Source organism: Triticum dicoccoides, chromosome 4A (assembly GCF_002162155.2).
Source record: "Triticum dicoccoides isolate Atlit2015 ecotype Zavitan chromosome 4A, WEW_v2.0, whole genome shotgun sequence".
Lineage (NCBI taxonomy): Eukaryota > Viridiplantae > Streptophyta > Magnoliopsida > Poales > Poaceae > Triticum > Triticum dicoccoides.
The window spans coordinates 670,756,816-670,828,904 of NC_041386.1; the positions used below are offsets into that span (position 1 = coordinate 670,756,816).

Genomic DNA, 72,089 nt, shown 5'->3' on the forward strand with positions numbered 1-72,089 from the left:
TCTCCTGCATCGTCGTCCATACCGTCGATGTCTTCGGAGTCGAAGTCAAGCACGTCGGTTAAATATTTGATCGTGGCGATGAAGTGGGTGGTGGGTGGGTAGCGAATTCCTTTGTTGCCTTCTCCCCACTCAAGCCGGACATAGTTCGGCCCAGAGTCTCCTGACAAAGAGAGAGACTTTAAAGAGTTCAGCATGTCACCGAAGGGCGTGTGCTGAAAGATGTTCGTGGCGTTAAACCCCATTACCGGAGCCCCACATGGTTTGGCTGGCTCAGGAGTGTGCGGACCAGAACCAACGACCGGATATGAGTCTGGGGGTCCGGGGATACAGGTCTCCACAGAGATGCGGCATGTGTTCGGCTCCACCGCCAATGAGCGTGCGGTCTGCGGGGCGGGGTCCATCCCTCCGTCCTCGGGCAACGCAACTCGTTCCGGATTTAGATCCGGGGCTATTGCAGGGATGATGTTCCAAGCATTGTCCGACAGCATGTCTAGCCCGTGCTCGTCGTGACTGTCCACCGTTCCTGGCGCAGGCTCGAATCCGTCAAGGATCAAGTCTCCGCGGGCATCCGCTGTGTAGTTCGAGTTTCCGAACCTGATCTGGTAGCCAGGGGCGAAGCTATCGATCTGCTCCAACTGGCCAGGCGGATTGGCCCGCAGTGCGAAGCTGCCGAACACCAAGGTCTGTCCGGGGAAAAAAGTCTCACCCTGGACCATGTTGTTGACGATTGAAGACGCCATCAAGCCTTGAAGCGACGACATAGAGGAACTCTCAATGAAAGCACCAATGTCGGTGTCAAAACCGGCGGATCTCGGTTAGGGGGTCCCGATCTGTGCAACTTAGGCTGATGGAAACAGGAAGCAAGGGACACAATGTTTACGCAGGTCCGGGCCCTCTCAATGGAGGTAAAACCCTACTTCCTGCTTGATTAATATTGAAGATATGTGGAATACAAGAGTAGATCTACCACGAGATTGTAGACGCTAAACCCTAAGAGCTAGCCTATGATGGTATGATTGTAATTGTGATCGGCCTTCTAAGGACCATGTTCTCCGGTTTATATAGACACCGAAGAGCTAGGGTTTACATGGAGTCGGTTAGAAGGAAGGAAACATAATATCCGGATCGCCAAGCTTGTCTTCCACGCAAAGGAGAGTCCCATCCGGACACGAGACGAAATCTTGAGTATTCTATCATGACGCTTCTATAGTCCGAACGATGTATATAGTCCGGCTGTCCGGATACCCCATTATCCAGGACTCCCTCACTCCCCCTCTCTTGTGGAGATCTATTTGATATAAACTCTTTTTGCGGTGTGTTTGTCGAGATCTGATGAATTGTGGGTTTATGATCAAGTTTATCTATGAGAAATATTTGAATCTTCTCTGAATTCTTTTATGTATGATTGAGTTATCTTTGCAAGTCTCTTTGAATTATCAGTTTGGTTTGGCCTACTAGATTGATCTTTCTTGCCATGGGAGAAGTGCTTAGCTTTGGGTTCAATCTTGCGGTGTCCTTACCCAGTGACAGAAAGGGTTGCAAGGCACGTATTGTATTGTTGCCATCGAGGATAAAAATATGGGGTTTATATCATATTGCTTGAGTTTATCCCTCTACATCATGTCATCTTTCTTAAAGCGTTACTCTGTTCTTACAAACTTAATACTCTAGATGCATGCTGGATAGCGGTCGATGTGTGGAGTAATAGTAGTAGATGCAGGCAGGAGTCGGTCTACTTGTCACGGACGTGATGCCTATATACATGATCATGCCTAGATAATCTCATAATTATTCGCTTTTCTATCAATTGCTCGATAGTAATTTGTTCACCCACCATAATACTTATGCTATCTTGAGAGAAGCCACTAGTAAAACCTATGGCCCCCGGGTCTATCTTTTATCATATTAGCTTTCAATCTACTTTTATTTGCATCTTTACTTTTTGCATCTATATTATAAAATACCAAAAATATATTTATCTTATCATACTATCTCTATCAGATCTCACTTTCGCAAGTGGTCGTGAAGGGATTGACAACCCCTTTATTGTGTTGGTTGCGAGTTCTTTGTTTGTTTGTGTAGGTGCGTGGGACTTTTGAGGAGCCTCCTACTGGATTGATTCCTTGGTTCTCAAAAACTGAGGGAAATACTTACGCTACTATTGTTGCATCACCCTTTCCTCTTCAAGGAAAACCAACGCAAGCTCAAGACATAGCAACGCCCGACTGCGAAGAAGCCGGGGCAGAAGCGGGCGATCCCGGCGAGCGAGCCGGCGCAGCAGCCGGCGAGGCTGGCGAGGCCAGTGAGACCGACGAGGCTGGCACTAAAACCGGCGAAGAAGAGGCCGGCGCGGGGCCCGATGATGAAGCAGCCAGACAGGCCGACACGGTGGCCGGCTCGGAGGCCGGCGCGGAGGCCGGCTCGGAGGACGGTGAGCCTGGCGAAGCAGCGGGCAGGATCCGGGGTGCCACGCATCGCGGGGGCGCCCTACGCCGTGGGGCAAAGCCAGGGCAGTCAGGCTCGGCCAAAGATGGGCCGGGCGCCAATGAAGAAGCCTCTGGCTGTTCCTGTTTAAAAGGAAAACACAACTCGTCGAGATAAACATGTCGGGATGTGATGACACGGTGGGAAACCGGATCATAGCATCTATAGTCATTGGTGTTAGTCGGGTAACCGAGGAAGACACGCGGAAGGGAACGAGGAGCAAGTTTATGAGGAGAGGTGGCGGCAATACTAGGATAACAAAGACAACCAAAAATACGAAGACCGTCATATGAAGGAGGAGACCCGAAGAGGAGGTGGTGAGGTGTAAAGTTCCATCGGGTGCGACAGGGACGAAGGTTAATGAGGATGGTGGCAGTAGCGAGAGCGTCGGGCCAGAAGCGAGGTGGCATGTATGCGTGGAAGAGGAGGGTACGGACGCAATCGTTAAGAGTGCGAAGAATGCGTTCCGCCCGACCGTTCTGCTGTGAAGTGTACGGACAGGTAAGACAAAAAACAGTGCCATGTGTGGAGAGAAGATTGCGGATGGTGGTGTTGTCGAATTCTTTCCCGTTGTCAGTTTGCAAAGCTAGAATGGGATGACCAAATTGCGTAGACACGTAAGAGTAGAAGGATGTAAGGGTGGCAGCAACTTCGGACTTCTTACGTAATGGAAAGGTCCACACAAAGTGAGAATAGTCATCCAAAATAACAAGATAATATGAGAAACCAGTGTTACTAGCAACAGGAGAGGTCCAGACATCACTATGGATTAACTCAAAAGGTAACGACGCAACTGTGGATGAAGCACTAAAGGGAAGGCGAACATGTTTGCCCAGACGGCATGCATGACAAGAGTGTGCATCCGTTTTATTACATGTAAAAGAAAAATCCCTAATAATTTGACGAACAACGGTGGAGCTAGGATGTCTAAGACAGGCGTACCAAAGATCAACGCCGGCGGAGAGTGCAACTGGTCCAGCATGTGAAGATGATGGAGGCTGGACGGAGTATGTATCGTCGGGACTGTCACAGCGGTGAAGAACCATCCGGGTGAGGGCGTCCTTAACAGAAAAACCAACTTCGTCAAATTCCACAGTTACAGAGTTATCATGAGAAAGTTTACGAACACAAACTAAATTCTGAATAAGCTCAGGAGGCACGAGAACATTATTGAGATAAAATGGTCTAGAGTTTGAGGGAAAACTTGTGGAACCAATATGAATGATAAGAAGACCAGCACCATTACCGACAATGATACGAGAGGAGGTGTGAATAGGAAACGTGGAGGAGAGGTTACCCGGCTAACCGGCCATGTGCGAAGATGCACCGGTGTCCATAAACCAATCGCCATTGCCGGTATAAGCCCCGGTCGGAGGCTGTTGATGAAGTGCAGCAAGCAGGGCCGGATCATAAGAGACCGGCGCAGGGTAGCCCAAGTAGCCGGTCACGCCAGTGCTAGCAGGTGGCCCGCCATAGCCAACTGGAGCAGGAGCGTAGTAGGTTGGTGGAGCGACCGGACTGGATTGCTGACCGTCGAAGAAGGCCTGATGACCAGAGGGACCGGGCCCGAGGAGGCTTGGAGCGGGGGGGGCACGGGCATAGTGTAGGCATGCACAAACCCGGTCCAGGGGTTGTGGCCACCCCCCAAGGTGGCGTCGGCTGCTACTGGACGAGCCCGGCGCGTGGCTGTTGTTGTTGCTGCTGGCCTTTGCCGCGGCCATGGCGCTGCTACGTCTTGAGCTTGCGTTGGTTTTCCTTGAAGAGGAAAGGGTGATGCAGCAATAGTAGCATAAGTATTTCCCTCAGTTTGTGAGAACCAATGTATCAATCCAGTAGGAGGCTCCTCAAAAGTCCCACGTGATGACCCACAAGTGTAGGGGATCTATCATAGTCCTTTCGATAAGTAAGAGTGTCGAACCCAACGAGGAGCAGAAGGAAATGATAAGTGGTTTTCAGTAAGGTTTTCTCTGCAAGCACTGAAATTGTAAGTAATAGATAGTTTTGTGATAAGATAAATTGTAACGAGTAACAAGCAATAAAAGTAAATAAGGTGCAGCAAGGTGGCCCAATCCTTTTTGTAGCAAAGGATAAGCCTGAACAATTTCTTATAATGAGAAGAGCGCTCCCGAGGACACATGGGAATTATCGTCAAGCTAGTTTCACCACGTTTATATGATTCGCATTCGGTACTTTCATAATTTGATATGTGGGTAGACCGGTGCTTGGGTACTGCCCTTACTTGGACAAGCACCCCACTTATGATTAACCCCTATTGCAAGCATCCTCAACTACAACAAAAGTATTAAGGTAAACCTAACCACAACATTAAACATATGGATCCAAATCAGCCCCTAACGAAGCAACGCATAAACTAGGGTTTAAGCTTCTGTCACTATAGCAACCCATCATCTACTTATTACTTCCCAATGCCTTCCTCTAGGCCCAATAATGTTCAAGTGTCATGTAGTCGATGTTCACATAACACCACTAGAGGAAAGACAACATACATCTCATCAAAATATCGAACGAATACCAAATTCACATGACTACTAATAGCAAGACTTCACCCATGTCCTCAGGAACAAACATAACTACTCACAAAGCATATTCATGTTCATAATCAGAGGTGTAATAATATGCATTAAGGATCTGAACATATGATCTTCCACCAAGTAAACCAATAAGTATCAACTACAAGGAGTAATCAACACTACTAGCAACCCACAGGTACCAATTTGTGGTTTGGATACAAGATTGGATACAAGAGATGAACTAGGGTTTGAGAGGAGATGGTGTTGGTGAAGATGTTGATGGAGATTGACCCTCTCTCGGTGGGAGGATCGTTGGTGATGACGATGGTGATGATTTTCCCCTCCCGGAGGGAAGTATCCCCGGCAGAACAGCTCTGCCGGAGCTCTAGATTGGTTCCACCAAGGTTCACCTCGTGGCGGCGGAGTTTCGTCCCATAAGCTTGCCGACGATTTTTTGCAGGGTAAAAGCCTTCATATAGCGGAAGATGGACATCGGGGGGTCACCAGGGGGCCCAGGAGACAGGGGCACGCCCAGTAGGGGTGGGCACGCCCCCCACCCTCCTGGCCAGGGTGTGGGCCCCCTGAGGTGTTTCTTTCGCTCAATAATTCTTAATAAATCCAAAAATAAGTTTCATGGAGTTTCAGGTCTTTTGGAGCAGTGCAGAATAGGTTTCCAATGTTTGCTCCTTTTCCAGCCAGAATTCCAGCTGCCGGCATTCCCCCTCTTCATGGTAAACCTTATAAAATAAGAGAGAATAGCCATAAGTATTGGTATATAATTTGTAATAACAGACAATAATGCAATAAATATTGATATAAAAGCATGATGCAAAATTGACGTATCAACTCCCCCAAGCTTAGACCTCGCTTGTCCTCAAGCAGAAACTGAAATCGAAAAGTATGTCCACATGTTTAGAGATAGAGATGTCGCTAAAAATAGAATACAGACATGAGGGCATCATGATCGTTCTTATAACAGCAACATATATAGATTTTTTCATATGAATTCTTATGCTCCCGTAACAATCAATTCACAATATCAAGCATGGTTCAGAAACTTCATTGAAAACTAACAAACTATAATCTCAGTCATTGAAGAAATTGCAATTTATTGTAACATCACAAAGAGTCAAGAATAGAGCTTTTCAGCAAGTCCACATACTCAACTATCATATAATCTTCTACAATTGCTAACACTCACGCAATACTTGTGGTTATGGAGTTTCAGCCGGACACTGAGAAAGATAGGGGCTTATTGTGTTGCCTCCCAACGTATTCACCTTTAGGTGATGTCAACAATAATAGTCCATGCTAACGAACATCCAATTGGATATATATATATATATCATGATCTTTCAAACACGAGGAGCTTGCCAAAGGGTAAAATGAAAAAGGGGAAAGGAGAAGATCACGTTGACTCAAGGATAAAGTAAAAACATAAAGTAAAAGATAGGCCTTTCGCATAGGGAAGCAGAGGTTGTCATGCGCTTTTAGGTTTGGATACACAAAATCTTAGTACGAAAGAACGTCACTTTATATTGCCACTTGTGTATGGACCTTTATTATGCAGTCCGTCACTTTTATTGCTTCCATAACAAGATCGTATAAAGCTTATTTTCTCCGCACTAATAAGTCATGCATATTTAGAGAGCAATTTTTATTGCTTGCACCGATGAAAACTTACTTGAAGGATCTTACTCAATCCATATGTAGATATGGTGGACCCTCATGGCAAAACTGGGTTTAAGGATATTTGGGAGCACAAGTAGTATCTCTACTTGGTGCTAGGAATTTGGCTAGCATGAGGGGGAAAGGCAAGCTCAACATGTTTGGAAGGTCAATGACAACATACTTTAACTGAGATGTGAGAAAACATAAACCGTTATGTTGTCTTCCTTGTCCAACGTCAACTCTTTTAGCATGTCATACTTAATGAGTGCTCACAATCATAAAAGATGTCCAAGATAGTATATTTATATGTGAAGCTCTCTTTCCTTATCACTTCCTATTAATTGCAATGATGACCAAAACCATGTTTATCAACTCTCAACAACTTTTAAGCCTCATACTTTCTATGTGTGAAGTCATTACTAACCAAAAAAAATGAATATGAACTCTTTTATTCTTTTTACTCTTTCAAGATCATAGCAAGATAGCAAAGCCCTTGACTCAACACTAATCTTTATTATAGATAACTCACAGACTCGATTACATAAAGAGATCACAAAGCAAAACTAGAAACTACTTGATATCAAAACTTCAATCTACTAGATCAAGATACTACTAAAAAGGATCGAACTAAATAAAGCGGTAAAGATAGGAGTGTGATGGTGATACGATACCGGGGCACCTCCCCCAAGCTTGGCAGTTGCCAATGGAGTGCCCATACCCATGCGATTATGTCTCCTTCTTCACGGTCGGTGTTATGGTCTTTTTGGCGATGATGCCCTTCCGGATACGGTTCTCCTCCTCGAGCTTATTGATTTGTTGTTTGAGGTCCATAATTTATTTATGGAGCTTACTCGTAACAGTTAGAGCTCCCTTTACCCAAGGATGTTGCATAGCTTCTGGAGAACAACTGACGCTCTTTTTCACATTTTCATAAGAAAGAAATCTAAAGTTGGAAGGGATGACCGAATTTGGAATAGCCGAGCTGTGTAGTTCCCCCATGGTGAATTCTACTTGGAGATGAGAGGTAACTTCCTGATCTTCCTCCATGGCATCTATCCTTTTCAAGTCGGCCTCCATCTGATCCTCCGTTGATGGTCCAAAGTGATAAGCATAGCTATCTGCTCCTGGTCCCGGTGTTGGGTCAGACACCCGACTCTCCCTGACTGACTCTTGGGCAGACATCTTGCTCTTGATCTGCAACAGGAAACAGCTCAAAACGAAAACAGAGGATATTTGTGGGATACGGTGGTCAAAACTTTCGGGAGATTATATAATGAATTTTTACCGACAAAAATACGTAACGTGCAAGAAAACGGAGTCCGGGAGACACACGAGGTGTCCATGAGACAGGGGGGCGCGCCCAGTAAGGGTGGGCGCACCCTCCACTCTCGTGGAGGCCTCGTGTCCTCCCCGGACACTTCTTTCTTCCTAAAATTCTTAAATATTCCAAAACTGATAAAAATTGCCTTTAGAATTGTTTTGGAGTCGGTTTACTTACCGTACCACATAATATTCCTTTTCGGAGTCTGAAACATTCTGGAAAGTGTCCCTTATATATTCCTCCGAGGTTACAGTTTCAATAATATTAGTTTCAACATTGATAGGATTACCTGAAATATAATGTTTAATTCTTTGACCGTTCACCACCCTCGGACTTGTGCCTTCGAATTTGTTGATTTTTATGGCACCCGAACGATAGACCTCCTCGATAACGTAAGGACCTTCCCATTTAGAGAGAAGTTTTCCTGCAAAAAATCTTAAACGAGAGTGGAATAATAACACATAATCACCTATGTTAAACTCATGTTTTTGTATTCTTTTGTCATGCCAGCGTTTGACTTTTTCTTTGAATAGCTTGGCATTTTCATAGGCTTGGGTTCTCCATTCATCAAGTGAGCTAATATCAAACAACCTCTTCTCACCAGCAAGTTTGAAATCATAGTTGAGATCTTTAATAGCTCAATATGCTTTATGTTCAAGTTCTAGAGGTAAATGACAAGCTTTTCCATAAACCATCTTAGAAGGAGACATACCCATAGGATTTTAATATGCAGTTATGTAGGCCCATAATGCATCATCAAGTTTTTTGGACCAATTCTTCCTAGATCTATTCATAGTCTTTTGCAAAATTAATTTGAGTTCTCTATTGCTCAACTCTACCTGACCACTAGACTGTGGGTGATAAGGAGACCCGATTCTATGATTAACATCATACTTAGCACGCATCTTACGGAAAGCACCATGAATAAAATGTGAACCACCATCAGTCATAAGATATCTAGGGACTCCAAACCTCGGAAAAATAACTTCTTTAAGCATTTTAATAGAAGTGTTATGATCGGCACTACTAGTTGGAATAGCTTCTACCCACTTAGTAACGTAATCAACGGCAACTAAAATATGTGTATAACCATTAGAGGTAGGAAAAGGTCCCATATAATCAAAGCCGCAAACATCAAACATTTCAATAACAAGAGAATAGTTCATAGGCATTTCTTGACGTCTACTAATATTACCAATTCTTTGACATTCCTCACAAGATAAAACAAACTTACGGGCATCTTTGAAGAGAGTAGGCCAATAAAAACCGGATTGCAATACCTTATGTGCAGTTCTGTCTCCAGCGTGGTGTCCTCCATATGATTCAGAGTGACACTTGCGTAGGATCTGTTCCTGTTCATGCTCAGGTACACAACGTCTAATAACACCATCTACTCCTTCTTTATAAAGGTGTGGGTCTTCCCAAAAGTAATGTCTTAAATCATAAAAGAACTTTTTCTTTTGCTGGTATGTGAAACTAGGTAGTATAAATTTAGCAACAATGTAATTAGCATAATCAGCACACCAAGGAGCAGTACGAGAAGCATTAACGACCGCTAATTTTTCATCGGGAAAGCTATCATTAATAGGCAGTGGGTCATCAAGAACATTCTCTAATCTAGACAAGTGGTCTGCAATGGGGTTCCCAGCTCCCTTTCTATCAATAATATGCAAATCAAATTCTTGGAGCAAGAGAACCCATCTAATGAGTCTAGGCTTAGCATCTTTCTTTTCCATAAGATATTTAATAGCAGCATGATCAGTGTGAATAGTAACTTTAGAATCAACAATATAAGGTCTAAACTTATCACATGCAAACACAACCGCTAAGAATTCTTTTTCAGTAGTAGCATAATTTCTCTGGGCAGTATCAAGAGTCTTACTACATACTGGATAACATTCAATTTCTTATCAACTCTTTGCCCTAGAACAGCTCCTACAACATAATCACTAGCATCACACATAATTTCAAAAGGTAAATTCCAATCAGGTGGCTGGACAATAGGTGCGGTGATCAAAGCTTTCTTAAGTACTCCAAATGCTTCTACACAATCATCATCAAAGACAAAAGGAATATATTTTTGCAATAAATTAGTCAGGGGCCTAGAGATATTAGAAAAGTCCTTAATGAACCTCCTATAAAAACCGGCATGACCAAGGAAACTTCTTATACCTTTTATGTCCTTGGGACATGGCATCTTTTCAATAGAATCAACTTTAGCTTTATCAACTTCAATACCTCTCTCAGAGATCTTGTGCCCCAAGAGAATGCCTTCGTTAACCATAAAGTGGCACTTTTCCCAATTCAAGACGAGACTAGTGTCTTGGCATCTCTGCAAAACTCGATCCAGGTTGCTCAAGCAATCATCAAAAGAAGATCCATAAACGGAGAAATCATCCATGAATACTTCAAAAATCTTTTCACAAAAGTCAAAGAATATAGCCATCATAGATCTTTGAAAGGTAGCAGGTGCATTACATAAACCAAAAGGCATACGTTTATAAGGAAAAGTACCGAAAGGGCAAGTAAAAGTAGTTTTTGATTGATCCTCCGCTGATACAGGTATTTGAGAGAAACCAGAATAACCATCTAGAAAGCAGAAATGTGTAAGTTTGGATAGTCTTTCTAGCATTTGATCAATAAAAGGTAAAGGGTAATGATCTTTCTTAGTAGCTTTATTTAATTTACGGAAATCAATTACCATCCTATAAACTGTAATAATTCTTTGCGTAATCAATTCATCTTTATCATTAGGAACAACAGTAATACCTCCCTTTTTAGGAACACAATGGACAGGGCTTACCCATTCACTATCAGCAACGGGATAAATTATACTTTCCTCGAGGAGCTTCAATATCTCATTTCTTACCACTTCTTTGATCTTAGGATTTAATCTTCGTTGAGGATCTCTAACTGGTTTTGCATATTTTTCCACTTTAATTTTGTGTTGGCATAGAATAGGACTAATGGCCTTAAGATCATCCAGAGTATATCCAATAGCAGCACAGTGCTTCTTCAGAGTTTTCAACAATCTTTCCTCTTCCTGCTCTGAAAGGTTAGCACTAATAATAACAGGATATATCTTCTTTTCATCAAGATAAGCATATTTAAGATTATCAGGTAATGGTTTTAACTCAAACACTGGATCACCCTTGGGTGGAGGAGGATCCCCTAGAATTTCAATAGGTAAGTTATGTTTCAGGATAGGTTCCTGTTTGAGGAATACCTCATCTATTTCCCTTCTTTCTTTCATAAACATATCATTTTCATGGTCTAGTAAATATTGTTCTAACGGATCAGTAGGAGGCACAACAATAGAAGCAAGACCAGTTATTTCATCTTTACTAGGTAATTCTTTATCACGGGGTTGTCTACGAAATTTAGCAAAAGTAAACTCATGAGTCATATCATCCAAGGCAATCATAACAACATCCTTTTCGCAATCAATCTTAGCTTTAACCGTGTTCAAGAAGGGTCTACCAAATATAATGGGACAAAAGTCATATTGAGGGGAAGTAAGAACAAGAAAATCAGCAGGGTATTTAACCTCCCCACACAAGACTTCAACATCTCTAACAATCCCAATTGGTGAAATAGTATCTCTATTAGTAAGCTTGATAGTAACATCAATATCTTCTAACTCAGCAGGTGCAATGTCATGCATAATTTCTTTATATAAATCATAGGGTATTGCACTAGCGCTAGCAACCATATCACATAAGCCGTGATAACAATGATCTCCTATTTTAACAGAAATAACAGGCATGCCTACAACGGGTCTATGTATCTTAGCATCTGGTTTTGCAATATTAGCAGTTTCACCACAAAAGTAAATGACATGCCCATCTAAATTATCATCCAAGATATCTTTAACCATATCAATACTAGGTTCAACTTTGATTTGCTCAGGAGGTGTATAAGTTCTAGTATTACTCTTACGAACAACAGTCGAAGTTTTAGCATGATCCTTTATCCTAACAGGAAAAGGTGGTTTCTCAACATAAGTAGTAGGAATAATAGGATCACTATAAGTGATAGTCTTTTCTTCAACTCTAATAGGTGAAACTACCTTTACTTCAATGGGAGGATTATATTTAAACCACTTCTCCTTAGGGAGATCAACGTGAGTAGCAAAAGATTCATAGAAAGAAGCTACTATCTTAGAGTCAAGTCCATATTTAGCGCTCAATTCATGAAAAACATCGGTATCCATAAAAGATTTAACACAATCAAACTTAGGTGTCATACCTGACTCCTTACCATCGTCGGAACCCCAATCTTTAGAGTTGCTTTTAATTCTTTCCAATAAGTCCCATTTTAATTCAATAGTCTTCAGCATATAAGAACCATCACATGAAGTATCGTGCATGGTGCGATCATTGAGAGAAAGCCGAGCATAATTTTTTTGGATAATCATTTCTCTGGAGAGCTCATGATTGGGACATCAATATAACATTGACTTAAGCCTCCCCCAAGCTTGAGCGATGCTTTCTCCTTCGCGAGGCCAGAAATTATATATGTAATTATGATCACGATGAACAAGATGCATAGGATAGAACTTCTGGTGAAATTCCAACTTCAATCACTTATAATTCCAAGATCCCGTATCATAACATAGCCTAAACCATGTCAATGCATCTCCCTTCAAAGATAAAGGGAATACCTTCATTTTGACAACATCATCAGGAATACCTGCAAGCTTAAATAATCCACAAATTTCATCCACAAAGATAAGGTGTAAATCGGGATGCAATGTTCCATCTCCTGCAAATGGATTAGCTAGCAGTTTCTCTATCATACCCGAAGGAGTTTCAAAGTGAAAATTTTCAGTAGGTTCAGTAGGTTGAGGAGAAAATCTTTGCTCTACTGGTCGGGGCGAAGATGCCCCGAACAAGCCCCTCAAAGGATTAGTTTCCATAGTAACAAGTAACAGAAAATTTCAGCACACTATATAAATGTTTCCTTACCAAGCTCCACTCACCAAAAGTTCTACACTTCCCGGCAACGGCGCCAGAAAAGAGTCTTGATGACCCACCAGTGTAGGGGATCTATCATAGTCCTTTCGATAAGTAAGAGCGTTAAACCCAACGAGGAGCAGAAGGAAATGATAAGCGGTTTTCAGTAAGGTTTTCTCTGCAAGCACTGAAATTGTAAGTAATAGATAGTTTTGTGATAAGATAAATTGTATGGAGTAACAAGCAATAAAAGTAAATAAGGTGCAGCAAGGTGACCCAATCCTTTTTGTAGCAAAGGATAATCCCGAACAATTTCTTATAATGAGAAAAGCGCTCCCGAGGACACATGGGAATTATCGTCAAGCTAGTTTCATCACGTTTATATGATTCGTGTTCGGTACTTTGATCATTTGATATGTGGGTGGACCGGTGCTTGGGTACTGCCCTTACTTGGACAAGCATCCCACTTATGATTAACCCCTATTGCAAGCATCTGCAACTACAACAAAAGTATTAAGGTAAACCTAACCACAACGTTAAACATATGGATCCAAATCAGCCCCTAACGAAGCAACACATAAACTAGGGTTTAAGCTTCTGTCACTCTAGCAACCCATCATCTACTTATTACTTCCCTGCCTTCCTCTAGGCCCAATAATGGTCAAGTGTCATGTAGTCGATGTTCACATAACACCACTAGAGGAAAGACAACATACATCTCATCAAAATATCGAACGAATACCAAATTCACATGACTATTAATAGCAAAACTTCACCCATGTCCTCAGGAACAAACGTAACTACTCACAAAGCATATTCATGTTCATAATCAGAGGTGTAATAATATGCATTAAGGATCTGAACATATGATCTTCCACCAAGTAAACCAATAAGTATCAACTACAAGGAGTAATCAACACTACTAGCAACCCACAGGTACCAATTTGTGGTTTTGGATACAAGATTGGATACAAGAGATGAACTAGGGTTTGAGAGGAGATGGTGCTGGTGAAGATGTTGATGGAGATTGACCCTCTCCCGGTGGGAGGATCATTGGTGATGACGATGGTGATGATTTCCCCCTCCCGGAGGGAAGTATCCCCGGCAGAACAGCTCTGCGGGAGCTCTAGATTGGTTCCGCCAAGGTTCCGCCTCGTGGCGGCGGAGTTTCGTCCCGTAAGCTTGCCCACGATTTTTTCCAGGGTAAAAGCCTTCATATAGCGGAAGATGGACACTGGGGGGCCACCACGGGGCCCAGGAGACACGGGGCGTGCCCAGTAGGGGTGGGCGTGCCCCCACCCTCCTGGCCAGGGTGTGGGCCCCCTGGGGTGTTTCTTTCGCTCAATAATTCTTAATAAATCCAAAAATAAGTTTCGCGGAGTTTCAGGTCTTTTGGAGCAGTGCAGAATAGGTTTCCAATGTTTGCTCCTTTTCCAGCCAGAATTCCAGCTGACGGCATTCCCCCTCTTCATGGTAAACCTTATAAAATAAGAGAGAATAGCCATAAGTATTGGTATATAATGTGTAATAGCAGCCCATAATGCAATAAATATTGATATAAAATCATGATGCAAAATGGACGTATCACCATGCACCTACACAAACAAACAAAGAACTCGCAACCAACGCAATAAAGGGGTTGTCAATCCCTTTACGGCCACTTGCGAAAGTGAGATCTGATAGAGATAGTATGATAAGATAAATATATTTTTGGTATTTTATAATATAGATAATAAGAGTAAAGATGCAAATAAAAGTAGATTGAAAGCTTATATGATAAAAGATAGACCCGGGGGCCATAGGTTTCACTAGTGGCTTCTCTCAAGATAGCATAAGTATTACAGTGGGTGAAAAAATTACTGTCAAGCAATTGATAGAAAAGCGAATAATTATGAGTTTATCAGGAATGATCATGTATATAGGGATCATGTCCGCGACAAGTAGACCGACTCCTGCCTGCATCTACTACTATTACTCCACATATCGACCGATATCCAGCATGCATCTAGAGTATTAAGTTCATAAGAACAGAGTAATGCATTAAGAAAGATGACATGATGTAGAGGGATAAACTCATGTAATATGATATAAACCCCACCTTTTAATCCTCGATGGCAACAATACAATACGTGCATTGCAACCCCTATTGCCACTGGGTAAGGACACCGCAAGATTGAACTCAAAGCTAAGCATTTCTCCCATGGCAAGAAAGATCAATCTAGTAGGCCAAACCAAACTGATAATTCAAAGAGACTTGCAAAGATAACTCAATCATACATAAAAGAATTAAGAGGAGATTCAAATAGTTCTCATAGATAAACTTAATCATAAACCTACAATTCATCGGATCTCGACAAACACACCGCAAAAAGAGTTACATTGAATAGATCTCCACAAGAGAGAGGGAGAACATGGTATTAAGATCCAAAAAGAGTGAAGAAGCCATCTAGCTAATAACTACGGACCCGGAGGTCTGTGGTAAACTACTCGCAACTCATCAGAGGGGCTATGGTGTTGATGTAGAATCCCTCCATGGTCGATTCCCCCTCCGGCGGAGCGCCGACGAAGGCTCCAAGATGGGATCCCGCGGATACAGAAGGTTACGGTGGTGGAAATTGTTTTTCGTTGGCTCTCTGGATGTTTTCGGGGTACGTGGGTATATATAGGAGGAAGAAGTACGTCGGTGGCCGCCCGAGGGGCCCACGAGACAGGGGGTCGCACCCTGTAGGGGTGGCGCACCCTCCACCTTCGTGGCTGCCTCACCTGCTTCTTGGCTTGCACTCCAAGTCCTCTTGATCACGTTCGTTCCAAAAATCACGCTCTCGAAGGTTTCATTCAGTTGGGACTCCGTTTGATATTCCTTTTCTTCGAAATACTGAAATAGGCAAAAAAAAAACGGCAATACAGCATGGGCCTCCGGTTAGTAGGTTAGTCCCACAAATGATATAAATGTGTAAAATAAAGCCCATAAACATCCAAAAGGGGTAATAAAATAGCATGGAACAATAAAAAATTATAGATATGTTGGAGACGTATCAAGCATCCCCAAGCTTAATTCCTGCTCGTTCTCGAGTAGGTAAATGAGAAAAACAGAATTTTTGATGTGGAATGCTACCTAGCATAATTCTCAATGTAATTTTCTTTATTGTGGCATGAATGTTCAGATCCAAATGATTCAAACTAAAAGTTCATATTGACAAAAGAAATAGTAATACTTCAAGCATACTAATAAAAGCAATCATGTCTTCTCAAAATAACATGACTAAAGAAAGTTCATCCCTACAAAATCATATAGTTAGGCAATGCTTCATTTTCGTCACACAAAAATGTTCCCAAATTCTACACCCCTGATGACAAGCCAAGCAATTGTTTCATACTTAAATAATCTCAAACTTTTTCAACCTTCACGCAATACATGAGCGTGAGCCATGAATATAGCACTATGGGTGGAATAGAATATGATGATGGGGATTGTGTGGAGAAGACAAAAAAGGAGAAAGTCTCACATTGACGAGGATAATCAACGGGCTATGGAGATGCCCATCAATTGATGCCAACATGAGGAGTAGGGATTGCCATGCAACGGATGCACTAGAGCTATAAATGAATGAAAGCTCAACAAAAGAAAACTAGTGGGTGTGCATCCAACTTGCTTGCTCACGAAGACCTAGGGCATTTGAGGAAGTCCATCGTAGGAATATAGAAGCCAAGTTCTATAATGAAAAATTCCCACTAGTATATGAAAGTGACAACATATGAGACCTCTATATGAAGAACATGGTGCTACTTTGAAGCACAATATATGAGACTCGCTATATGAAGGACATGGTGCTACTTTGAAGCACAAATGTGGATAAAGAGATAGTAACATTGCCCCTTTTTCTTTTTTTCTTTTTCTTTTTTTCTTTTTCTTTTTTTCTTTTTGGGCCTTTTTTGGCCTTTTCTTTTTCTTTTTTTGGGGACAATGCTCTAATAATGATGATCATCACACTTTTATTGATTACAACACATGAATTACAACTCGAAACTAGAACAAGATATGACTCTATATGAATGCCTCCGGCGGTGTACCGGGATGGTGCAATGAATCAAGAGTGACATGTATGAAAAATTATGCATGGTGGCTTTGCCACAAATACGATGTCAACTACATGATCATGCAATGGCAATATGACAAAAGTAATGCGTGTCATGATGATAAACGGAACGGTGGAAAGTTGCATGTCAATATATCTCGGAATGGCTATGGAAATGCCATAATAGGTAGGTATGGTGGCTGTTTTGAGGAACATATAAGAAGGTTTATGTGTGATAGAGCGTATCGTATCACGGGGTTTGGATGCACCGGTGAAGTTTGCACCAACTCTCAAGGTGAGAAAGGGCAATGCACGGTACCGAAGAGGCTAGCAATGATGGAAAGGTAAAAGTGCATATATTCCATGGACTCAACATTAGTCTAAAGAACTCATATAATTATTACAAAAATTTAGAAGTCATCAAAAACCAAGCACTACGCGCATGCTCCTAGGGGGGATAGATTGGTAGGAAAAGACCATAGCTCGTCCCCGAACGCCACTCATAAGGATGCACAATCCAAGTACACTTCATGTTTCAAAATTGTTACACAACTTTAACCATATGTGCATGCTACGGGACTTGCTAACTTCAACACAAGCATTCTTTAAATTGATAATCACCCAACTAGCATGACTTTAATATCACTACCTCCATATCTCAAAACAATTATCAAGTATCAAATTGATCATAGCATCCAATTCACTTCCTATGATAGTTTTCATTATACCCAACTTGGATGCCTACCATTCTAGGACCAATTTTATAACAATAGAAAATACCATGCTGTTCTAAAAGACTCTCAAAATAATATAAGTGAAGCATGAGAGACTAGCAATTTCTACAAAATTAAGCCACCGCCGTGCTCTAAAAGATATAAGGAAGCAGTAGAGCAAAAACTATCTAGCTCAAAAGATATAAGTGAAGCACATAGAGTATTCTAATAAATTCAATCAAATAGGCTTCTCCCAAAAGGTGTGTACAGCAAGGATGATTGTGGTAAACTAAAAAGCAAATACTAATATCATACACAACGCTCCAAGCCAAACACATATCATGTGGCGAATAAAAATATAGCTCCAAGTAAAGTTACCAATGAACGAAGACGAAAGAGGGGATGCCTTCCGGGGGAATCCCCAAGCTTAGGATTTTGGCTATTATTGAATATCTTGGGGTTCCATAGGCATCCCCAATCTTAGGCTTTTGCCACTCCTTATTCCATACATCAAATCTTTACCCAAAACTTGAAAATTTCACAACACAAAACTCAACAGGAAATCTCATAAGCTCCGTTAGTGAAAGAAAACAAAACCACCACATAAGGTACTGTAATGAACTCATTATTTATTTATTTTGGTGTTAAACCTACTGTTTTCAAGTTCTCTATGGTTCATACCACTTAATACTAGCCATAGATGCATCAAAATAAGCAAACAACACACGAAAAATAGAATCTGCCAAAAACAGAACAGTCTGTAGCAATCTGTAACTAACACAAACTTCTGGAACTCTAAAAATCCTACCAAAATAGGAAGTCCTGGGTAATTTGTCTATTGATCAGAAGCTAAAAGAATCAACGCAAAATCACATTTCTGTGAGTTATCAAAACTAATTTCGTGCGCGCAAATTTCTGTTATTCAGCAGAATCAAATTAACTATCACCATAGGTTATCCTATAGGTTCTTTTTGGAACAAACACTAATTAAAACATAAAAGCACATCTAAACAGAAGGTAGATGAAAAATTTATTACTAAACATAAAAAAAAATTGGGTTGCCTCCCAACTAGCGCTATCGTTTAACGCCCCTAGCTAGGCATAAAAGCGAAGATAGATCTAAGTAGTGCCATCTTTGGCACTCAATTCATAAGTAGCTCGCATGATAGATTCATAAGGTAATTTAATCTTCTTTTTTGGAAAGTTCTCCATGCCTTTCCTTAATGGAAATTGGAATCTAATATTCCCTTCCTTCATATCAATAATCGCACCAATCGTTCTAAGGAAAGGTCTACCAAGAATAACAGGGCAAGAAAGATTGCAATCTATATCAAGAACGATAAAATCTACGGGCACCAAATTTATATTTGCAACAATGAGAACATCATTGATCCTTCCCATTGGCTTTTTAATGGTGGAATCCGCAAGGTGCAAATTTAAAGAGCAATCATCAAGATCATGGAAACCTAGAATATCACATAAAGATTTCGAATCATGGAAACACTAGCACCAAATCACACAAAGCAAAAACTCATGATCTTTAATTTTAATCTTTATAGTAGGTTCCCACTCATCATTATGTTTTCTAGGTATAGAAACTTCCAAATTAAGTTTTTCATCATAAGATTGCATCAAGGCATCAACGATATGTTTGGTAAAAGCTTTATTTTGACTATAAGCATGAGGAGAATTAACAACGGATTGCAACAAGGAAATACAACCTTCTAAAGAACAATTATCATAATCAAATTCCTTGAAATCCGAGATAGTGGGTTCAATACTATTTAAAGTCATGACCTCTCCAATCCCACTTTTACCAAATTTAGCATCAAGATCTAAAAACTCCGAATTACTGGGACGCCTTCTAACTAAAGTTGACTCATCTCCAGTCCCATTATTATTAAGATTCATATTGCAAAACAAAGATATAATAGTGGACACATAAATAACTTTAAGATCTTCATCATTATTTTCACGGAAACTAGAAGAACATGCCTTTACAAAGCAATCTTTCTTAGCACGCAATCTAGCGGTTCTTTCCTTGCAATCATCAATGGAAACTCTCATGGCTTTGAGAGACTCATTGATATCATGCTTAGGAGGAGTAGATCTAAGTTTAAGAGAATCAACATCAAGCGAAAGTCTATCAACGTTCCTAGCCAAATCATCAACTTTGAGCAATTTTTCTTCAAGCAAAGCATTAAAATTCTTTTGAGAAATCATAAATTCTTTCACACTATTCTCAAAATAAGAGGGCATATTATTAAAGTTACCATAAGAATTATTGTAGGAATTTCCATAATTAATAGAGGAATTACTAGGGAACGGTCTAGGATTAAAGTTTCCTCTATAAGCATTGTTTCCAAAACTATTCCTGCCAAAAAAATTCACATCCATAGATTAATTATTATTCTCAATCAAAGTAGACAAAGGCATATCATTGGGATCAAGAGGAGTATTTTTAGTAGCAAACAACTTCATAAGTTCATCCATATTTCCACTCAAAACATTAATTTCTTCTATAGCATGCACTTTTTTACTAGTAGATCTTTTGGTGTGCCATTGAGAATAATTAGCCATAATATTATCAAGAAGTTTTGTAGCATCTCCTAACGTGATTTCCATAAACGTGCCTCCCACGGCCGAATCTAAAAGATTTCTAGAAGCAAAGTTCAAACCAGCATAAAATTTTTGTATGATCATCCACTAGGGCAATTGCGAATCATCAATTTCATTCTTTCCCAAGATTGGGCAACATGCTCATGATCTAGTTGTTTAAAATTCATAATATCGTTCCTAAGAGTGATAATCTTAGCGGGAGGAAAATACTTAGAGATAAAAGCATCTTTGCACTTGTTCCAAGAATCAATACTATTTTTAGGCAAAGACGAAAACCAAACTTTAGCACGATCTCTAAGTGAAAACGGAAATAACTTCAATTTAACAATATCATTATCCGTATCTTTCTTATTTTGCATATCACACAAATCAACAAAGTTGTTTAGATGGGTAGCGGCATCTTCACTAGGAAGGTCGGCGAATTGATCTTTCATAACAAGATTCAGCAAAGCAGTATTGATTTCACAAGACTCGGCATCATTAAGAGGAGCAATCGAAGTACTAAGGAAATCATTATTATTGGTATTGGAGAAAGCACACAATTTGGTATTATCTTGCGCCATGGCAAAAGTAATCCAACCCACAAGCAAACAGAAAAAGGTAAGCAAAAAAGAGAGGAAAAGATTGGGAAAGAGAGGGCAAATAAAACGGCAAGGGTGAAGTGGAGGAGAAAAAAAAGAGGCAAATGGCAAATAATGTAAATGTGAGGGAGATGAGTTTGTGATGGGTACTTGGTATGTCTTGACTTGAGTGAAGACCTCCCCGCCAACGGCGCCAGAAATCCTTCTTGCTACGTCTTGAGCTTGTGTTGGTTTTCCTTGAAGAGGAAAGGGTGATGCAGCAATAGTAGCATAAGTATTCCCTCAGTTTTTGAGAACCAAGGTATCAATCCAGTAGGAGGCTCCTCAAAAGTCCCAAGCACCTACACAAACAAACAAAGAACTCGTAACCAACGCAATAAAGGGGTTGTCAATCCCTTCACGGCCACTTGCGAAAGTGAGATCTGATAGAGATAGTATGATAAGATAAATATATTTTTGGTATTTTATAATATAGATAAGAAAAGTAAAGATGCAAATAAAAGTAGATTGAAAGCTTATATGATAAAAGATATACCCGGGGGGCATAGGTTTCACTAGTGGCTTCTCTCAAGATAGCATAAGTATTACGGTGGGTGAACAAATTACTCTCGAGCAATTGATAGAAAAGCGAATAATTATGAGATTATCTAGGCATGATCATGTATATAGGCATCACGTCCGCGACAAGTAGACCGACTCCTGCCTGCATCTACTAGTATTACTCCACACATGGACCGCTATCCAGCATGCATCTAGAGTATTAAGTTCATAAGAACAGAGTAACGCATTAAGAAAGATGACATGATGTAGAGGGATAAACTCATGCAATATGATATAAACTCCACCTTTTAATCCTCGATGGCAACAATACAATACATGCCTTGCAACCCCTATTGCCACTGGGTAAGGACACCGCAAGATTGAACCCAAAGCTAAGCACTTCTCCCATGGCAAGAAAGATCAAGCTAGTAGGCCAAACCAAACTGATAATTCGAAGAGACTTGCAAAGATAACTCAATCATACATAAAAGAATTCAGAGGAGATTCAAATATTTCTCATAGATAAACTTAATCATAAACCCACAATTCGTCGGATCTCGACAAACGCATCACAAAAAGAGTTTATATCGAATAGATCTCCACAAGAGAGGGGGAGAACATGGTATTGAGATCCAAAAAGAGAGAAGAAGCCATCTAGCTAATAACTATGGACCCGAAGGTCAATGGTAAACTACTCACAACTCATCGGAGGGGCTATGGTGTTGATGTAGAAGCGCTCCATGGTCGATTCCCCCTCCGACGGAGCGCCGGCGAAGGCTCCAAGATGGGATCTCACGGATACAGAAGTTTACGGTGATGGAAATTGTTTTTCGTTGGCTCTCTGGATGTTTTCGGGGTATGTGGGTATATATAGGTGGAAGAAGTACGTCGGTGGCCGCCCGAGGGGCCCACGAGATAGGGGGCGCGCCCTGTAGGGCTGGGCGCACCCTCCACCCTCGCGGCCGCCTCGGCTGCTTCTTGGCTTGCACTCCAAGTCCTCTGGATCACGTTCGTTCCAAAAATCACGCTCCCAAAGGTTTCATTCCATTTGGACTCCGTTTGATATTCCTTTTCTTCGAAATACTGAAATAGGCAAGAAAACAGCAATACGGGCTGGGCCTCCGGTTAGTAGGTTAGTCCCAAAAATGATATAAATGTTTAAAATAAAGCCTATAAACATCCAAAAGGGGTAATATAATAGCATGGAACAATCAAAAATTATAGATAGGTTGGAGACATATCAGGCGCCTCTGGCGTGACTGCTGTTGCTGTTGCTGCTGCCGCAAGTGTTGGGGAAGAGCCGCAGGAGCGGCAGGGGCCGGAGGCCGCTGCTGGTATGGGGAGCCATAGGCGCCATGCTGCATTGGAGGAGCCGGTGGCCGGGGCGCCTGGAACGGCGCTGGAAAGCCGGGGGGCGCACCCGAGGGCGGAGGGCCACCGCGCGAGTAGCCGGCAGCGAAGGCGGTGTGAACGGAAAGGGAGCGAAGATGCTTCAACGAGCGTTCCTTGAGACGAAGATAAGCCACCGCCCGCTTGCAGGTAGGGTTCGCCATGAGGGTGAGGTTGGAGGCGGCATTGCCAAGATCCTCATTGAGGCCGGTGGTGAGGGTGGAGAGGAGCAACTCGTCGGCCACCTTGAAGCTGATGTCATTGAGCTCGTTAGAGAGGGTCCTGAGGCGCATGCAGTAGTCGTCGACGGAGGAGTCGTTTTGATGACACCCGAAGAACTCCTGCTGCAGGAAGATGATACGTTGGATCTTGTTGTCGGTGAAGAGACCGATGATCTTGTTCCACACCGTGCATGCATCGTCCTTGTCACGAACGACGGTGTGGAAGATGTCCTTGGACACGGTGAGGAAGAGCCACCAGATGATGGTGGCATCGAGCGCCAACCAGTCGGCGTTGCGGTTCAGGACGAAGAGGTTGGCGGTGCCGTCGATGTGGTCCTGCAGATTATACTCACGAAAGAGGAGATTGAAGTATGTCTTCCAAGCATAAAAATTCGCCTCTTTGTGGGAGAGGATCACCGGGACGGGACGTTCAATGGGAACATCATGGATGTAGGCGGGATCGGGAAGGGTGGCGGCGGAGGAGCCAGCGGAGGAGTCGGAGGGGTTCGGCAGCTTCACCATGGGAGGAGTGGAGGCGGCGGACCGGTGGGAGAGGTTGGAACCCGACATGGAAGCGGCTAGGGTTAGGTGCGGCCGGGGCGGGTTAGGGTTTCTGGTGGATGGCAGCGGGGGTTAGGGTTTGGGAGGTGTGTGGCTAGCGGCGAGGAGGCTGTGGCTAGCGATGGCCTGGGAGGAGATCACGAGTGGGGGTGGCGGCAGGGAGCTAGCGGTGCGGGGGAGAAGCTACGGCGGCAGCGAGAACTCGGTGACGCGGGCGTAGGCTGGGAAGCGGCGGCGGCTGGGAGGCAACGGCGACGCGCTAAGGTACGAGGGATCGGACTAAGGCTGATACCATGTAGAGAATTATGCAACTCACAATATATTGATCGGGTGCAATATGCACGTATATATAAGTACAAAGGGTAGTCACGTCCTCAACTATACATGGAAGGAGGAGGGCTTGTTGTACAGGAAATACACATGTATTATCTACATCTCAACATTTTTTATCTCACATCATAATGGCCTTGAACACACAAGAAGAGCGCCGATTTTTGTAGATAATACATAGAAAATCGACTAGCACTGTTTTAGAGGAATGTAGCATTTTGTTTTTTAAGGGACATGTAGCATTTTGTTTTGGGGAATGCATTTTCCTTACTAAATTCCACTTTTTTCTTTACTAAATTTCAAGCTTTTTTTGAGTGGGTACTAAATTACAAGCACTAGCAAGCTGAGTGAGTAGTTCGGGTTTAGTCCATGGGCCATTAGAAGGCCCAGTAGGGAGCGAAGCAGAAAGGGCTCGGGCATCGATCTCCATCATCTTCCCTTCGTCTTGCTAGCTCCGCCTATTTCTCAAAAAAAAATTGCTAGCTCTGCTGTCCCGTGCCACCCGTAGATCAGAGCCACGCCATCGATGACTGCACTCTACCGTTGCCGTTCCCATTCGCCACCTCTCCTTGCCCCGCCGCTTTTTCTTCCCCATTCATGACCTCTCGCTGTCGCGCCACCATGATTGCCGTTTCTTGGCGTGGGGCAAGCAGGAGACGGGAGATGAGAGGAACTCCAATGCGCCGACCTAATTCGTGTCAGTTTAGATCGAAACAGACAACAAAATCAGCCAAACATGGCGAACCAAACGGACACGCGTCCGCTTTTTATCCACCATGCGACCCATTCCCGACCCAAATTTGGGTCTCGCTTGCATCGAAGCGGACACGAAGTGAACGCACGCGATGCCCGCCTACTCCTCTCCCTGGCCCACCAGTCGGCGGCACAGTCACCGCCATTTCCCTCTCTTTCCCCCAAAAATACCGCTCGCTCGCGCTCACGGCCACTAGCCATGGACGATGCGCTGACCCTCGACGTTGCTGCCGGCCTCGCCTCCGCCAAAGGCAAGCCCCACAGCACCCGCAAGACGGCGGCACCGACCAAGAAGAAGCCATTGTCGGACGAGCAGCGGGCTGTGCAGTCGGCCAGGAGGAAGGGGTGGAAGCACGTGCAAGAACACAAGCTCGAATCCACGTCCGTTGCCGCCCTGGCCGCCGCTGCACAGCAAGTGCAAAACATTGCCAGAGTTGCTGCGACAATGAGGGAGGCGCTACACTACCTAGGATTAAACCAAGGCTAGCACGGGCTCGTCGTCCTTTCCTCGTCTGCCGTTGCCAGAGTTGTCGTGCTCGTCCACCATGTAGCCGATGCACGGCTTCCATTCGTACCTACAAACCTCCCTTTTTTTGGGGAGTGCTCGCTGTAGGTGAGTGTGGTCACGCCGACCACACGCGTGCCCATGGCCATCGAGGAAACGCTCATGGGAGATCCTAGACGACACGGATCCTAACAGCCGCAACCTGTTCGGCAGAATGTCGGCCACAGACGACAAGATGGTCAACCGTTCATCATCGAGAACATCAACTTCGAAGGCAGTATGGGGGGCATGACCTTCGATCTCGACAAGACCCAAAACCAAGATGGCCGAAACCCCTTCATGGCCGGCCACGAGGACATGGCCGACGCCTTTGATCCAGGCCATGGAGGCATGGCCGAACCCTTCGCGCAAGTCCAAGATGGCATGCGCAACACATCCCCGCAAGACCACAAATTTCTGGAGGACTATGACCTAGAAGAAGAAGATGAAGTGGACATCGACAGGGAGTCTATGTTTTTTGAAGACGGGCTCACCAACCAAGCGAATGCAAATAAGAAGCGCCAAAGCATTCGGGTGAAGGCATACACAAAGGATGAGGACAAGCTCTTTTTTGAATGTTGGAGCGACATTGGACAAGCCCCCAAGGTCAGTGCCGAGCAAAAGGCATCTACCTTTTGGCTACGTGTTCATTGCGAATATCTGGAATGCAAGAAGTTTGCGCTATAGATAGCAAGCGTGGATGGGTGTCCCTCTTGAAGCGTTGGAGGGTGATACAACAAGAATGCAACAAATTTTGTGCCACCCTTGAGAGCATCGAGGGACGTCCCGTGAGTGGCCTCAGCATCAAGGACATGGTATACATGCGTCCATCTTCGTCTCCTTTGTTTCTTGTCCATTTTCCCATATGCTTACTTGTCCGTTTTCCAATATGCTTGCATGCTCTTCATTTGTAGGCATTTCAAGCTTTGGAAGATTTCAAGGACCAACATGGGAACAAGTCGTTCAACCTCAGACATTGTTGGATGGTCATCAATAGGGACGAGAAGTTCAGGGTGCAATATGACGCCCTGAAGGCGTGTGGAGGGAAGGAGTCCGTCGAGGATGGCGAGGAAGAGAAGCCGCAGCCGAGGGGGAATATCAACTCCAAGAAAGAGGATAAGCGTGATGCGGCGTCGATTGCCTTGCATGCAACATTGGAATGCATGATGACTAAGAAGGACATAAGAGAGGAGAAGCGTCGGAAAGACAAAGAAGAGCAAATGAAGGCCGTCATGGAGATATAAAGGAAGAGGCTCGAGATGGAGGCGAAGAAGCAAGCCAAGAAGCTCGAGATGGAGGCGGAGAAGCAAATCAAGATGCTCGAAATCAAGGCCACTAATGCCAAGACCAAGGCAAAAGAAGTGGGACTCACTTGCGTGACGAAGGGGATGGAAATCATGAAGGTGGACTTGAGCATGGTGTCCCCGAGGAAGAAACCATCGTTCGAGAAGACGCAGACCAACATGCTCAAGTTTGATGACGAGTGATTATGGCAGAGAGCGCCATCTTTTTTTTGTATGTTGGCAAGTGTGTCGGCATGACCATGCCCGAGATGGAGTGGTTGAACTCCCGCCCCTTCTGTGTGCTGGCATGTGTGCCAGCCGTTGGCAAGTGCGCTAGCATGAACTGTTTGGTGTTTTTAGAAGGATGCATGTATGTCAGTCGCTACCATGGCGCCGACATTAACTCTGGGCGATGGCATGGCTGCTGGCATGATCTATAGCCATAGGTCTTTTTATAATTCATATGGTTTTCTGCGCGGACGTGAATTGGGTCGGCCAGTTGGATGCATGGCCCAGCCAAACATAGAAGGGGACAGACGACCTGACCCAAATGGACAAAGAATGGACAAAGGCGTGCCCTTTTGGGTCGGCGTGTTGGAGTTAGTCTGAGGTCAGCTGGAGGGTACAAGGATGGAGGTGGAGATGACGCGTAGGCAGAGGCATTTCCCGGGGCCGGTGTCGCTCGCGCGGCGGAGCGGTGGGAGGCATTGGCCGGTGACCACTCCGGTAGGTGCACTACTACTATACAATTTGTACGGCTACCGGACAGCCGGGCTATGAATACATGCATAAACAGAATAGTCGGTAATAATAGAAATAAATAAATGTACATACCTTTTTTTGTTTGTGAGCCATTTAGGCTCCTCTTGCGGCACTCATCAACGACTAGTTCTAGCAATTCCATTTGCACATTGATAAATGGTAGCTATAACCGACGAAATTTGGGTGCCATGCCTATGATAACAAAGCACAAACTGAGGTACACTTCATTCTCCTTGCCTTTGCAGAAAGGGAAGAAATGCCAGAGAATGCTAAACTCTAAAGGAAGTGGCGAAGCAACTGCTGAAGTTGGTTCTAAGAAGGTAATTACGTTTGTGCTCAGTGGTAGAAAAAACTGGAAATTAGCTTTCACTAATTAATATGGAATGAAATCCTGACCTGGCTTGAAGATTGGTGTTGAATCATGTACATATCAAGCAAATATTGGGAGACCTTGTTATCATTCATTTCAATTACCATCATATTTCTAGAAATCGTCAATTTGATATTCATTTGACAATTAAAAAATAAAACTTGGAAGCTACTACAACTACTCGTGTGTGTTTGACATGAAAAAATGAACAACTTTGACTTGATTATCTTTTGCACCATTTGTTGTTCATGATTTGGGATTGTATTAATTGCACTTAATCCCTTGTTGTTAAACATCATGTTCAAGCGGATGACTTTTGCATGTGCAAATTCAAGTAAATAAAATATTGGAGGTAACTATTCAACAAAATTTACAAAGCTCTTTGCACCATGTGAGCATAAAGCCCTTGATTATATTATAAAAGTAATGCTTACTCCCTGGCACATATGAACCTTGAAATAAACAAAAATTTAGTTCTATCAAAGATAGATAGACAAGTGGCAGTGGATAGATTTCTCAAAGAATCAATGGTCTAGCACACTAGCCCTGGTAAACTACATGTAAAAGATAAAAAAATCAAGAAAACACAAAAGACTTTTGCGTTTCATTGCATTGATAGGATGGGGAAAAGTTATAGTCCTTCTTGGAGGTTAATTTTGTAGTACATCATACAACTCAGTGGACATCCCAGGATTGGTGCAGAACAACCCGCAAGCCTTGTGCCCCAGCCCTAGCCCAGCATCAGATCTCATCCTTGATCTTGTTGAGGAGCCCATCAATGGAAGACATTGAGTTGTAGCAGACACATTCACTGATTTGGTAATTTAGCCGGACATAGCGCCTATCACTGATTTGATGTCACTAGCGATATTCTTGGCATCTGCTGCAATACCAGCCAATCCTCTCCTTCCTAACCCAGCACAGTAGAGCCCATTTTCACCTTTCCAGTGATTCAGATATTCTTTGATGGGCAACCCATTGCCATTTAACATGTTCTCACCATTCTGGGATAAAAAACAACATGGAGCTTGTTAGTAGATTTAACAATTGTTGCACCAAGAAAACAAACTCAGACATACTCAAACATCAATGTTGTTACCTTGAGCCATATATTTGCTGTGCTTTTGTATCCAGTTGCAAACACAATTGCATCAAATGATATTTTTTTACTGCACTGAAATTCAACTATATCGCCCATGATCTTACTAATGCTCCCTTGTACCTGAAGGAGATGAATAGAATATTGATAACTTGGCATATGAAGACAACATCTGTTATGAAATTTATGTCATGTCAAGGATATACTTACTTTGATGATACCTTTTTTGATTAACCCAACAGTGCCAACATCAATAACAGCGGATCGGCCGGTTTCTGACTTGAGAATCATTGGACCCATTTTTGGCCTTCTGATGCCATACCTCGATAGGTCTCCAAATATTAAATTCGCCGCCATCACAAGGAGGGTATCCACTAGATTCAGTGGAAGACGGCGAGCAAGTGTCATCCCCAACCGGATTAATTCCTTTGTCATTACATGAATCTGCAACCACAAAACATGTCACATCTCTTTTGAAGCCCGCATCATAAAATAAAATTTCATAGAATCATATTCTTTCAAGAGTTATTTTTTCAGTGTTTCATCTAATTGTTTAGTTGTTTGTGCATGTTATAAAACAGTCTATCGCTCTATACCATGAAATACTTTCTAGTAATAACTCTGAAAAATTGCATCCTTCTAGTGGAGACTATAATAAGAAATTGCCATGTACCCACTGAAAATATATAGTGTTCGTAGGGTGGGGGTGGGGGATCCCCTAGTGTTTCCAGGTCAAAAAATAATATATAGTGTGTGTACATATCGGGCTTCGTATAATGATTGAAGTATTGGCACCATGGGCCAGAAGGTCATAAGCAATTTCCATTCCAGAGTTGCCAGATCCAACGACCAATACATTCATGCCAAAATAGCTCTTGCCTGACTTGTAGCTTGAGGAGTGGATGACATCACCCGGGAAACTTTGCAGTCCCGGGATCATGGGAATGTTCTCTGCACTATTCTCACCACTTGCCACAACAAGAAACTTTGTTGTGAACCTGACTATTGTGCTCTTTTCCATGTCATGTGCCACGATGGACCAACATTTTTCTTCATTGTCAAATGTGGATGACTCCACACTAGTGAGATACTTGGGTTGAATATTAAAATGCTCCACATAGTCATCCAAGTACTTCACAAACATGGTTTTTGGTATGTATGTTGGCGCATCTAGTGGGTATGACATGTGTGGCAACTCACAGAACTCCTTTGCAAGATGTAGCTTGAGGCAATCATAGGCGCGATTGCGCCAAAGCGACGCACTACAACTTTCACGCTCGACAATGACATAGGGAATTGAGAATTGGCTAAGGCATGCTGCTGTTGCAAGGCCTGCTGGCCCAGCGCCAACAATCAACACTACAACATTCTCCATTTCGAAGAGAAGAGTTGACAGAGTTGTGGGATGGGTGCAATGGTAGGCTAGAGTGTTTGCTTGTTTGCTTGATGAATCTTTGGATGCATATGTGGGCATATATATACTGGTATGTTTCATGTGTCAATCTATTTAGAATGAGGAATGAAAAAGGTAAAGATATATTGACGCCTTATCCTGGTGTGTACTAGTATTCCATCTAAATATTGAACCGTTGGTGTGAAAGCATGTCCTGATACATTATAGGGGATACAAAATAGGCAGGAAACGCACTCTTAATCGATTGATTTTTTGGGAAACTTATCAACCGGCTTTGGATATGTTTAGACTAAAATCTCTTTAGAATTTCTTTCCATTCGTGTTGTCATCAATGAAAGTTTATATATGATAGGGATATGTTCAGTATATACTCCCTCCGTCCTGAATTACTGGTCGCATAATTGGATGTATCTAGACGTATTTTTAGTTCTAGATACATCCATTTTTAGGACATAATTCGGGACGGGGGAGTACTTGTATGCTAATTAAGATTCAAGAAAGATTGTTAGTGTTTTTTCCTTTTATGTGCATTATGCAAGCATTTCTTTCCTTTCCCTATACTTGTAGACTAACCCGTCATGGCCAGTCAACCTTCCTTCCGTATGGAGATGGACTCTACAGGTGTCTTCTAGGCTGTCGACGCCAATGTACTGATCGAGCATGGAAGGCCTTACACTATGGTGGTCGGGATGCACTTGTACCATCTATCTTGTCGAGCATTGAACAGTTTCCTCAAGTTGGCTATCTAGAAACTCCATCTACAGCAAGGCATGTTTTGAGCATAAGCTCCTCGGGTCATCGTCGGCATGGTAGATTTGTTCCACTTGTTCTTTTGTCAGCTGCTATTCGGCACGCCCTTTGTGCTGCCGTGAAAAAAGAGTTAGTTGTGGTTCTGCTACCTCATCTTGTTTTGAGATCTGGGTCCTGTTGGAACCTAGTTTGTGTGTTGTTTCTCAACTCCTTTTGTTCAGTTATGCATCTTATACTTTCAAGTTCAACTTATATTGATAATTGAATCCTGCACCTGGCCATTTGCAGTTCTTCCATTTACAATCAGAATAGGCGATGCGCATGGCAGAAGAGCAATTTGTGGATAGTCATAATTCATTTGTTGTCTTCAACAAGAGCATGTCAAAAGAACAGGAACTGCGCTGGACATAGAAACACAACTTCAACAAGAGCAAAATCCACAAGCAGCGGCAGTAAACGGAAAGAAAGTAAAGATGATGCAACAATGAATGGAAAATAAAGGTATTTCACCGACAGCTATCAGTTTGCAGTTTGCACACTGATTAATTTGTAACCACATCAGTTTGACACATTCAGCTGGTACTGATGGCATTCCACATATTCAGTTTAAACTGATGTATTTCTCAAGAAATAGCCATCCAGGCAACAACAACTTAAAACAAAAATTGCAGTAGAGCACCCTTGTTTCTGTCATATCCTTACATGAACAAGAACCATTGTTCAGGAAATCGGTATATGGTAGCTGCTCGATCGGCTTGGGAGTAATGATTAATCGGTGAATCGGCCTATTAACTGTATTAATCGGTCAACCATTAATCGGTACATTAAATAGGAATTGCAAACATATATCTAGGTTTTAGGTATTATACCATACTCTCAGGCTCTCAACTATGTAATATACCAAAAAATGCTATTGTTTAGTCAATCCCTAGTTATTGAGGAGCGAGATGGGGATGGGAGGGGTTACAGGGAAAAAATTTGGGCTTCGTTTGCCCAGAACTTAATGGGTCAACAATGATTAATCAGCCTAACAACTGATTAATTGGTCTAACTGGCCAATTAATCGGCCTAACAAGTTAACACAATGAATATGTGTTATTCGATTTGGCCACCCTACGAGTAGTGATTAACTGGCCGATTAACTGATTAATCGGACGAATTCTTGAACGGTGACAAGAACAGTACAAGCCAAGTAATAAGAAGGCTGTAAACCTGTACATGGGGAAATGTGAAAGCACAAGTGCTCCCTAGGTGATTTTGGTAATTAATGACAACATATCTCTTGTTGGACTAACACTTTTGCCAAGTATGTTTTCAGATAAGTTCAACAATGAAGTGGCATGGACTAAAGGATGAGGAACCCCTTCAAGATGCTAAGGATAAAAGGATTGGCTCAAGCTTCAAGCTCAAGACTCTACATTTTATATTTTAGTGATCCAAGATCACATTGAGTCTATAAGAAAAGCCAATACTATCAAGGAGGGATGAGGTGTTGCTTAATGAGGTTCTTGCTTCATAGTGCTTAGTGATATGCTCCAAAACCCTCAACTGCTTTCTCACATCCACATATGACCTAAACCTAAAGTCCAACTCGGCCCCACCGATTCTTTCTATCCGGCGCCACCGAGTTCAGATGTCATAGCCACTGCCACAAACCCTAGGCAAATCGGTCTTACCGATAGGGATCTCGGTCTCACCGAGATGGGATTGTAATCTCTCTATGTATGTCCATTACCAAAATCGGTTCCACCGAGTTTGAATAATCGGTCCTACCGAGATTACAATGTAAACTCTCTGTTTCCTTTTCGTGACGTTTCGGTCTCACCGATATTAGCAAATCGGTCACACCGAGTTTACCTGACCAACTCTCTGGTTAGCTTATTACCAAAATTGGTCCCACCGAGTTTGCGTAATCGGTCTCACCGAGATTATGTTATGCCCTAACCCTAACCATATCGGTCCTACCGAGTTGCATGTCGGTCCCATCGAATATCCTAACGGTCACTAGGTTTACTGAATTGGTCAGACCGAGTTTCTCAATTCGGTCACACCGAGATTGGTAAATTGTGTGTAACGGTTAGATTTTGTGTGGAGGCTATATATACCCCTCCACCTCCTGTTCATTCGTGGAGAGAGCCATTAGAACAAACCTACACTTCCAACTTACCATTTATGATAGAGAACCACCTACTCATGTGTTGAGACCAAGATATTCTATTCCTACCATATGAATCTTGATCTCTAGCCTTCCCCAAGTTTCTTTCCACTCAAACCTTCTTTCCACCAAATCCAAATCTTGTGTGAGACAGTTGAGTGTTGGGGAGACTATCATTTGAAGCACAAGAGCAAGGAGTTCATCATCAACACACCATTTGTTACTTCTTGGAGAGTGGTGTCTCCTAGATTGGCTAGGTGTCACTTGGGAGCCTCCGACTAGATTGTGGAGTTGAACCAAGGAGTTTGTAAGGGCAAGGAGATCGCCTACTTGGTGAAGATCTACCGCTAGTGAGGCAAGTCCTTTGTGGGCGACGGCCATGGTGGGATAGACAAGGTTGCTTCTTATTGGACCCTTCTTGGGTGGAGCCCTCCATGGACTCACGCAGCCATTACACTTCGTGGGTTGAAGTCTCCATCAACGTGGATGTACGATAGCACCACCTATCCGAACCACGGCTCAAAAATCACTGTGTCTCCAAATTGCGTTTAAATTCTCCAAACCCTTCCCTTTACATTCTTGCAAGTTGCATGCTTTATTTTCCGCTGCTCATATACTCTTTGCATGCTTGCTTTATATGTATTGTATTTGTTAAACTTGTGCCTAAACTCCACTTAAACTTAGAGAAATTAAAAACTGCTACTTTTAGCATGAAGTGTCTAATCACCCCCCCCCTCTAGACACCTCTTCTCAATCCTCTTAATTGGTATCAGAGCTTTGGTCTCCATTGCTTTGGTTTAATCACCATTGGAGGAAGATGGATGAGTCTACTCTAGGGAGTCTTAGACATAGAGTGCCTATACTTGATGGAGAGTATTTTCATGAGTGGAAAAATGAGATGCTTGTGATTTTCAATCAATATCATTTGAACAAGTACATTTATAGCCGTTGTGCACCTCATGTTGATCCCATGCATCCTACCCTTGATGAGTCAATTGACATGGTCAGGAATCTTAGAACTGTTAATCTTATTACTAGAGGCTTGCCTAGAAACTTGATTGGAAACTTGCCTACTCTTGAGTGTGCCTACACTATATGGAAATTTCTTGAGGAATGATTTCCTAATTATTCATTGAAAAATCTAGATAAATCGCAGGTCCAAAAGATCTTCAAAAACTTCGCTAGGAAGGCCCAAAATCAGTTCGAAGTGAAGATCAAGAAGGTTCGCAGCGACAACATAACAGAGATCAAGAACGCAAATGTGGACACCTTTCTTGACGAAGAAGGGATTTCACATGAGTTCTCGGCTACGTACACACCTCAGCAAAATGGAGTTGTTGAGAGGAAGAACCGGACGCTCATCGAAATGGCAAGAACGATGCTTGACGAATACAAGACGCCGAAGCAGTTTTGGGCAGAAGCGGTTGAGACAGCTTGTCATGCAACAAATCGCTTGTATCTTCAGAAGCTACTCGGCAAAGCGGCATACGACCTTGTCACCGGTAACAAACCCCAAGTTGGATACTTTCGAGTATTCGGCTCAAAGTGCTAGATTCTTGATAAGCATCGTCGTTCTAAATTTGATCCTAAGTCTCATGAAGGTTTCCTACTTGGTTACGGCTCAAACTCTCACACTTACCGTGTTTACAACAATTTCACCTAGAAGGTTGAAGAAACGGTAGATGTGATGTTTGATGAATCTAACAGCTCGCAAGTAGAGCAATTGCCAATTGATGTAGGAGAAAAAGACCCCTCGGAAGCAATCCAAGACTTGTCTATTGGCAAGATTCGTCCAACGGAGGTGAAGGAGAGTAACTCGTCTGTCCAAGTGGAAGCTTCTACCTCACGACAAGGTGAACCAAGAGTTAATACGGAAGCATCCACAAGTGGGACACACCAAGATGAAGAAAACGAGGATGTACACCAAGAAGGTCAACAATCTCCTTCTCCACCACGACAAGAGAACGACAACGCCAACAATGAAGAAGGCCAAGAAGAAGAAGAATAAGATGAAGAAGATGTTCAACCAAGACCCAAGCAAAAGCTTTCACGAGTTCGAGCAAGAATTGCTAAAGACCATCCCGTCGAGCAAATCTACAATGATATCCAAACCGGGAGAATCACTCGCTCTAAAACTCGTTTAGCTAACTTTTGGGAACACTATTCATTCATCTCTAGCATTGAACTTATGAAGGTTGAAGAAGAATTGGAAGATCCGCATTGGATAAATGCTATGCATGAAGAGCTACACAACTTTGAGAGAAATCAAGTTTGTACATTGGTTGAGAAGCCCGACAACAACCACGACATCATCGGTACCAAATGGGTGTTTCGCAACAAGCAAGATGAAGATTCGCAACAAAGCATGCCTCGTCGCCCAAGGCTACACACAAGTCGAAGGTATGGACTATGGTGAGACTTATGCTCCCGTTGCTAGACTTGAATCCATTCGCATATTACTTGCCTACGCTAATCACCATGATATCACCTTGTACCAAATGGACATCAAAAGTGCTTTTCTAAATGGTGAAATAGAGAAGGAAGTTTATGTTAAACAACCTCCCGGCTTTATCAATCCTAAGAAAGCTAATCATGTTTACAAACTTCACAAAGATCTTTATCGTCTTAAACAAGCTCCTATAGCTTGGTATAAATTCTTAACCAAGTTCCTTATTGAAAAAGGCTTTGAAATTGGAAATTTTGATTCTACACTTTTTACTAAAAGGGTTAACGGAGAATTATTTGTATGCCAAATTTATGTCGATGACATTATATTTGGATCAACTAACCCTCATTTTAGTGAGAAGTTTGGAAAGCTAATGTCGGAGAAGTTTGAGATGTCAATGATGAGTGAACTCAAATTCATTCTTGGGATGCAAATCAAGCAAACTAAGGAAGGTACTTTTGTCTCTCAAACGAAGTACACCAAAGACTTATTCAAGAAGTTCAATATGCAAGAATGCAAAGGTATGTCTACACGCATGCCTACTAGTGGACATCTTGATTTGACCAAAGATGGTGAACCGGTTGATCAAAAGGTTTATCGCTCTATGATTGGTTCATTGTTATACCTATGTGCTTCACGTCCCGATGTTATGCTAAGTCTGTGCATGTGTGCACGATATCAAGCTGCACTGAAAGAATGTCATCTTAAGGCCGTGAAAAGGATAGTGAGATATTTAATTCACACACCAAATTTTGGTATTTGGTATCCTAAGAGGGCCTCTTTCAATCTTGTGGGCTACTCTGACTCGGACTATGCCGGTGACAAGGTTGATAGAAACTCCACTTCAGGTACTTGTCAATTCCTTGGTAGATCTCTTGCGTCTTGATCTTCCAAGAAACAAAACTTGGTATCCTTATCCACCGCCGAAGCGAAATACATTGCCGCTAGTTCATGTTGTGCTCAATTACTTTGGATGACCCAAACTCTTAAAGATTATGGGATATATGTGAAACATGTTCCATTACTCTGTGACAATGAAAGTGCTATCAAGATTGCTCACAATCATGTGCAACATTATCGAACTAAGCATATTGAAGTTCGTCATCATTTCATTCGAGATCATGTTGCCAAAGGGGACATTAATCTTAAGCATGTTCACACCGAAAAACAATTAGCGGATATTTTCACTAAACCTCTTGATGAGAAAGTGTTTTGCAGGTTGAGAGGTGAATTGAACATCATTGATGCTTCAAACTTGGAGTAGAAACTCCATTTGATACATGCAAGACATGATCCTATATATGACTAATCCTTGATATTTCTCTTATGATGATAATCTTACATCTTGGATATATTTGCATCTTGCATGTCACCTAACCCTTGTAGGAACTTGGATGGATCTAAATCTATGAGATTGCAACTCACTCACATCTTTAGCAATCTCTACATCACCGAGTCTCTACATAAGGGTGGTTGAAAACGAGGAAGCAAAAATCCATTCAAGCATATCCTTTGACAAATTTATTATTTAGTTTCATGTTTGTCATTTTGGATACACAAGTGCTCTTCCTTGCAAAAACTAACCCATGTAGGTGGATGGACTCAAATTTCAAGTGGTGCTCTCAACTCTTGATGAGCTACATCAACCTTGAGCAACCCACACAAGTTCAACTACATGATCACGATCAAACCCACCACCCAAGGTATGTTATTCCATCTTAGAGAAGCTTTACTCCAAGACATGAGCCAAAGCAACTCGACAAGATGTGTATACATCAAGATGCTTAAACAGAAAATGGTAACCCCATTTTGAGCTTAAACGTTGAGTATGACCGATGATCAAGTGATCTCACTTGACTCCTAAGTCAATATACTCTACCATAGGTGACTTTGTCGCCGACCAATTCTAGATGAAGTTCTCTCGTGTTCTTTTCTGTGCTCTTGCATTTGTCTCATGCATATTTGTTTCCCCTTTCAAAAATAACCTTCATCTAGATTTATTTTAAGTTTCTTCTCGTTTACTGTCTGTTCTGCATTCCCTGCATCCAATTCATTGCATATCATTCAGTTAATTCTTTGCAAATCCTTGTGAGATCTTACTTGTCTAAGTGAGCTGAGGTGACAAATGTTTTCTCTTTCATGAACTCGGTCACACCGGCCTTATTTTTGGTCCCACCAAAACCATTCGGTGCTACCGAAGAATACAACTCGGTGCTACCGATCTCACTACAGAGAAAAACAACTTGCCACTTATTTCTGTGATTCTTTTGATCCAGCTCCACTCAATGAATCTTGTCCTCTACCAGCATCACATTTTTTCTTTGCTGCTTTGACCTCTTACTCAAGGACCATACCCATGTGACAACAAATCCAGAAGCCCCTTCTTGGAAATTGATGTCAAAGGGGGGGAGAGAGAGATCACATCAAAACTTTATCTATAGAGAGAGATCATATCTCTAGGGGGAGAGAATACTCAAGGGGAGGGTAATCTTCAATGATCCCAGATGCTTGCTGTTCAAGAGGAGAGATGTTACATGTCTTCTAGAGGGGAAAGACATGTTCATACGTGCATTAGCTCTGATCATTTACTTCCTTGAGCTCTGATTTTCTGTTCCCTATCTTCTCCCAGTATCCCATGCTAGATTTAGGGGGAGCAATACATAAGGGAAAGGAAATCTTTAACTTCTTTGTATACCTTTACCTTTGGGGACATGTCTAATCCAATGTGGTACCTGGTACTCACTCTCTACATGTCATCCCAGTCTTGGTATTCTCGTGGTTTCTTCTTGTTTGCTCTGGCTAGTAGATGCATCTGTGTTATCTAACCACTTTTTCACATGTTCATTTCACCCTAAGCCAACTCAAGACCAAAAGGTAAGTATATGCATCACAGTCATGTGTATGAGGAATTCTTGCTGATGTACATACTGTTTGCAAGAAGGACTCATGAGCATGAAGGTACATTTCCCAAAATTCTTCGCTCTGATGCATATAGCCAAGATACATGTAACACATTGCCTACTCCGTCATGCTTATGCATTCACATGCTCCTATATTCCATATTCACATGCTTGCATACATGTAGGGGGAGCCTATGCTTGTTACATGTCTTTCCAAAGCTTTACTTGTTATTCTTTATATCCTCTATCTAAATCTTTGATGTATGTTGTCATCAATTACCAAAAAGGGGGAGATTGAAAGCACAAGCGCTCCCTAGGTGATTTTGGTAACTAATGACAACATATCTCTTGTTGGACTAACACTTTTACCTAGTATGTTTTCAGATAAGTTCAACAACGAAGTGGCATGGAATAAAGGATGACGAACCCCTTCAAGATGCTAAGGATAAAAGGATTGGCTCAAGCTTCAAGCTCAAGACTCTACATTTTATATTTTAGTGATCCAAGATCACATTGAGTCTATAGGAAAAGCCAATACTATCAAGGAGGGATGAGGTGTTGCTTAATGAGGTTCTTGCTTCATAGTGCTTAGCGATATGCTCAAAAACCCTCAACTGCTTTCTCACATCCACATATGACCTAAACCTAAAGTCCAACTCGGCCCCACCGATTCTTTCTATCCAGTGCCACCGAGTTCAGATCTCATAGCCACTGCCACAAACCCTAGGCAAATCGGTCTTACCGATAGGGATCTCGGTCTCACCGAGATGGGATCGTAATCTCCCTATGTATGTCCATTACCAAAATCGGTTCCACCGAGTTTGAGTAATCGGTCCTACCGAGATTACAATGTAAACTCTCTGTTTCCTTTTCTTGACGTTTCGGTCTCACCGAGATTAGCAAATCGGTCACACCGAGTTTACCTGACCAACTCTCTGGTTAGCTTATTACCAAAATCAGTCCCACCGAGTTTGCGTAATCAGTCTCACCGAGATTACGCTATGCCCTAACCCTAACCATATCGGTCCTACCGAGTTGCATGTCGGTCCCATCGAATATCCTAACGGTCACTAGGTTTACTGAATCGGTCAGACCGAGTTTCTCAATTCGGTCACACCGAGATTGGTAAATTGTGTGTAACGGTTAGATTTTGTGTGGAGGCTATATATACCCCTCCACCTCCTCTTCATTCGTGGAGAGAGCCATTAGAACAAACCTACACTTCCAACTTACCATTTCTGATAGAGAACCACCTACTCATGTGTTGAGACCAAGATATTCCATTCCTACCATATGAATCTTGATCTCTAGCCTTCCCCAAGTTGCTTTCCACTCAAATCTTCTTTCCACCAAATCCAAATCCTGTGAGAGAGAGTTGAGTGTTGGGGAGACTATCATTTGAAGCACAAGAGCAAGGAGTTCATCATCAACACACCATTTGTTACTTCTTGGAGAGTGGTGTCTCCTAGATTGGCTAGGTGTCACTTGGGAGCCTCCGACTAGATTGTGGAGTTGAACCAAGGAGTTTGTAAGGGCAAGGAGATCGCCTACTTTGTGAAGATATACCGCTAGTAAGGCAAGTCCTTCGTGGGCGACGGCCATGGTGGGATAGACAAGGTTGCTTCTTCATGGACCCTTCTTGGGTGGAGCCCTCCGTGGACTCGCGCAGCCGTTACCCTTCATGGGTTGAAGTCTCCATCAACATGGATGTATGATAGGACCACCTATCGGAACCACGGCTCAAAAATCACCGTGTCTCCAAATTGCGTTTGAATTCTCCAAACCCTTCCCTTTACATTCTTGCAAATTGCATGCTTTATTTTCCGCTGCTCATATACTCTTTGCATGCTTGCTTGATATGTATTGTGTTTGTTAAACTTGTGCCTAAACTCCACTTAAACTTAGAGAAATTAAAAACTGCTACTTTTAGCACGAAGTGTCTAATCACCCCCCCCCCTCTAGACACCTCTTCTCGATCCTCTCAATTGGTATCAGAGCTTTGGTCTCCATTGCTTTGGTTTAATCACCATTGGAGGAAGATGGATGAGTCTACTCTAGGGAGTCTTAGACATAGAGTGCCTATACTTGATGGAGAGTATTTTCATGAGTGGAAAAATGAGATGCTTATGATTTTCAATCAATATCATTTGAACAAGTACATTTCTATCCCTTGTGCACCTCATGTTGATCCCATGCATCCTACCCTTGATGAGTCAATTGACATGATCGGGAATCTTAGAACTGTTAATCTTATTACTAGAGGCTTGCCTAGAAACTTGATTGGAAACTTGCCTACTCTTGAGTGTGCCTACACTATATGGAAATTTCTTGAGGAACGATTTCCTAATTATTCATTGAAAAATCTAGGCAAAATTCTTCATAAGTCTATTGCCTTGAGTAAGATGAATTCCAATGATTCCATGTTTAGTGATCGTCTATTTGAGCTTAAAAATCTTATGCGTGCCAAAGAAAATGTTGGAATTATTAGCGATATTATTTCCGAAGCTACTAGACTTCATAAAGGAGATCATTGTCAAACTCATACTAACGAATCACCCTCACTAGGAATTGATCCACCACATGACGATGTTAAACATGCACTACTAGGGAAAAGCCTCGCAGCAGCGCGGGTTTTGGCCCTCTCAGTAGCGCGGGTACCGGCGCTACTAATAAGGCGCTACAGCTAACTTATAGCAGTAGCGCCTGTTGACCAGCGCTACTGCTACACATGAATATCTGCAGCGCTCTTTAGAAAAGGGCGCTACTAATATTATCTGTAGCGCTGTTTACAGGGAAGCGCTACTGGTAAGGCGGCGCTACTACTAAATTCCCCCCCCCCCTCGCTACTCCTAGTTTTATTAGTTTTTTTCCTGCATATTTGTTTTTTATTTGTTTTGTATTTGAATAGGCTTTATACAATAATCTTTAGCATATCATCCACATACAAATGTAATCATAGCATATACATACAATTAGTCTCATCAAATCATGTCATCATCATAATCATCATCCAACACAAAGTGGTCTCTCGTCATCAATCTCGAAAATAGCGATACAAGTCTCGATTACTTGCAAATACATCGTCATCCATCTAAACAATGATATACGTGAGAATAGCTATCACTTTGAGTACATGAGTTCATATCCCTCTCTCACATTAGCGTGAACCTAAACTAACTACTGCGTCTCGCTCGGAAACCGAAAACCGGTACACCTGGGCCTGACACTCTGGCCACTTGTCGTATATATACTCCTGGCGTAGCACTTCTTCGCCATCTATGATCTATGCACCTGCATCGTCACATGAGTTGATGATATGCAACATATATAGTTTAGCAACAGAAAGAGACAGACTTGACAAAAATAGAAACAACATATCATAAGCATAAATAACAAAGTTCATCGTACCCAAAATGCCCTAACTAGAGTGATCTTCGCTAGTCGAGGAGGAGGATGGTTTAATTACATCACAAATAAAGTTTCACTGCACATAACTCAAAGTTTTGTCGTACAGAAAGTATGGACTAAACAGACACATTGTCATATATCGACAATCACTCCAACATGTCGTGCCATCCATCGAGGTCAGGGAGATAGTCCCCGAGCTTAGTGAAAGGCTTCAGGTCGAGACGCTGAGAGGCTATCCATGTTTGGACGTCTTCCCGCGACATTTGTCCTTCTGCGTAGAACATCCCTATTTTTCCGACGACCTCATTCATGATGATTTGGGCAAGTTCACGCTGGATGTTATAGAACTCAGCTCGAAGTCGATGATCCTCGATATCTCCTATGTCCTTTGCCCATTGCAGAATATGGGCATCGCCAGATCTAGGTGACATGTGAAGGTTCTGGTGATCCCGTCTGTACTCCAGCATGTGGTGTAGGACATAGAATCCATCATTAAGAGAATCGTTCGGTTGCTGGATGCAGCAGAAGTCGGTCTTATGGCTGAAGGCGGCCCTGCCGCCCCTTCTCTTCTTGTCCCTAACCTCTCCACCCCTTGCTTGGTAGTAAAACATAGCACTATCGAGAACATCTTTGATGTGGGTGTAATCCTTTTTGTGAATGTTCTTCGACGAGTCCAAGTAAAGAGCGTGGGAGAATCGGGGGTAGAGGATGATGAGGACGGCGCGCCCGCCGCTGCGCAAAATAAGTACACCTCAAATTAATTAGCCTACACCATGCAAATGAATTATTGAAATCGAAGGAAGGATAGTAGCGCGGATGACTTACACGGGATGATAAGGCACGAGAATCGCCTCCTTGTCCTTATTGGCGTGCAAGAAACTGATGATGTAATCCCTCGCGTATTCACGCTGCTCTGCACAGACTCCCAAGAAGCCCTCGTGCATGTAGTATGGGTCAGCGACACAGATATGACGTATCTGCTCAACCCCAATGATGTAGTTCATGTGCAAGGCATAAAGGCGGACAAACGTAAAATCCAGCTTCTTCACATGAAACATGTCGAATATGTAATCGAATCGGAGGAAGAACTTATCCGCGGGGAAGCTGTCGACGTACGACATTTGCCGCGGAACGTTAACCACGTAGAGTGGGTATCCTGGATCTTTCGAGGCGATGAGGCCTTTCTCTACCCGCAGCACATCATCATGAAGTCTCCTTAGATCGCCGAATCTGGCCCGTAGCGCTGTTTCAGGTAGGATTGGTTGACCGGGGATATGCCATTTATCCGCATCAGGGATATCTATACGGTCCTGAAGCCGAGGCTGCTGAGGCGGCTTGATCAAAGAATCAGCTTTTTTGCCTTTCCTCGCTCTCTTCCTAGACTTCTTTACTACCGGAAGGTCGTCAATAATACGTTGAGACGGTAATTCAGGCACCGACTCATGACGCTCAGACCCTGAGGAGGTGCCAGTATAGACATACTGTTCAGCGCCATCGTCATCCTCATCCATGGCGACGTCATCAGCGACTAATGGAGCCACCTGCTTACCCCGTCCGCTATCACCCAACCCGACACCCGACGCTAATTGGGTAGGTGGGGTGTTGATGTTCATACCTTGCTGAGGCTGCGTGCTCGTGGTGGGTGTGCTCCCGGCCGCCTCCAGACGAAGCAGACTCTTTGGCCACAACAGGACCCACCCATTGCAACAATCACCAAGCCGCCGCGGGGTCTCGTCGTCATCCCCCACTATTACTAGAGGAGGCAAATTCTCGTGGCCCGGTTTGACATTGGCCACGGAAACCTTGAAGACGTTCGGGGGGATCGGTCGGCTGTGGAACAATGGTTCCTTCGGCTCCATTATCGTCGCCTTCCCCACGTCCACCTTCTGTTCGTCGATGGTGTACAATATGGTGCACGGGGTTTCATCGGCCTGCAAAGAAAAGTCTGCGACATGAGACATCCGAAAGGCAACGAAAACGGGAGATTATGCATTTATATCGAAGGGGGCCGGTGTGACAAATACCGTGAGGGCGTCGAGCTCAGCCAAAGAGGAGGCACCACCGAGCACGTCCGGTGCGGGAGCTGGTGCGGGAGATGGTGCTTGAGCCGGTGCGGGAGCAGGAGCAGGAGCCGGTGCGGGAGCAGGTGCGGGAGCCGATGCGGGAGCAGGTGCAGGAGCCGGTGCAGGAGCAGGTGCTCCCAAGAAGTCAGCAAGGGGAAAGTCCTCTGCATTTTTTTCTGGATTTTGCCTTGTCCAAGTGAAAACTCCCGTCACCAAGGAAGTAGATATATCTGCAATCGCCTGTTTTGCGGCAGCTACCGCTGTTGCGACTGTCTGAGATGATTTCTTCTCAACCGCAATCTCAACCTTCTTGTCGATGTTTTCTTCAGTTAACCTCCGTCTTTCCTTTCTCTCCTCCGTGGTCTCACAGTAGTACTTCTTCCACGTGGCGCCGTCTCCGACACCGTGCACGCGTCCATACGATGGTCGAGTATCCACCGGTTGTTGTTTCAATATGTTCAACACCGGGTTGAATGGAGTGTCCCACTTGGGCCTCGCCAATGCCTCAAACGGCGAGTCGCTTTCGACCGCAATCCGGTGCTGCTCTCTCTGCAAAAGGCACAAGGATCATTTACAAATATGACTAACGTGTGCAGTCGAATTGACCAGAAACTAAAATTACCAGCAGTCTCATGAACTCCGTAATGACCAGTGTTGTCTCGTAAACCTTCTTCACTGGGTCCCAACGGTGCCGGGCCCTCAGGACGTCACGCTCCTACGGGACGGTGAAATCCGCCAAGGGGTCTGGGATGCCCAGACTCGCGGCTTCCATGTCCTCCTTGGCCCATTTGGACCTCTTTCCGTCGTAACCACGGCTTCCGAGGTGGTGGCTCCCAATGTTCCTCTTTTGAAGCCCCTTCCTGTACTTAGACTTTTTTTGGCAGCTTCGGCCTCGCAAGCCTCCTTGAATATTTGAAACTGCTCTTCCGTGATTGTCGGATTATCCTTTACAATCTCGGAGTAGGGTTCCCCGTCGTTGATCTTTGCTTTCACTCGATTTTTCCAGGCGGCCAACGCGTCGCTAAACTTGGTCATGGCGTGTTTGTTTATCTTCTTCATTGTCGGGTCCTCGTCTGGATCTTCATAATCCTTCTCATTCCGGCCCGGGAACAAGAATATCTGGTGAAACTTCTTTAGGAGGGAGCTCCTCATATTTTCTATCTTCTTTAGTTTCTCATCGTTGATGGTGGCGGTTGTCCGTACGATGCAGCCTATTTAATTGCCGTAGCACGCGCGCGCTTCCTCGGGCTCCTTTGGCTCAAAATTGCCGTCGTCCACCTCCGTGACCACCAGTCTAGTAGTCCTGAGTTTGTTAGGAACCCGTTGCCTCTTTGCTTTCGGTTCTACACCAGCTCCGCTCCCCGAGGCAGCACCGGTCTCAGCGCCGGTCTCAGTGCCGGTCTCGATGGCGGTCTGAATCTCAGCACCGGTCTGCGTGTTGGTCTCAGTCCCCGATGCCACCGGTGGGCCCAGCAACAACATCGGTTGATCATTGTTAAGGCTAAAAAATTCGTCTGCCACCCGGTAGACGTCGTCGCAATCACCAGAACCCTGTCCTTCATCGTTGCTAGCCATGTTTCCTATGATTAAATCTAGTCAATTAATTCTAGACCTAATAAAATGAATAATGACATAAAAAAGGACTATTGTTTTGCAGGAATGTTGACTCCTTCCTGGTGCGGCAAATCCCGGCCACTCGATATCTCCTAGTTTGTAGCACAAGTCATGCCGAAATTCACGGTAAATTTCGGCATGACCTTTGCTAAAAAGTGGACAAATCGAGAACCTGAAATTTGCCGGAACAGAAATGAATCAACATTCCGGCAAAACATAGGTCACTCAGCATCATTCCCTGGAAACAACAAAGCCACTTGGGCACAATCGAACAACTTCAATGAAAAGATATAACATGGCCACTTAAATTTTTGCACTAATTAACCTAGTTAACGCAGCTAGTTCTCTGTCAAAGCCCAAAATAAATTTTTGCACTAATTAACCTAGATAATTAACCTAATTAAACTAGTTAACCTGACTACTTCTCTGTCAAAGCCCTAACTAAATTTTTGCACTAACCTAGATAATTAACCTAATTAAACTAGTTAACCTAACTACTTCTCTGTCAAAGCCCTAACTAAATTTTTGCCCTAACCTAAATAATTAACCTAATTAAACTAGCTAACCCATGCATTAGAGAGAGAGGAGGGGTGGGGGCTTACAGAGGATGGCTCCGGTGGTGGCGACGGAGGCAGTGGTGGCGAGGGAGGCAGGGGCGTCTCCGGTGACGGCGAGGGAGCCAGGGGCGTCTCCGGTGACGGCGAGGGAGGCAGTTGTGGCGAGGAAGGATCCGGTGGCATCGACGGCAGCTCCGGTGGAGTTGACGAGGCCGCGCGGCTCCGTGGTGTTGGGGGCGGCTCCAGTGGCGTCGACGGCGCACGGCTCTGGTGGCGTCGACGTCGGGAGGAGACGGCGGTGAAGTGGGGCGACGGCAAATCAGGGAGACGGCGGCGCGCGGGGCGGGTTGAGGGATTTGGGGGAGAAGTGGTGGCCGGGGGGAAACGGTTTTTTGGTTAAGTCAAACTTAGCGGTAGCGCGTTTGGCAAAACGCGCTATAGCTAAGATAGCTATAGCGGTTTTAGAAAAATGTGCTGCTGTTATAGCTATGTAATTTTCTTCCATTTTTTAATTTCCTTTTCTGTTTCTATAGCGGGGGTCTAGGACACGCGCTGCAGCTACGTTAGCTATAGCGCCTCTTACAAACACACGCTGCTGCTATGCCTTCCTCCGTTTTTTCGCTTTTTCATTTATTTTGCTTTACATTTAATTTTTTCCTTTCTCCTTTTTCTATTTCTTTCATTTTCATTTACTTTTCTATTTGTTTTTCATCTTATTTTATTTCCGTTAGTAGTAGCGCTCTTCTAAGGAAACGCGCTGCTCCTTATGACGTAGCAGCAGCGCGTTTCCTCCAAGCCCGCTACTGCTATGTGTACCCTGTCATTCTAGCAATGGGAATATTAGTAGTAGCGCTTTTGTCACTACACGCGCTACTGCTAAAGTTGTATCTGTAGCGCGGTTTTCTGCCAATCGCTACTGCTATTTAGCACTAGCGCTCTTTTTTGACCCGCATTGTTGCTAAATTTCTGTGTATAAGGTTTTCCCTAGTAGTGATGGATACTACGATGAGGATGATGATGATGACTTTGATCTTGATGATGCAATGAGACACTTTGGTCTTATGGCAAATCTTCGGGGATATATGGTAGGAGGAAAGGAATGGGTTCTTGACAGTGGATGTACCGATCACATGACTGGAGATAAAGACATGTTTCGTGAGCTTGCCGAAAATGATGGTCCTCGAAAGTATGTCACTTTCGGTGACAACTCAAAGGGTAAGGTAGTTAGCCTCGGTAAGGTGGCCATCTCACATGATAGCTCCATTCAAAATGTTATACTTGTCAAATCTCTTGGCTACAACTTACTTTCAGTATCTAGACTTGCTGATTTCGGTTTCAATGTCCTATTTACTGAAGTAGATTGCCAAGTGTTTCATAGAGACAATCATAAAATGGTCTTTAGTGGTATACGTAGAGGTGATCTTTACATTGTTGATTTCACTAAAAAGGCTCAACCTAAAACTTGCTTTATTGCTAAATCCTCTAAAGGTTGGTTATGGCATAGATGATTAGGTCATGTTGGCATGCGAAATCTTGACCAGCTTACTAAAGGAAATCATATCCTTGGTGTTAACGATGTCATGTTTGATAAGGATAGACTTTGCAGTGTGTGTCAAGCTGGTAAACAGGTTGGAGGAAGGCATCCCGTGAAGAACATCATGACCACAAGGAGGCCACTTGAGCTACTTCACATGGATCTCTTCGGTCCCAACGCTTACAAAAGTCTCGGTGGAAATTCTTTTGGTCTTGTTATAGTTGATGATTTTTCAAGATTTACGTGGGTGTTCTTTCTCGATGATAAATCGCAGGTCCAAAAGACTTCGCTAGGAAGGCCCAAAATCAGTTCGAAATGAAGATCAAGAAGGTTCGCAGCGACAATGTAACGGAGTTCAAGAACGCAAATGTGGACACCTTTCTTGACGAAGAAGGGATTTCACATGAGTTCTCGGCTACGTACACACCTCAACAAAATGGAGTCGTTGAGAGGAAGAATCGGACGCTCATCGAAATGGCAAGAACGATGCTTGACGAATACAAGATGCCGAAGCACTTTTGGGCAGAAGCGGTTGAGACAGCTTGTCATGCAACAAATCTCTTGTATCTTCACAAGCTACTCGGCAAAATGGCATACGAGCTCCTCACCGGTAACAAACACCAAGTTGGATACTTTCGAGTATTCGGCTCAAATTGCTACATTCTTGATAAGCATCGTCGTTCTAAATTTGCTCCTAAGTCTCATGAAGGTTTCCTACTTGGTTACGGCTCAAACTCTCACACTTACCGTGTCTACAACAATTTCACCCGGATGGTTGAAGAAACGGTAGATGTGATGTTTGATGAATCTAACGGCTCGCAGGTAGAGCAATTGCCAATTGATGTAGGAGACAAAGACTGCTCAGAAGCAATCCAAGACTTGTCTATTGGCAAGACTCGCCCAACGGAGGTGAAGGAGAGTAACTCGTCCGTCCAAGTGGAAGCTTCTACCTCACGACAAGGTGAACCAAGAGTTGATATGGAAGCATCCACAAGTGGGACACCCCAATATGAAGAAAACGAGGAAGTACACCAAGAACATCAACAACCTCCTTCTCCACCACGACAAGAGAACGACAACGCCAACAATGAAGAAGGCCAAGAAGAAGAAGAACAAGATGAAGAAGATGTTCAACCAGGACCCAAGGAAAAGCTTTGACGAGTTCGAGCAAGAATTGCTAAAGACCATCCCGTTGAGAAAATCTACAATGATATCCAAACCGGGAGAATCACTCGCTCTAAAACTCGTTTAGCTAACTTTTGTGAACACTATTCATTCATCTCTAGCATTGAACCTATGAAGGTCGAAGAAGCATTGGAAGATCCGGATTGGATAAATGCTATGAATGAAGAGCTACACAACTTTGAGAGAAATCAAGTTTGGACATTGGTTGAGAAGCCCGACAACAACCACAACATCATCGGTACCAAATGGGTGTTTCGCAACAAGCAAGATGAAGATGGACAAGTAGTTTGCAACAAAGCACGTCTCGTCGCCCAAGGCTACACACAAGTCGAAGGTATGGACTATGGTGAGACTTATGCTCCCGTTGCTAGACTTGAATCCATTCGCATATTACTTGCCTATGCTAATCACCATGATATCACCTTGTACCAAATGGACATCAAAAGTGCTTTTCTAAATGGTGAAATAGAGGAGGATGTTTATGTTAAACAACCTCCCGACTTTATCAATCCTAAGAAACCTAATCATGTTTACAAACTTCGCAAAGCTCTTTATGGTCTTAAACAAGCTCCTAGAGCTTGGTATAAATGCTTAACCAAGTTCCTTATTGAAAAAGGCTTTGAAATTGGAAAAATTAATTCTACACTTTTTACTAAAAGGGTTAATGGAGAATTATTTGTATGCCAAATTTATGTCGATGAAATTATATTTGGATCAACTAACCCTCATTTTAGTGAGAAGTTTGGAAAGCTAATGTCGGAGAAGTTTGAGATGTCAATGATGAGTGAACTCAAATTCTTTCTTGGGTTGCAAATCAAGCAAACTAAGGAAGGTACTTTTGTCTCTCAAATGAAGTACACCAAAGACTTATTCAAGAAGTTCAATATGCAAGAATGCAAAGGTATGTCTACACGCATGCCTACTAGTGGACATCTTGATTTGACCAAAGATGGTGAACCGGTTGATCAAAAGGTTTATCGCTCTATGATTGGTTCATTGTTATACCTATGTGCTTCACGTCCCGATATTATGCTAAGTGTGTGCATGTGTGCACGATATCAAGCTGCACCGAAAGAATGTCATCTTAAGGCCGTGAAAAGGATAGTGAGATATTTAATTCATACACCAAATTTTGGTATTTGGTATCCTAAGAGGGCCTCTTTCAACCTTGTTGGCTACTCCGACTCGGACTATGCCGGTGACAAGGTTGATAGAAAGTCCACTTCGGGTACTTGTCAATTCTTTGGTAGGTCTCTTGTGTCTTGGTCTTCCAAGAAACAAAACTCGGTATCCTTATCCACTGCCGAAGCGGAATACATTGCTGCTGGTTCATGTTGTGCTCAATTACTTTGGATGACCCAAACTCTTAAAGATTATGGGATATATGTGACACATGTTCCATTACTCTGTGACAATGAAAGTTCTATCAAGATTGCTCACAATCCTGTGCAACGTTCTCGAACTAAGCATATTGAAGTTCATCATCATTTCATTCGAGATCATGTTGCCAAAGGGGACATTAATCTTAAGCATGTTCGCACCGAAAAACAATTAGCGGATATTTTCACTAAACCTCTTGATGAGAAAGTGTTTTGCAGGTTGAGAGGTGAATTGAACATCATTGATGCGTCAAACTTGGAGTAGAAACTCCATTTGATACATGCAAGACATGAGCCTATGACTAATCCTTGATATTTCTCTTATGATGATAATATTACATCTTGGATATATTTGCATCTTGCATGTCACCTAACCCTTGTAGGAACTTGGACGGATCTAAATCTATGAGATTGCAACTCACTCACATCTTGAGAAATCTCTACATCACCAAGTCCTTACATAAGGGTGGTTGAAAACGAGGAAGCAAAAATCCATTCAAGCATATCCTTTGACAAATTTATTATTTAGTTTCATGTTTGTCATTTTGGATACACAAGTGCTCTTCCTTGCAAAAACTAACCCATGTAGGAGTATGGACTCAAATTTCAAGTGGTGCTCCCAACTATTGATGAGCTACATCAACCTTGAGCAACCCACACAAGTTCAACTACATGATCACGATCAAACCCACCACCCAAGGTATGTTATTCCATCTTAGAGAAGCTTTACTCCAAGATATGACTCAAAGCAACTCGACAAGATGTGAATACATCAAGATGCTTAAACGGAAAAAGGTAACCCCATTTTGAGCTTAAACGTTGAGTATGACCTATGATCAAGTGATCTCACTTGACTCCTAAGTCAATATACTCTACCATAGGTGACTTTGTCGCCGACCAATTCTAGATGAAGTTCTCTCGTGTTCTTTTCTGTGCTCTTGCATTTGTCTCATGCATATTTGTTTCCCCTTTCCAAAAAAACCTTCTGTTGGAAATATGCCCTAGAGGCAATAATAAAATGGTTATTATTATATTTCCTTGTTCATGATAATTGTCTATTGTTCATGCTATAATTGTATTAACTGGAAACAGTAATACATGTGTGAATACATAGACCACAACATGTCCCTAGTGAGCCTCTAGTTGACTAGCTCGTTGATCAATAGATGGTTATGGTTTCTTGACCATGGACATTGGATGCCATTGATAACGGGATCACATCATTAGGAGAATGATGTGATGGACAAGACCCAATCCTAAGCATAGCACAAGATCGTGTAGTTCGTTTTGCTAGAGCTTTTCTAATGTCAAGTATTGTTTCCTTAGACTATGAGATTATGCAACTCCCGGATACCATAGGAATGCTTTGGGTGTACCAAACGTCACAACGTGACTGGGTGGCTATAAAGGTGCACTACAGGTATCTCCGAAAGTGTCTGTTGGGTTGGCACGAATCGAGACTGGGATTTGTCACTCCGTGTGATGGAGAGGTATCTCTGGGCCCACTCGGTAATGCATCATCATAATGAGCTCAATGTGACTAAGTAGTTAGTCGCGGGATCATGCATTACGTAACGAGTAAAGTGACTTGCTGGTAACGAGATTGAACGAGTTATTGGGATACCGATGATCGAATCTCGGGCAAGTAACATACCGATTGACAAAGGGAATTGTATATGGGACTGATTGAATCCCCGACACCGTGGTTCATCCGATGAGATCATCGTGGAACATGTGGGAGCCAATATGGGTATCCAGATACCGCTATTGGTTATTGGCCGGAGAGGTGTCTCGCTCATGTCTGCATGGTTCCCGAACCCGTAGGGTCTACACACTTAAGGTTCAGTGGCGCTAGAGTTGTTATGGGAAATAGTATGTGGTTACTGAAGGTTGTTTGGAGTCCCGGATGAGGTCCCGGACATGACGAGGAGCTCTGGAATGGTCTGATGGTGAAGATCGGTATATTGGACGAAGGGTATTGGAGTCCGGAATTGTTCTGGGGGTACCAGGTGATGACCAGCGTGTCCGAAAGGGGTTTCGGAGGCCCCGGCAAGCGTTGGGGGGCCTTGCAGGCGAAGGGGAGGGGGCACATCAGCCCACTAAGGGGCTGAGCACCCCTCCCACCCCATCTCACGTAACCAGGAGAGGTGGGGGCGCCACCCCTAGGGCAGCCGCCATTCCCGGCTTGGGGGGCAAGTTTCCTAGGGGGTGGGGGCGCCCAAACCCATCTAGGGTTTCCCCTGTGGCCGCCGACCCTCCCCTAGGGAACCCTAGGGTGCCTTCTCCTCCTCCCTTCCCCCTATATATAGTGAGGGAGAGAGAGGGCAGCCGCACCCTTCCCCTGGCGCAGCCCTCTCCTTCCTCCAACACCTCCTCCTCCTCCTCCGTAGTGCTTGGCGAAGCCCTGCCGGAGAACCACGAGCTCCATCACCACCATGCCATCGTGTTGTCAGAGTTCTCCCTCAACTTCTCCTCTCCCCTTGCTGGATCAAGAAAGAGGAGACATCCCCGGGCTGTACGTGTGTTGAACGCGGAGGCACCGTTGTTCGGTGCTTAGATCGGATTCGGCCGCGATCTGAATCGCTTCGTGAACGACTCCACCGACCGCGTTCTTGTAACGCTTCCGCCTAGCGATCTTCAAGGGTATGAAGATGCACTCCCTCTCTCTCGTTGCTAGTCTCTCCATAAATTGATCTTGGTGATGCATAGAAAATTTTGAATTTTTGCTACGTTCCCCGAGACTAAGTTCTTCTGTAATGAGGGGAACGGTCACTGAAGCAGAACTACCCTAGATACTTGGTAGATGAGAAGGCTGGCAAGGTCGACAGAAGTATATTGGATATACATTATATTGATGTGTACTTTACTAGTACTCCTAGTAGCACCATGGTAATAGATACCGGTTCAGTTGCTAAGTGTTAGTAACTCGAAATAAAAGGCTACGAAATAAACGGAGACTAGCTAAAGGTGAGATGATGATATGTGTTGGAAGTGTTTCCAAGCTTGATGTGATCAAACATCGCATACTCCCTCTACCATCGAGATTGGTGTTAAACCTAAATAATTGTTATTTGGTGTTTGCGTTGAGCATAGACATGAATGGATTATGTCTATCGCAATACGGTTATTCATTTAAGGAGAATAATGGTTACTCTGTTTATTTGAATAATACCTTCAATGGTCTTGCACATAAAATGAATGGTTTATTGAATCTCGATCGTAGTGATACACATGTTCATGCCAAAAGATATAAGATATTAATGATAATACCACATACTTGTGGAACTGCCATTTGAGTCATATTGGTATAAAACGCATGAAGAAGCTCCATGTTGATGGATCTTTGGACTCACTCGTTTTTGAAAAGACTGAGACATGCGAACCATGTGTATTTGTATATACGGATGAAGAAACTCCATGCAGATGGATCGTTTGGACTCACTTGATTTTGAATCACTTGAGTCATGGAAATCATACCACATGGGCAAGATGACTGAAAGGCCTCATTTTCAGTGAAATGGAACAAGAAAGCAACTTGTTGGAAGTAATACATTTTGATGTGTGCAGTCCAATGAGTGTTGAGGCACGCAGTGGATGTCGTTATGTTCTTACTTCACAGATGATTTGAGTAGATGCTGAGTATATTTACTTGACGAAACACAAGTCTGAATTATTGAAAGGTTCAAGTAATTTTAGAGTGAAGTTGAAGATCATCGTGACAAGAGGATAAAATGTCTATGATATGATCATAGAGATGAATATCTGAGTTATGAGTTTGGTATAAAATTAAGACATTGTGGAAATTTTTTCACAACTAATACCGCCTGGAACACCAAAGTGTGATTGTGTGTCCGAACATAATAGATGCACCCTATTGGATATGGGGCATACCATGATGTCTCTTATCGAATTACCACTATCGTTTATGGGTTAGGCATTAGAGACAACCGCATTCACTTCAAATAGGGCACCACGAAATTCCGTTGAGATGACAGTGTATGAACTATGGTTTAGAGAAACCTAGGCTGTTGTTTCTTGAAAGTTTGGGGTTGTGACGCTTGTGTGAAAAAATTTCATCCTGATAAGCTCGAACCCAAAGCGGATAAATACATCTTCATAGGACACCCAAAACAGTTGGGTATACCTCCTAATTCAGATCCGGAAGCAAAAGTAATTGTTTCTAGAAACGGGTCCTTTCTAGAGAAAAAGTTTCTCTCGAAAGAATTGAGTGGGAGGATGGTGGAGACTTGATGAGGTTATTGAACCATCACTTCAACCAGTGTGTAGCAGGGCACAGGAAGTTGTTCCTGTGGCACCTACACCAATTGAAGTGGAAGTTGATGATAGTGATCATGAAACTTCGGATCAAGCCACTACCAAACCTCGTAGGACGAAAAGGACGCGTACTACTTCAGAGTGGTATGGTAATCCTGTCTTGGAAGTCATGTTGCTAGACAACAATGAACCTACGAGCTATGGAGAAGCGATGGTGGGCCTGGATTCTGACAAACGACTCGAGGCCATAAAATTCGAGAGAGGATCCATGTATGAAAACAAAGTGTAGACTTTGGAAGAACTCCTTGATGGTCGTAAGGCTGTTGGGTACATATGGATTTTAAAAGGAAGACGGACAATGATGGTAAGTATCACCATTAAGAAAGCTCGACTTGTCGTTAAGATGTTTTCCGACAAGTTCAAGGAGTTGACTACGATGAGACTTTCTCACTCGTAGCGATGCTAAGAGTATGTTGGAATTATATTAGCAATTACTGCATGATTTATGAAATCTTGCAGATAGGATGTCAAAACATTGTTTCCTCGACGATATTCTTGAGGAATGGTTGTATGTGATACAACCAGAAGGTTTTGTCAATCCTGAAACATGCTAACAAGTACGCAAAGCTCCAGCAATCCTTCTAAGGACTGGAGTAAGCATCTCGGAGTTGGAATATACACTTTGATGGGATGATCAAAGATTTTGGGTTTATACAATGTTTATGAGAAACTTGTATTTCCAAAGAAGTGTGTGGGAGCACTATAGAATTTCTGATGAGTATATGTTGTTAACATATTGTTGATCAGAAATGCTATAGAATTTCTGGAAAGCATAAAGGGTTATTTGAAAAGTGTTTTTCAATGGAAACCCTGGATTAAGCTATTTGAACATTGAGCATCAAGACCTATAAGGATAGATCAAAAACGCTTAATAGTACTTTCAAATGAACACATACCATGACAAGATTTTGAAGGAGTTCAAAATAGATCGACAAAGAAGGAGTTCTTGGCTGTGTTATAAGGTGTGAGTATTGAGTAAGACTCAAGACCAGACCACGGAAGAAGAGAGAGAAAGGACGAAGGTCATCCCCTATGCTTTAGACGTAGGCTCTACAGTGTGCTATGCTGAGTACCGCACCTGAAGTGTGCCTTGCCATGAGTCAGTCAAGGGGTACAAGAGTGATCCAGGAATGGATCACATGACAACGGTCAAACTTAACCTTAGTAACTAGTGGACTAAGGAATTTTCTTGATTATGGAGGTGGTAAAAGAGTTCGTTGTAAAGGGTTACGTCGATGCAAACTTTGACACTAATCCGGTTGACTCTGAGTAGTAAACCGGATTCGTACAGTAGAGCAGTTATTTGGAATAGCTCCTAGTAGCGCGTGGTAGCTGCATCTACAAGATGACATAGAGATTTGTAAAGCACACACGGATCTAAAAGGTTCAGACCGTTGACTAATAACCTCTCTCACAAGCGAGATATGATCAGACGCCATGGGTGTTGGATTCATTACAATCACATAGTGATGTGAACTAGATTATTGACTCTAGTGCAAGTGGGAGACTGTTGGAAATATGCCCTAGAGGCAATAATAAAATGGTTATTATTATATTTCCTTGTTCATGATAATTGTCTATTGTTCATGCTATAATTGTATTAACTGGAAACCGTAATACATGTGTGAATACATAGACCACAACATGTCCCTAGTGAGCCTCTAGTTGACTAGCTCGTTGATCAATAGATGGTTATGGTTTCCTGACCATGGACATTGGATGTCATTGATAACGGGATCAAATCATTAGGAGAATGATGTGATGGACAAGACCCAATCCTAAGCATAGCACAAGATCGTGTAGTTCATTTTGCTAGAGCTTTTCTAATGTCAAGTATCGTTTCCTTAGACCATGAGATTGTGCAACTCCCGGATACCATAGGAATGCGTTAGGTGTACCAAACGACACAACGTAACTGGGTGGCTATAAAGGTGCACTACAGGTATCTCCGAAAGTGTCTGTTGGGTTGGCACGAATCGAGACTGGGATTTGTCACTCCGTGTGACAGAGAGGTATCTCTGGGCCCACTCGATAATGCATCATCATAATGAGCTCAATGTGACTAAGTAGTTATTCACGGGATCATGCATTACCTAACGAGTAAAGTGACTTGCTGGTAACGAGATTGAACGAGGTATTGGGATACCGATGATCGAATCTCGGGCAAGTAACATACCGATTGACAAAGGGAATCGTATATGGGATTGATTGAATCCCCGACATCGTGGTTCATCCGATGAGATCATCGTGGAACATGTGGGAGCCAATATGGGTATCCAGATCCCGCTATTGGTTATTGGCCGGAGAGGTGTATCGGTCATGTCTGCATGGTTCCCGAACCCGTAGGGTCTACACACTTAAGGTTCGGTGACGCTAGAGTTGTTATGGGAAATAGTATGTGGTTACTGAAGGTCGTTTGGAGTCCCGGATGAGATCCCGGACATGACGAGGAGCTCCGGAATGGTCCGGTGGTGAGGATCAGTATATTGGACGAAGGGTATTGGAGTCCGGAATTGTTCCGGGGGTACCAGGTGATGACCAGCATGTCCGAAAGGGGTTTCGGAGGCCCCGGCAAGCGTTGGGGGCCTTATGGGCCAAGGGGAGGGGGCACATCAGCCCACTAAGGGGCTGAGCGCCCCTCCCACACCATCTCACGTAACCAGGAGAGGTGGGGGCGCCACCCTAGGGCAGCCGCCCCTCCCGGCTTGGGGGACAAGTTTCCTAGGGGGTGGGGGCGCCCAAACCCATCTAGGGTTTCCCCTGTGGCCGCCGCCCCTCCCCTAGGGAACCCTAGGGTGCCTCCCCCTCCTCCCTTCCCCCTATATATAGTGAGGGAGAGAGGGGGAAGCCGCACCCTTCCTCTGGCGCAGCCCTCTCCTTCCTCCAACACCTCCTCCTCCTCCGTAGTGCTTGGTGAAGCCCTGCCGGAGAACCACGAGCTCCATCACCACCATGCCGTCGTGCTGCCGGAGTTCTCCCTAAACTTCTCCTCTCCCCTTGCTAGATCAAGAAGGAGGAGACGTCCCCGGGCTGTATGTGTGTTGAACGTGGAGGCACCATCGTTCGGTGCTTAGATCGGATTCGGCCGCGATCTGAATCGCTTCGTGAACGACTCCATCGACTGTGTTCTTGTAACGCTTCCGCCTAGCGATCTTCAAGGGTATGAAGATGCACTCCCTCTCTCTCTCGTTGCTAGTCTCTACATAAATTGATCTTGGTGATGCGTAGAAAATTTTGCATTTCTGCTACGTTCCCCAACACCTTCATCTAGATTTCTTTAAGTTTCTTCTCATTTACTGTCTTTTCTGCATTCCCTGCATCCAATTCATTGCATATCATTCAGTTAATTCTTTGCAAATCCTTGTGAGATCTTACTTGTCTAAGTGAGCTGAGGTGACAAATGTTTTCTCTGTCATGAACTCGGTCATACCGGCCTTATTTTCGGTCCCACCAAAACCTTTCGGTGCTACCGAAGAATACAACTCGGTGCTACCGATCTCACTACAGAGAAAAACAGCTTGCCACTTATTTCTGTGATTCTTTTGATCCAGATCCACTCAATGAATCTTGTCCTCTACCAGCATCACATTTTTTCTTTGCTGCTTTGACCTGTTACTCAAGGACCAAACCCATGTGACAACAAATCCATAAGCCCCTTCTTGGAAATTGATGTCAAAGGGAGAGAGAGAGAGATCACATCAAAACTTTATCTATAGAGAGAGATCATATCTCTAGGGGGAGAGAATACTCAAGGGGAGGGTAATCTTCAATGATCCCAGATGCTTGGTGTTCAAGAGGAGAGATGTTACATGTCTTCTAGAGGGGAAAGACATGTTCATACGTGCATTAGCTCTGATCATTTACTTCCTTGAGCTCTAATTTTCTGTTCCCTATCTTCTCCCAGTATCCCATGCTAGATTCAGGGGGAGCAATACATAAGGGAAAGGAAATCTTTAAATTCTTTGTATACCTTTACCTTTGGGGACATGTCTAATCCAATGTGGTACCTGGTACTCACTCTCTACATGTCATCCCAGTCTTGGTATTCTCGTGGTTTCTTCTTGTTTGCTCTAGCTAGTAGATGCATCTGTGTTATCTAACCTCTTTTTCACAGGTTCATTTCATCCTAAGCCAACTCAAGACCAAAAGGTAAGTATATGCATCACAGTCATGTGTATGAGGAATTCTTGCTGATGTACATACTATTTGCAAGGACTCATGAGCATGAAGGTACATTTCCCAAAATTCTTCACTCTGATGCATATAGCCAAGATACATGTAACACATTGCCTACTCTGTCATGCTTATGCATTCACATGCTCCTATATTCCATATTCACATGCTTGCATACATGTAGGGAGGGCCTATGCTTGTTACATGTCTTTCCCAAGCTTTACTTGTTATTCTTTATATCCTCTATCTAAAGCTTTGATGTATGTTGTCATCAATTACCAAAAAGGGGGAGATTGAAAGCGCAAGTGCTCCCTAGGTGATTTTGGTAATTAATGACAACATATCTCTTGTTGGACTAACACTTTTACCTAGTATGTTTTCAGATAAGTTCAACAATGAAGTGGCATGGACTAAAGGATGAGGAACCCCTTCAAGATGCTAATTTTAAAAGGATTGGCTCAAGCTTCAAGCTCAAGACTCTACATTTTATATTTTAGTGATCCAAGATCACATTGAGTCTATAGGAAAAGCAAACACTATCAAGGAGGGATGAGGTGTTGCTTAATGAGGTTCTTGCTTCATAGTGCTTAGTGATATGCTCCAAAACCCTCAACTGCTTTCTCACATCCAGATATGACCTAAACCTAAAGTCCAACTCGGCCCCACCGATTCTTTCTATCCGGCGCCACCGAGTTCAGATGTCATAGCCACTACCACAGACCCTAGGCAAATCGGTCTTACCGATAGGTATCTCGGTCTCACCGAGATGGGATTGTAATCTCTCTGTGTATGTCCATTATCAAAATCGGTTCCACCAAGTTTGAGTAATCGGTCCTACCGAGATTACAATGTAAACTCTCTGTTTCCTTTTCGTGATGTTTCGGTCTCACCGAGATTAGCAAATCGGTCACCGAGTTTACCTGACCAACTCTCTGGTTAGTTTATTACCAAAATCGGTCCCACCGAGTTTGCGTAATCGGTCTCACCGACATTATGTTATGCCCTAACCCTAACCATATCGGTCCTACCGAGTTGCATGTCAATCCCACCGAAAATCCTAACGATCACTAGGTTTACTGAATCAGTCAGACCGAGTTTCTCAATTCGGTCCCACCGAGATTGGTAAATTGTGTGTAATGGTTAGATTTTGTGTGGAGGCTATATATACCCCTCCACCTCCTCTTCATTCGTGGAGAGAGCCATCAGAACAAACCTACACTTCCAACTTACCATTTCTGAGAGAGAACCACCTACTCATGTGTTGAGACCAAGATATCACATTCCTACCATATGAATCTTGATCTCTAGCCTTCCCCAAGTTTCTTTCCACTCAAATCTTCTTTCCACCAAATCCAAATCCTATGACAGAGAGTTGAGTGTTGGGGAGACTATCATTTGAAGCACAAGCGCAAGGAGTTCATCATCAACACACCATTTGTTACTTCTTGGAGAGTGGTGTCTGCTAGATTGGCTAGGTGTCACTTGGGAGCCTCCGACTAGATTGTGGAGTTGAACCAAGGAGTTTGTAAGGGCAAAGAGATCGCCTACTTTGTGAAGATCTACCGCTAGTGAGGCAAGTCCTTCGTGGGCGACGGCCATGGTGGGATAGACAAGGTTGCTTCTTCGTGGACCCTTCTTGAGTGGAGCCCTCCGTGGACTCGCGCAGCCGTTACCCTTCGTGGGTTGAAGTCTCCATCAACGTGGATGTACGATAGCACCACCTATCGGAACCATGGCTCAAAAATCACTGTGTCTCCAAATTGCGTTTGAATTCTCCAAACCCTCCCCTTTACATTCTTGCAAGTTGCATGCTTTATTTTCCGCTGCTCATATACTCTTTGCATGCTTGCTTGATATGTATTGTGTTTGTTAAACTTGTGCCTAAACTCCACTTAAACTTAGAGAAATTAAAAACTGCTATAGCACGAAGTGTCTAATCACCCCCCCTCTAGACACCTCTTCTCGATCCTCTCAAAATGTCATTACATAGATCTGGATCTGTCATGGGCAAGGCCATAACAATAGGTTCTGATATTAGGATCAGTTGTGGAGCTAATATATTGTTGTGACATCAACAGTAGGTTGTTTACTACTCCCTCCAATCACGACAAGAAATATGGAACAGAGGGAGTAGTATATTAGGTACCTTGCATTCAAACAACCATTTGAGTTGTCTCTTGCTCCTACCGTGGCTTTGGGGCATCCTGAACCTTTTCTCACCAAACAAGGAAAGAAAGCAGAGCCACCATCTGTTCTATAGTAGCATCTTTCAAAGTACCACTGAACGTAAGCTCAATCAATGCCAGTTCATCAAGAGCTGATCTCACATGCCACTCTGCCCTTCACTTCGAGAACATCATCACTGGTGATGTATTTGAAAGAAATAAGATACCTCGATAAGAATTTGTGAAACACAAAAGGTTGGGAACTGAAGCAAGAGACAAATTCTTTAAATTCACACAGGAAAACAAGCAACATTGGCTTTCACGTAATCACCATACAACAGCATTGCAAGTTACAATGAGTATCTGTTAGATGCATTTATAAGTTTCAAGCGATAAAATAGTTGTGTCATCTGATTATTTTCATTAGGTCCCCGCACAGAAAGATCATAAATTTGTTCTCCTGCAAATATCCCTGCAAGGAATACTTCCTAAGAATCCACGATGTGTACAGAACAACAAGGGCTTTGCTGTCATAAACATCAGAATGTTATATTACCTACTTCATTCAATATTCCCTAACAAGAAAGTTCCATTTGCAAGTTTCCAAGGAGCAAGCACTCCAAAGACTAACATAATTTTGGATGTGCTACCCCATCCTACGAAGAACTCATTCTTGAAAGCTAGAGCAGTTGATACCCACTTTGTTTTCTCATGGACTTCATTTTGGCTGATATTTCTTGCTTGGCATGGTCAGCTTGAGGCCTCGAGTCTCGTGAGCCGATCTGTGTCCCATGTTCTACTCTTGCTCATCGGCGGCCGCACTTTCACTCCACGTGGCTTAGTTGGCCGCCGGACATGGACATGACCGTCAGACATGGGCACGGAAGGGAAGAATAAGGACTCGGAGTACGCGCGCCACCTTATATATAGACTAAGTTTAGGTTTGATCGCTTTTATTTAATGAAGTAAGAAATGTAAAAAAATCATCCGGTTTAGATGAAAATCTTTCAATTTGCATGTATTTCATTCGTATGTTTAAATATGGTTTGAAATATACGCGTGCATGATTTTTTTCATGATAATACATGTCTCGTTCATATCATAAAGATTAAAGTACAAGTCATGGAAGTATCGAATGACAAAATGGAAAGGATAGTAGAACATCTCTGAGCTTGACACCAACGCCCGTCATCTACCTCCAGCACCACCACAGCAGCCCCTGAAGAAAAGAATGACAGATCACCTCCTCATCCGAGCTCGACACGTCTCCATCGCTGGTATGCAGCTTTGCGGACATCCAAGGTGGCTCGCCAAAAGTGCAGCCCTTGTCGTTGAACGAATCAGACTGGGGAAACACCTCGGACACGCCATCGAACTCTAGATCTGGCACCCCACCATGACTAAGACGCCGAAGGAGGAAACCATACCTGCCATCGATGAACCATGAACCCAACACACGTTCCGTCTTGCAGATGGCGTCGATGCAGACAACAATCTACATCCGCCCCTCGACTACCTTTTAAACTCCACACCGATGGAGCAAACGTCGTGGCAACGGCGGAGACCGAGGACACGGGTCCACCACGAGGATGTCATCGCCGCCACGCCATCCGTGCTTGGACAGACTAGTTTCAAATCCATCCGCAACCATAGGACCGATGGCCTCGTCAGGGAAGGATCCGAAGAATATTTTTTCAGCACCGTCGTCGTCGCTGCCGAAGCTAAGATGATGAAGAACCTAAAAAACTAGACTGCGAGGAATTAAAAATGATCCACACGTGTGGAACCGGCGATACCCCCTCACCACTGACGACTGAGGTCACCGGCGGAGGGGAGCCGCTAGAGGACGGCGCTAGAAGATTGACCTGTCCTGGCGCTGCTAGGGTTCCAGCCACTAGGGACGAGAGAGAAACGATCTTAGTTATCTTGATTATCTGTTACCTCAGCGGGCATGGTTGGACGACGAACTCCATATCAATGTCAACGTCTGAGGATAGATATAGATACATATCCATTTTATGGTCAGCGTTTGAGACGGCCTAATATGGGTATGGTATGCCATGGCCTATACTAAAAAAACAATTTCTTTTTGAGAATACCAAAGAATATCGCAACGGTAAGAAATTCCCTGTCCGCCCCCAATTAGAGAAGGAAACACCGCACAACAGCCGACCTGCCCGCTCCGGATCCTTCCATCCATCACAAACCCACAGCACCACTTTCCTTTTATTTCCGCCGCCACGCCACGCCACGCGCACCTCGGCCAAGGACAAGGCTCCGGCTGCCGCCACTTCCTCTGCCCCCGGCTATAAAGCCGCGCCCTTTGGCCGGCCCGCTCCTCCTCCTCCTACTCTCTTCCTCCGCGCCGCGCCTCTCGCCTCCTCGCCTGCTCGCCGCGCCCTGCCCGGTCCGCTCCTCCTCCTTCTCTTCGTCCACGCGGTGCCTCTCTCCTCCGACCTCCCCGCCGCGCTCCGGCCGGTCCGCTGCTCCTCCACCCTTCGTCCGGGCCGCGCGTCTGCCCTCCTCGAGCCGGGTTTTATCTCGCTCGCCCTCCTCGATCGATTTGCCCGTTCAGAATCGCGTTTGGATTTGATTTTGCCCGTCCTCGCCGTCGCCGGTTTAGATAGATAGAAATCCCGCCTGATTTGATTTTGCTCGTCCTCGCCGTCGTCCGTTTAGAATCGCGCCTGATTTGATTTTGCTCGTTCTCGCCGTCGTCCGTTTGGAACCGCGCCTGATTTGGTTCTGCCCGTGCTCAGTTCGTCAGTTTAGAGTCGCTCCCGAGTTGATTTTTTGCGTCCCCGCCGTCGTCAGTTTAGAGTCGCTCGCTTCGGATTTGGTTCTACTCGTCCTCGCTGTCGCCCATTTTTGCTGGTCCTCGCCGTTGCCCCGACGCGCCCGCATGTTCTTGGTCCGTCTCGTCGAGGGTCTCCGTCTGGTTTGCGATTCAGAAACTTCTGCGTGTGCTTCTCTTGTCTGAGAGACGCTTTGGATCCTGCGTCACAGGGACGGTTGGGTCTTGGTTTTGAAATTGGGTTGCGGCCGGAGATGGAGAGGCGGAGAGCGATTGTCAGTTTGTCGCGCTAGTTCAGATTGGTTCCTAGGCTCCTACGGTTGTTCGTCGGTCGTTTTCAGATCTCAAACGACTAGCTTGTTCGTGTTCATCCGTCGAGAAACGTGCCCTTTGATGCTCTGGTTCCTGTGTCGATTCTGATTGTTCCAGCTAGCTTGTTTCACTTTCGTCAGGATAGATGCAATTCGAGCAGGCAGAATAGAAATTTTGTTTCCTGCTCCCGGCGTACTAAAAAGATTCCTTGCTTCGTAAACCGGCGGTAGACGAGACTGGTGCCTCCTCCTCATCACCTCGCTTGAAGCGTTTTGGTCCAGTATAAGCCGGTAAGACTCCGCATGAACTCGCTGAGCCTGAGCATCCAAAGCGGCCCTCTCCTCGGCCATCGGCCATCCTGGTCTCCTCAACAGCCATGTCCTCCTTAGCCTGAGCTATCTGATCCCGCAAATTTCTGACCTCTGCATCATGCTCATCCCGATTATCCAGATTAACCTCAGTGGTCAACAATGTTGCTAAAGCGTCCAATAAATCGGACAAGACTTGAACCGGCGGGCGTGCGGGGCCTCCTGCCCCGGCTGCCGATCCAAAAATCATTACCGCCACTGTTGAAGATTGAGGTGCGAGCTGTGTACCGGCCATGAAGATCGCAACCTGGTTTGGCGGTTCGAACGGGTCCGGAATACTACCGCCATCGGAACAACCCCCGAACCGACCATCCTGCACTTGATACAAAGACTCGGTCTCGCCCGTGGATGACTCGCCATCAGAATAGACAGCCGTCTCACCATCGGATACCGGTTTAGATTCGGTACCATGGATGAATCCTATGAACGCACGCTTCATGGAGGGCTGAACCCGGGCAAGGCTTGCACACTGAGCCGTCTCGATGAGGTCGGTGCAGATGTCCGGCTCAGGGCCCGGTTCGCCGATCTTGCCGATGAAGACATGGATTCCTTCGAAGGGGACCCGGTACCCGTACTCGATTGAGCCGGCGTCGGGGCCCCAGCCTGCGTCGTCGATGTAGAGCTTGCCACGACGACTCTTGGTCATCCGGCCCACTTCATATCCCTTGAGTCCTTCGAACTTGCCCTCCAAGAACTTGAAACCGTCGTGTGATTGCCCCATGGTGGGCGCCAACTGTTGTGGAATTATCACGTCAGATGTCCTAGTGAGAGGACTTAGTCGTGGAGCCATCGCGACTAGGTTAGCTTAGAGGGGTTAAACTGGATAAAGGACACGGGGAGTTTATACTGATTCGTCCCCTTGCGGTGAAGGTAAAAGCCTACGATCCAGTTGTGGTGGAATTGATGGGATCTCGATAACCAGGGAGCAAATACGCTTTGCCTAGTTCTCGAGTTGTTGTTTCTTGTCCCTGAACCGCCACCGGGTCGTCCCTTTATGTACACAGGTTGACACCCGGCCGGTCTACAGAATCCCGAGGCCGGCTCATACATGTGTCCGGCTCGGTTTCTTCCTTTCCCAAACTTACAATACAAGTTACACATCTCATGGCGGTTTATGTCTATGGGCCCTAATCCGCCCCTGGGCCTTGGGCCCTTTAGTCTCTGTAACAAAGCACCATACTCCTTGCCTTCGTGGGCTTCTATATGGATGACTCCTTGTGAGTACAATCCGGCCCCTCCTGGGCGGTTTATACTCAGTAGTCATATCCCCAACAGGTGCGGTACTGCTCAATAATTGATGCGATGATTTTTTTTCCAGGGTTATGCATTATCATGTGTTCAAGAAACATGAACTATGCATCAGGAAGAAGATTGCGGATAAATTGATACAATCACAGAGCGGACATAAGCATACATATTTCAAGGGTAGTACTGGTGCTTCCACCAGTTCGATAAATCCAGATGATGAGTTGCCGATGGTTTCCATAGAAGAAGAGCAAGAAATAAATGGGGATTGGAAATTTGATCAGCAAAAAGAAAAAATGCCGACAATTTGATGAAAGTGATCGTCAAGAAGAAATTCTAGAAGCTGAGAAGGATTTCCAAGTTAAGTATTATTTTTGTTGACATGGTGATCACTTCTTTGAAGGATAGATTTAAAGAACTCATGGTCTTTACAGATTATTTTTAATTTATCTCAGGCACCCTTAATGAATTTGAAGAGTGTTGCACAAAATTTGCAGAAACATTCTCTCTTGCTGGTTCATCCAATGTTGAGGTTTATGATCTTATTTTTGAATTCAAGATTATGAGATTCACTTTGCCAGATGGTGTAATGTCTGCTATGTTGATTTTTGGGCATGTCAGAGAAGTTGATTCTTATCCGACTATATCCATTGCTTATCACATCTTACTTACTGTGCCTATGGCGGCTGCATCGGTTGAAAGAAGCTTTTCAAAATTGAAATTGTTCAAGAATTATTTCAGGACAACTATGACTCCAGAGATGTTAAATGGTTTGGCTACATTATGCATCGAGAAGAAATTATTGGATGAGATTCACATTGACCCCCTCATAAGTGACCTTGCATCGAGGAATGTTAGAAGAAAATCTGAAGGTAATATGTATAAATTATTTGATATGCATACTGATTCTGGATGAGTTTTAAGCTTTTTTGGTAAATTTTTATATAAACATACTTTATTTCTATTAATACGATAGTTTTATGAAGGGCCCGAATTTCATTTTCGCCCCGGGCCCCCCGAAACCTCAGGACCGGCCTTGCCTTCACTTCGAGAACATCATCACTGGTGACGTACCTAAAAGAAATAAGATACCCCGATAAGAATTTGTGAAACACAAAAGGTTGGGAACTGAAGCAACGGACAAATTCTTTAAATTCACACAGGAAACAAGCAACATTGGCTTTCATGTAATCACCATACAACAGCATTGCAATTTACAATGAGTATCTGTTAGATACATTTATAAGTTTCAAACGATAAAATAGTTGTGTCATCTGATTATTTTCATTAGGTCCCCACACAGAAAGATCATAAATTGGTTCTCCTAAAAATATCCTTGCAAGGAATACTTCCTAAGAATCCACGACGTGCGGTACAGAACGGCAAGGGCTTTGCTATCAGAAACATCAGAATGTTATATTACCTACTTCACTCAATATTCCCTAACAGTGAGAGATAGCAGAGTGAGAGAGAGAGAGAAAGAGCTGCTCCCTCAGTTCGATAATGTAGTTCCAACATTTTTTTAAAGTCGAACTTTTGAAACTTTGACCAAGTTTATAAAGAAATTACTTATATCTACAATAACAAAGATAAATGATAGTATGAGGTAAGTACATGTTGTGATGAATCTAATGATCGTTCCAGATGTAAATGTTTTTCTCCACATATATCTGGTCAAACTTTTTTGAGGTTTGACTTTTCAAAACATCCATATGCTTATGGGCGTGAGAGAGTCCCTAACTAGAGAGAGAGAGAGAGTGAAATAGAAAGAGTGAGTGAAATAAGTGTGTGTGCGTGTGTGAAAGAGACATGGACAACACACGATAAAAGTAGAGAAAAAGCATGTGTGTCTGATGCAAACATATCACACATGCATCTTCGACAACGGAAGCAAGGTGAGGAGATAGTGTGTGGTTGTTTGCAACCGAGAGAGAAAGACCCCTAGCACGTGGCCAATAGGGGTCTGACAAACAAGGGAGAGAGGTCGAGAGAGATGTACGGAGAAAATGCAGACATGGGGAGGAGAGAGTGTATGTTTGTCATAGAGAGATCTCCTAGAGATCGTGATGGGACTACATGGGTGGGAGATCGAGTGGCAAGGTGTGTGCGTGATAGAAGATACCCCGAGAGATATCGAGATAGACGTATGGATGGAAGGAGACAATACATGTGTTCTTGATGGCTAGTGAGAGATAATCATACTTCGGGGGGTGGGGGTGGGTGGGGTGCTTGCGCCTATGATGGAGTGAGGGATTATGGTACTTAGGGGGGTGCGTGTCACATAGAGAGAGAACAAGGGTGGAGAGTGATGGATGGGTCTATATGTATAGCGCGAGCGAGACATGTGTATGTGTGAACCAGGGAGATATAAAGTTTGAGAGAGATAGAGGAGCCTCGATAAGGCTAAGTGGTGCGTCAGATAGCTGAGAGGGGGAAAGAGATATTCCATCCACTCGATAATGCAGTGCATGTAAATTTTTTAGAAGTCAAACTTTGGACACTTTTATCAGGTTTACGCAAATATTATTTATATCTACAATACCAAAGATACATCATACGAAACTACATCTCATGGTGAATCTAATGGTATATGTTTTCCGTTCTAGATGTAATTGTTCTTCTCCATGTACATATGGTCAAACTTTGTGATGTTTGACTTTTCAATAAATCTATATGCTATGGACAGAAGAGAGTGCCTAAGTCGAGAGAGATCAAGTGAATGTGAAGGAGAATGAGTGAGTTTGCAAAAATAGTATGTGTGTGAAAGAGAAAGTGACAACAAACAATAAATTAGAGAGAGTGTGTGTTTTTTGGTTTCTTGGGCAAACATATCACGCATGCATCTCTGAGATAGAAAAGCGAGGCGAGGAGATACACGAAGATAGCTAGTGCGTGATTGTTTGCAACGAGAGAGACACCCCTATAGCACATGTCCAATAGAGGTCTGGCCAACAAGGAACAAAGGTTGAGAGCGACACATGGAGAACATGGACGCATGGGGAGGGAGAGAGGGTGTGTTTGTCATAGAGAGATCCCCTCGAGATCGTGAGGGGACTATATGGGTGGGAGATCGAGGGAGGTGCGTGCGTGATAGAAAGATGCCCCGAGACAAATCGAGATAGACCATGAACATGTTTGTGATGGAGACTAAGATTAGCTAGTCATATACATATAGGGGGGCTGCGTGTGCCTACAATTGAGTGAGAGACCATCATACTTGGCTAGCTAGGCATGAGATTGTGTGTGTGTGCGTGTGAGATGGAGAGAGAACGAGGGAGAGAGATAGAGTTTTAGATGGGTCTATCGAGTGCGAGTGAGATATGCATGTGTATGTGTGACCCAGGTAGATGGAGAGTGTGTGTGTGAGAGAGAGGGAAGAGCTCCGAGACGACAGAGTGGTGCGTGAGAGAGTTACGGGCAACAAGCTAAGGAATTTGTGTGCGTACGATGAGTGCACCCAAGATATCTAGCTTGGACTAGAGAATCATACATATTGTGCGAGAGAGACCTATAGATGGAGTATATATGCATGCGAACTACAAAGACCCCCCCACACACACACAAAGAGAGAGAAAGAGATGGAGAGAGAGGGACCAACAAGGTTTGTGTGTTGGACGCGTGAGACAGAACTGAAGATTGTCGGCGAGAGAGAGAAAGATATGGAGAGAGGGAGAGGGACCAACAAGGTTTGTGTGTTGGATGTGTGCGACAGAATTGAAAATTGTCGGCGAGAGAGAGAGAGAGAGAGAAAGAGAGAGAGAGAGAGAGAGAGAGAGAGAGAGAGAGCAGGAGTCCGGGAGAGGGGGAGGTCGCGTTTTATGCATCAAAGACTGATATAAACCATGTTTTGATATAAACTTGCATTCAAATATTTGAATTGGAGAACATGTTGTCTGCAATCCACACATGAACGGAGATATGCGTATATCAAACAAGTTCATTAATTTGACTTTCAACATGTTCATGGAGTACTATAATACTATACAACATGCTACTCGATTGAGTTGTTCAATTTTGGATTTAGTTCACTATTTTGACGTGGTGAATGAGCTATTTCATTGAATCGAGATATTTCATTTTGGGTTTGATTCCCATTTTTGAGTGGGTAACTATTTGTCATCTAGTAAATCGCTAGCAACGAGCATGTAAAAACACATTACTCCCGAACATCATCTCTCCATCTAAAAGAGAAGTGGCAAGCTAATATTTCAAAATTTGATTCGAATCGACTTGGTAAGGTAGACGTGAATGCTCGTTCTCCCAAAATTTGAACAAACCGTTAAACACCCTATGCTCGGTGGAATTTGCCCGAGCAAATAAATGGGAGACGCGAAACTACCGGCCTATGTGGGACACACATCAATTGGCCCGTTGTACATCGAGGGTAGGTTCGTAACTTCATCCAAGCGCGCCTTCTCCTCGACCGAAATGACATGTGCCGAATAATTCATAAACCATGGTATGCAAAACACGCTCTCCTCGCTCGAAATAGCTCGCGCCCACTATTTCAAAACACACTCTCCTTGCCCGAAATCGCTCGCGCCCACTATATTTAAAACACGCCCTCCCACTACTAGGGAAAAGCTTATAGGCAGACGCTTACTAGTAGTGCGGGTTTATACCCCTTGCTACTGCTACTTACTAGTAGCGCGGGTTTTTAAACCCTGCTACTACTAAGTTGATATTAGTAGCGCGGGTTTATAACCCTCGCTACTACTAAGTGGTCTCTGTCGTGCCCCCCGGGGACATGACTTAGTAGTAGCGAGGGTTATAAACCCGCGCTAGTACTAAGTTGATAGTAGTAGCGCGGGTTTATAACCCTCTCTACTATTAAGTGGTCTCTACCATGCGCCACCCGGGACATGCCATAGAAGTAGCAAGGGCTATAAACCCACGCTACTACTATCGACCCACCAAGACATGTGTACACATAGTGCGCGGAGGCCCAAATCCAAACCCACCACACTCTTCGGATTCCCCTTCTCCTCCCACCCGCGATTCCCTTCCTCACCCACCGCCACTATCGGCCTCTCACCTCGGCGCCACTCACAAATCCGGCGACCTCCTCTCGCACTGCAGACCCCTCCCCTCCCCCTCCATCCTCCTTCTTCTCCGCTGTTGGAAGGAGAGGGAAACCAGCAGAGCATCGTCCATGGCAGTAGCCAGATCCGCCATGGATGCAGCCACTTGCACCTCCTTACCAGGTCAAGGGTCCCATGACAAGCAGCAGCAGGTCACCAGGCTACATCTAGGGTTTCGGGCATCGGCTCCAACTCCCGCGGCCACCGGTGAGTTCCTCCTCCTGCTGCTTTCTATCTCTCTCTTCCTTTGTCTAATTATTTCTCTTCTTTTGCAGCAGAAGTAGAAGAGAGGTGCGGGCACAGGTTGGGTGGGGAAGCACCATCACCATGGACAACTTCATCCCCTGCAGGACCAGTTGCAGCCATGGATGGAGAGGACGATGACGCCCAGCCGAAGCAGCTGCCATGGATGGAATTTAACTTTTTTAATTCTCAATTAGTTAGTAGTAGCGCGGGGCCCTGACACGCGCTACAACTAAGTAGTAGTAGCGCGGGTGGCAATCGTGCTACTACTACTAGAAGTAGTAGTAGCGCGGGTACCACCCGCGCTACTGCTAAAAGTTAGCTGTAGCGCCCTAGCAGTAGCGCAGGCCCCCGCGCTACTGCTAGGCAATTACCCACGCTACTACAAGGGTTTTCCCTAGTAGTGTCCTCGCCCAAAATTGCTCCCGCCCACTATTTGGGGAGAAGCAAAGTTACTCTACTATCCCCGACCTCAGTACACAGACCCAAGCCGAGAAGCCTAAAGGCAGGGGTAGAACTGTAACTTCCCCCCACATTTTAGACAAATGCGTCCATAAGACATGGTTCCACTCCCCTCCCAATTCCCTCCCCATTCATACCTCGTGGGCACCAAATCACCTTTTCCCGGAAGCTCCCTTCTCCCAAGCCGCGAAACCTCATCCCCTCCTCCATGGCGCCCCCACCGCACCAATTTCACAGTCGCCCTCCTCGCTAATGCCGGAGACAATGTCCATTTGTCGGCGTGCACGGGGCCGTGTGCCTCTTACTCCATGCTGCTAGAGCTGCCTCGACGACGATCGCGTGAACGGTATCGAAGCTGATTCACCCCCGCCATTGTTCATGGCGCCGGAGAGGCTCCTACTTTGGATCCATCCAGAGTCCCGGTGCTGCTTCCCCATAGTTGTCGACCGTCATGACATCTCTTCTTCCCTGCCGCCGGTCGCGACCGCAACCGTGCCGGCCTCACCGACTCGGCAGCTGGAGCTGCCTACTTCACCATGCCGCCAGATAGGTCGCACCCTCATCTCAAATCACCTTATTTAGGCGTCAATTGTCTGAATTTTTATTCTGGGCCAATCGATTCCCAATGGGAAGCAACACTCCTCGAGGCAGCGGAGCTCCTAGGCTGCCGGTTGGCTGATCTCTAACATAAGGGTGCGGGGGC

At 44.0% G+C, this 72,089-nt stretch overlaps 1 protein-coding gene across 1 annotated transcript; it reads right to left on the minus strand.

Moving 5' to 3' along the window:
- Positions 1-28,528: 28,528 nt before the first annotated feature.
- On the minus strand, positions 28,529-30,178 carry LOC119289658 (probable indole-3-pyruvate monooxygenase YUCCA10). The gene is made up of 4 exons (XM_037568933.1): positions 29,568-30,178; positions 29,014-29,248; positions 28,804-28,926; positions 28,529-28,708 (listed from the first exon to the last, which is right to left on the minus strand). The coding sequence occupies exons 1-4, from the start codon at positions 30,176-30,178 to the stop codon at positions 28,529-28,531; spliced, it is 1,149 nt and encodes a 382-aa protein (XP_037424830.1).
- Positions 30,179-72,089: the final 41,911 nt, after the last annotated feature.

Excerpts from the sequence above, each read along its gene's own strand:
- LOC119289658 (XM_037568933.1), bottom strand. The coding sequence starts at position 30,178 with ATGGAGAATGTTGTAGTGTTGATTGTTGGCGCTGGGCCAGCAGGCCTT. Across the intron at positions 29,249-29,567 it reads TCAATCATTATACGAAGCCC|GATTCATGTAATGACAAAGG; the intron begins GATATGTACACA and ends TTTGTGGTTGCA. Across the intron at positions 28,709-28,803 it reads CAGCAAATATATGGCTCAAG|AATGGTGAGAACATGTTAAA; the intron begins GTAACAACATTG and ends TTTTTATCCCAG.